This window comes from Aplidium turbinatum, chromosome 7 (assembly GCF_918807975.1).
Source record: "Aplidium turbinatum chromosome 7, kaAplTurb1.1, whole genome shotgun sequence".
NCBI classification, from domain to species: domain Eukaryota; kingdom Metazoa; phylum Chordata; class Ascidiacea; order Aplousobranchia; family Polyclinidae; genus Aplidium; species Aplidium turbinatum.
This window is the reverse complement of record NC_137478.1, coordinates 22,238,795-22,310,883: the sequence shown is the minus strand read 5'-3', so window position 1 is coordinate 22,310,883 and position 72,089 is coordinate 22,238,795. Positions and strand designations below refer to the sequence as shown.

The window sequence follows — 72,089 nt, the reverse complement described above, 5'->3', positions numbered from 1 at the left end:
TCCTTCAATTTTCGGTAAAAATTTGAACATGTTACGAAAATGAAAGAATAAAAAAACCACTATCATTAATGTTGATTTTCCTATTTGTTTTCTTGTTTTCGTAAACCACACTCTTTTTCAACCATAAACAGGTAGGCTATAGCTCAGAAATACTCGGTTGGTTGGTTTTGAATCTTTATCCTCGGACTGACAAAGCCTTGATATGTTAGGCTGTTCCTGGTAGTTTCGCATAGCCTACTTGTAGAAGCTTTTGACGCAGGGCCTGATAACGAGATTGACTGAGTGAAGTTTCCGATTAATGAAATGTTGTTGCCAGGGAATTATTCCATTCAGACTCCAAAGGTACCGCTGAATGGAGGGCAGTCTTTATAGTGGGTTGCTCAAGCGCACACCCCGAGCGTTGAACCAGCGCCGCTTGATCTTGAAGCTTCTTCGTCATTATGCGCTAACCAACTGAGCTATCGGAGCAGACGCTAGTTTTTTTCAAGCCTATAAAAGAAAAAAATAATTATACATTGCATAAGAAAATACCAAAGAAACACAGTATGACCCCTGGTATGACATCCAAAATATTGTAAATCTAAACTTTCTAAACAATGAAAGACTGCTTATCCCTACATTATCCCTACCTTATCCCTACTACATTATCCCTACCTTATCCCTACTATCCCTACACCCTACATTACAGTCGGCAGCAGTGGCCGAGTGGTTAGCGCGTTGGGCTCGCAGTCGAGAGCCTGCATGTTCGACTCCAGCCACCCGCACTTGCTGTCGTTTCTCTAGGCAAGAAACTTTACGATAATTGCCTCTACCCAGTGATCGATTTCGAGTAATGGGTAGTACCAAATTTAAGTCATAAGTATAGTAGACAACCGGAAACAGACATTGCCGTCGGCTGCAGCGTGGGTCAGGTGTATGTCGGAAGGCGTACACCAATGCATAGCGCTCAAGTCCGCTTTCCCCCAATGCAGGATAAAGATAAACAGACAAACAATTTTCCCCACAGCTTATGTTTTTTTGTTAAATCGATAACCATTGATTATTATGTTAAAGTTTTTATCCCAATTTTCAATAGTTTTTCAGGATCTGGAGGATCCTGATCATGTGAACAGTTCACTGAACATTTCTGCTAGGTACTCCAGCATGGAGAGGAGAGCTTTCCTTGAAATGAGTTGCTCAAGCACACACCCCAAGAGCCGAACCAGCACTGCTTGATTTTGTGCTTTCTTTGTGTGTAAAATCGGGCAGTCAATCAACTGAGCTAAGTTTGACTTATTGAGGTAACTTGCAGGAAAATTTTAGCAGATGCGGGTAAGCGGGTTGTTGTCTTTTGATCTCTTTGGCTTTGCTGTAGATTCTACAAGACCACAATACAGAGTAGAAAGAATATGAATATCATTTTTGACTATAAACATCTGGCAACTCTGGCTACTGTGGCCTGTGGAGGTGGTTTAAAATCGTCATTTCAATATTGATTCAACGTCTGCAGACGTTAAATTAATTTAAAAATATTTTGTTGTTTGAGTTCTTTTCTCAGAGGTAGCAAAATTCCGTTCATCCTTGGTAGCTAATATTGTGAGCTAATAAACAAGTGCATAAATCAAGGGATTTTTCCTCACTGCCTGAAAGTTGCTCAAGTAGTACCATAGCCTACCTATTTATAAAAAAGGTTCAAAGACTGATTGTAGCAATTACCGTCCCAGCTCACTTCTCCCTCCTATATCAAAAGTTGTTGAAAAAATTATTTCATTACGTATCAATGAATATGTAGAAAAATTGATTGATTGATTGATTGAATTTTTATCCTCGGACTGGGAAAGCTTCTTTCAGAGCTTAATCCTGGTAGTTTCGCATACTCGTAGAGGCTTTGAATCACTGACGCAGGCCCGGTCACCGAGATTGACAGAGTGAAGTTTGCGATTGTTGAACTCTTGTTGCCGAGGAACTATTCCATCCATTAGATGCCGCCGAATGGAGAGCAGTCCTAAACGTGCGTTGCTCAAGCGCACACCCCGAGAGTCGAACCAGCGCCGCTTGATCTTGAAGCTTCTTCGTTCCAGAAGTGACGCGCTAACCAATTGCAAATTTTAAATATGCGATTACTCAAAAACCAAGTAAGATAGAGAAAAAATTTAAAATACATTCTCGATCATTTCTTTGTGTCATCAAAATATCAAAAAACAAGAAATATCTGAGAGGTGAGGGTGTTCACCATTGGTTGAATTATAATGGAATGACTCTACAGTAGTTTCTGATTAACGAGTCCCTTGTTTTGAGTTTACCTGTAATGTTTTAGAGATGTTTTTGAAAGTCCTTCACAAGCTGGGTCAGCACGATCGTTGTCGTCATGTGGAGGCTTGTCAGCACTGGGTATCTGTCAGGGGGTGCAACCTATTTCATCCCCTGAATGCTTTGTCACCCCGATTTCGTCCCCTGAAAAGATCAAGGAAAAAAAATACAGAAGCGCTGAAGTCGCTGATTGGAGTTGCTGTTGCCGAAAAAGTTGACCACACTAAGTACCGGTATCATGTAATAATAGTAGTCGATAAACCGACGAGATCGTGAGACGATGTGTTCAGGAGATGAAATAGGTTGCATCCTCTGTTAGGCTAGCAGGATCATAGAACTATATTTTGATTTGACTACAGATAAGCCGCCAGACCAAGATTGACCCAACCTGGACATCACGCCAACGCTAGGCCCTATACGAAAAATATATACCGGTACAGTAGGCTACATGAAAAAAGAGTAAGATCAAGAAAAAATAGTTTTACACTCGTGGTTTGCACCTCAGAAACACACTTCAAGGACAGTTTTATATTTCACTGCACTTAGTGAATAGAATAATTTAGTTCAGCTGTTTTTATTTCTGACCATCGCAGAAAAAACAATACTGTACATATTATGATACTTATTGTCTTAGACTATTTTCACAATATATATATGGTAAATGTCACCTCTGCTATTAAATCATCTAATTATACTGTGTGGTTTCTCATGTTAGTGAAAAAAACTTTACAATGATTAAGGCAATTCTTGTATTCAATAATCATGGAAAAGGAAGATTATTAAAGTTTTATCAACATTATGTAAGTATATGCAATATGCATCCTATATATACTGCTATTTAGTTTAGCACTATAAAGGCTGTTCAATCATTCATGTTATGCTAAATTGGTATATAAAGGAGTTGTACTCTATACGGTATATTTGTTATTTAGGATTTTGTAATATTTAAGTCACCCTAACAGAGTTGGAAGCTTGAAGCTTACAAGAGAATAAGTTAGCACGCCCATTGTTTGTTCTGACTTATATATATTTTGCATGTATTAAGCAGCCTGCCATTTTGTTTTACTTTTTCAGAGAGTTCTAGTAAACAAGTAGTTAAAGCATTCAGCCTCAGGGACTGTTGCAATATCTTATATATAGAACCGTAATATTGCATCGTATAGATGGCAAAATACATCATATTTGGTATGATACTATTATGGGGTAAAGGAAAATGTCATTATATAGTGGTATTAGAACAGTCCTTCAAGTTGAAAGTGACTTAACCAATTAACCATGCAGTATGCAGATATTAACAAAACACACACTTTGTGTGACCATCATCTTAAATTCTTGGTTTGTTGCTCTCTAGTGAGGGTACTAGTCAATATTCCCTATGTAGCAGTGACCTTGTCTTTGATTTTTCACCTGTCATCACAATGTTTTCAAATATATTTTTAGACAGAGGAGCAACAACAACAGATTGTTCGAGAAACATTTCATTTAGTATCTCGTCGCGATGACAATGTTTGTAGCTTTTTGGAAGGTGGAACGTATGTTGATCTGTTCATATTTTAATGTTTACTGGTATATAATATGATTTATTGTTTTGAGTAATTTGCAAAACATGCATCTACTTTAATCTGTTTACTTTCAATCACCATCTTATCGTATGATCACATTTTCAGCCTGCAATTCATGTTTTAAAATGTTTTATTTAGCCTGTTCAGTGTTCAATTGAAAAAAGTCAATTTTTTTAGTATGTATAACTTTACATATGTATAAAACACATGTTATATCATATAATACATTTTTATTTGAGACTAATTGCAAACTTTAAATCTTAAAGAAATATGAAAAATATTTTTTTGTTTTTTAACAGTTTTAAAATTGATAGTACTGTATGTAATATACATTATACACCATGTTTTTTTGCAGTTTCAGTTTAGTTTGATCATAAGTATCCTGTCTTGTTAAATTGATTCAATGTTTGAAGAACCTAGGCTTCTCTAGTGCTGTAAGTTTCAAAATTTTTACCATGTTGGGAAAGATTGAGTCATGTAGAAATTTACGGTGACTTTTCACTTACATGACCCGACTGTTGAAATATGTCTTATATATATATATTTGTTATTAGATTGCTTTGTTGCTGAATGTATTCTAACAATAATGTGTGCAGGTTAATTGGTGGATCTGACTACAAGCTGATCTATCGTCATTATGCTACGTTGTATTTTGTTTTTTGTGTTGATTCATCTGAAAGCGAATTAGGAATCCTAGATCTGATACAGGTGAGTAAATACATAAAATTATAGAATAAGCTATGTGGTTTGTTAAAAGTATATATGCATTGCAATTGTATGCAACTAACACGAACAACCTATTGTATTGGGCTTAGCATTACGGTATCACATCTTGATGCCTTCATTGATTCCCAATTTGGGTGCCATTTACAATACTTTGGGGTGCCACAAGTTATTTCTCATTTTCAGTAGTTGCCTGTCTTCAACTCAAGTGGTTAGTTAGAATCGTTGTGGCTGATAAAATGTTCATGCACGATTGTTTTTGGAATATCATATAAGGACAAGTTTTCGTGATGCCGTGTATGTGATGTATCATGGTTCTTAATATGGCACCTTTCTATAGTTGCGGCTCTGTGATGTTACAGTGAATATTAGTACAACTTGTGCTGATTGTCGATTGTAAGTGAATGCTGTGCATGAATAGGTTTTTTTTCATTTGCCTGCTAATGAAAGAGCAGTAGGCTATAATATATTAAGTTTCATAATGACTTCGAAATAAGTATAACATATATATACACTTTATTTTATTTTTTCAAAATATTGTTTCAAAGTGGCATTCAATCTTCAAGTAAAACTGAAGTGTTACTATTATTAATTTGATTTCTGAAAATGTTACTATTAATTGCCTCTCCCAAGGGCACGCACAACAAATAAACTTGCATACTTCTCTCCACACTGCATGAAAGCTAAATGTCATGCAGAGAAGCCATGAATGCCATTTTTTAAATCTTTGGTAGGAATAAAGCGGTTAAGATTTGTTGCAACAAACTGCAACACTCGAGGTGAAAGATCAAAGGTTGGGAACCACTGCCTTATATTATAATATATTAATTATGGCTATTTATTCTTCAGGTCTTCGTTGAAACTCTGGATCGATGTTTCGAAAATGTTTGTGAATTGGATTTAATATTCCATGTTGACAAGGTAAGATTTAATTATTCTATTATTGTGTGATAAAAAGCCTGGCGTATGTTTTTTTGTATATCATACGTGTTCGATTATATGTGTGTTAAAGTCATAGGAAATGTTTTTGTTTTAAGTTTTTGTCTAGAGATTAAAGTGGAGTTAAACTAAACTACTGTATTAATATTTTAGATTTTTAGCAAACTGTTTGAAAACTAAACAATTTCATGCGTCCACTTTAGCAGTGAAGGTGAAAAAAGTTTTCAAAATTTGTTAAGTTCAAGTTTTTGTCGATGCTTATTCATCTGGTTTAACATTGGTTTTAATTTACTTTTTATAGATTTTTTACCATGCAAGAGATTCCAAATTCTGAGTAATTTAAAAAAAAATTGTTCGCAATTTTTATACTTGTACTATGCACAATTGTACATGCTGCATACAGCAGATTATGGTTGGGTTATACTCGGCAATAAATCAGTGATTTTTCCTTGTTTGTGTTTGATTTTTGATCAAAAATCTTCTAACTTATGGTATCGGTACCAAAACGATGGGTTAAAACTTGATTTACAACTCTCCATTAACTCCATTTAACTTATTCCAACTTTATTATACATCTTTGTATTTAAATGTCGGTAGGTCCATCACATTCTCTCAGAAATAGTAATGGGAGGCATGGTTCTGGAAACCAATATGAATGAGGTTGTGACCAAGTTTTTGGAGCAAGACAAACTGGAAAAATCTGAGGTAGCATCACTAGGCTAGCGTTTGAAAATTTTCTAATACAATATGACAAGTCAACAATGATCCCATGGACAATGTTTATCAATTTTATTCAGCTGAGATTTAGGTAGTGGCCTACTTCTACCTATGTAGTTTTTCCTTAAATACTTCATTCGCTAAGCAAGATTTGTTGTATTAAATTTTCATGTTATTTCATCACATTCAGACCAAGTTTATCCCACAAGAAGTTGAAAAAGTCATATCAACTGTACTTTCAATTTAAGAGATCATTTATGAACTTCATGGTATTCAGTGACAACAGTAGTACTTTGCCTTAATAATTGCTGTGCAGTTTTTTTTTTTTAACTTTGGCTTACTGTATAGTTGCAGTTGATTGTGTGAATTTGATATAACTCCCATGATACATTTTAGCACTTTCAAAATGCCTGTTATTTGCAAGGTTTTGAAATTCAATGATACTTCTCATACTTTTATACAACAAACTTTGATTCAATTTTAAAGAAATAATAATGTTACGAAATAGGTGATCTGTGATTGAAGATTTTTTTTTTTTGAGTAGGCTATTAAGTATGTCTTATGACTGCATGCCAAATCAAATGCCGGTTTGTGATCTGAAAGCATGTGTGGTCCGTTTTCTTACGGGTACTGAAGCTCTTGCCAAAATTCTTGAAAGGTTTTTTCACAACCAATGTTTGTTCATCGAATCCTGTGACGTTCAAATTAGTCGTTTTTTTCTAAACTAATGTCACGTTGACAGTTTCTTTACTTCTGTATAATGATTCTTATGCATGTACTAATTGTCCGTGTTTTGTGGTGGAAATGCTAACCTTACTTACACAGATAGGTTTGCTTCAGGTGTCTATGACATGTTGTTAAATTGTAGTTAGTTAGGCTATCCATTGCAGTGTAAGTCTGACTGAAAAGCTTGTTCGGAGAAATTTGACTGCATCAACATAAAACTGACATGTTTTCATTTATGATGAAAATAGTTTGCGAGTCATACATTACAGGAATGCACAACTATTCGTATCAAAATTATTTCTTTTAAACTGTAATTATCTCTCCAGGCTGGACTATCAGCTGCTCCCGCTAAAGCAGCAGCTGCCATAAAGAATATGGATCTCCCCAGTTTACCCAAAGACTTAAAGCTTCCAGATCTTCCCAAACTTCCATCCTTCAGATGAAGACCCAAATGCGGGATATCCACATGTCATGCATAAACAGTAAACACCCTTTTTAGAGCATAGCTTTGGTGTACGGAACAACGTTGTCGACCGTTCGTAATGTTATTAATAAAGCACTGTCTATTACGTGATTTCACATAACTTTCTCAAAGAACGTTGAGCGAGTTCATGTTGAAAAGAACATGTATCAAATGTTCACTATACACCGACCAACCGTTTGTAAAAACGTTTGTAAACCGTGGATTTTTCTTGCCGTAAGATCAAGCCGACCTCGATCCGGATTATGGGTTTCAGCAGCTGTTGCTCACTGTTTTAGCGCATTAACATGAAATACGTTTACAACATCAGCACTGGCTCAGCAGAAATTAATTCTTACAATTATGAATACCCATATCATAGGTATAATCAACAATTTCTTGAAACTTCTCAGCTGGAGTGGTAAATCTGTGATTGAAGTGTGTTGAATAGAGTCAGAATAGAGTTGTCGAGAAGACAACATCGAGTTCAAGAAAGTAAAATAACACGTGTATGCTGATGTTTGTTTGTTTGGCAATTTGTGCTTCTTCCCAAACTCTAACGTTGAATTATCAGTCTTCAAGAAGCCCTATTGATCCGAACGTAATTTGCTCAGCCCGTAGGGCAACGGGCTTAGGCTATCCCCTGACACCGAGATCAGAGTGCTAAGCAGATCGGAAAAGTACCTAAACCCACTTCTCTGCAGAGTGCCAAGCAGGAATGAAGTTTTAGTACGGTACCACTTTTAGAAGGTTTTTGGTATGACCCGATTGGGAATCGAACCCACATCTACCGACGCAGAGGTAGGCACTCAAACTACTAGGCCACTGCGCCGGCCGTATGTTGCTGTTGTAACGGTGTTGTTTTACCCTCTGAAATACTTTTACGGTTTGTTGATGCTTGGTGGTTGTTGTGCAAACTATCGAAACGTTTTCGTGTTTTGACCAAAAATTATTTATTGTAAGTTTTACTTAAATCAGAGCATATTAATATTCTATTGACGGCGTGAACCCTAAACAGCACGTATCGTATGCTTTTCTGTTGTCTGAAATACACTGCTTGTTATTCCATGTATTGTACAAGCAAAGATGTGAAGATTGCCTCTTCTCGTGGTAGGCTAGAAATACGGTTTATGCTGTCGATTGAATCGTTCAACGGGTTTAAGAATTAGTGCATGAAGAAATCCTTTGCTTCTTTGAAAATTCGGCACTTTACAAGTCACTGCAAAGTTTAGTTGTGTTTTGATTTGAGATAATGAATCGTAGGCTGTATGATTAGGACTATATGAGCAAATCGCCCGAGTCAGTTATGTTCAGTTTGTGTTTATTTCTGACCATCACAACGAAAAGTAATATAAGTGAGACGTAGCAGAGGTCTAGAAAAAGGTAGAAGCGAAAAAACGTAGACGTTATAACGTGAATAATACTGTAGCGGTCGCTGCTAATCGGCATGCGCGGTCATATACAGCCGTCGCCCGTCAGCAAGACGACGACATTCCTGGGCACAATTAGCGAGAAATGACCGGGACACGCAGTCGTCTTCTCTGCTGCTTTGTTTATTGGCTTGATTGCAAATAGAGTCCTTCACAGCTGCATTGTTTATTGAATTAATATTTAACTGCATAACGCTTGACAGCATAGAATCCTTTAACACTAAAAATGAAAGCACCCGAACGACTAACCATTCCAGAACTCAGTACAGCGTAGCCTACTGGCGTTCTACATTATTACAATACCTTAATTTTCAAAGAATAGAATTACTATAGTATAAGAGTGTGCACTCGATCTTAACTTCGGAAATTCAGAACTACCTATTGAAAGTGTGTCAGAAATTATGGTTTAAGTTTCTTAAGAAGAGTTCTGGTTTGATTGGGAAGGCGCCACCACAACCATTGCAAACACATCGGCAGATTTACGTGTCGATGACGTAGGAATGCAGTTTAGGCATCTTTCAAAAATTGATTTCTAGATTGAATTCCAAGATGAGGCCAGCAGCACGCGGTATTTGTTCAATGCAAGAATATTCCAGAATCCGACTCGACGCCGGCGAAGCGCGTGACGTCAGAGAGAAAGCTCTCTGGCGCTACAATACCAAATGCGAAAATTGGTTTAGGCTACTTTATAGTCAAACTTCCACTTGGTTTGCTTGGTTGATTGAATTTTTATCCCCGGACTGGGAAAGCTTCTTGCAGAGCTTAATCCTGACAGTTTCGCATAGTGAGCTGAACTGAGTATAGACCAGTGCTTTCCAACCGGTGGGTCACGACTCATTGGTGGATCGCGAAGCTATTTCAGGTGGGTCGTGAGGCATTTCTAAATGTTACTGAATGTTAAAATTTTCTAAAAAATACCGAAATTACTATATGGATCTCACAAGCCGCAGTTTGGTCTCGAACAGTAGGCTACTGCGGCTTTGCCAATGCTACTCTTATCTTCATTCCATTTTCATGTATTGTGCACCCTGTTTTCTATTAGATCGGGAAATTATTGCATTACCATTTCGTAACAACTATGCAGCAATGTAACAATGAGATGTGTTGCGTCACACTATTTCAGTACGTACGCCAGTAGTAAAGATTCCACAATAAAGATGTCATATCTCATTGTGGGTCCCACAATAAAACGTGCATTAAAACAATTTAAAAGTGGGTCGCGAACTGAAAAAGGTTGGGAAGCACTGGTATAAACTATAGAGCAGTGGTTCTCAACCTGGGGTCCGTGAGAAAGCATTTGGGGGTCCGTGATTACCTTGATGAATTAAAAAAAAAAAAAAAAAAACGAAAACTGATCTTTTCACTTTCATTTCTCTCATTAAATTTGCTTACGTTGAAAAATTTTCGGCATGGGACTTTGGGTCACCTTAATATTCAAATAGGCTATTGCTGACATTTCTTGAACAATTCATTTATTTTCTTATTTGAGCAACTGTTTAACCTGATATTTTCCGCAGGAGTCATAGCGGCAATGCAATATGACACAGTAGGCTACAGAAGTTGAGTAGCACAATTATTACAATAGTCAATGCCGTAGTAGCCTATGTTAATTGAGTTTCAGGCAAAACTTAGGCAGGGGTCCGCAGAAATAATAATTTGTCTAAAGGGGTCCGTGACAACAAAAAGGTTGGGAACCACTGCTATAGAGGCTTTGAATCACTGACGCAGGCTCGGTCGCGAATTTTTTTCCCACGAACTTTCTGTCTCATTTGCATATTTCTGTAGGCTAAGTGTAGCCATTACTGGTTACCGCGCGCGGTAACTGCTTTTATCGATTCATTTTTTCAAGTCAGCTGCCAATTTTCGCCTTCCAAGTCCAAATCTAAACATTGAACTTGAAAAAAAAACAAAGCCTGCAGACACACCAAGTCAAGTTTAAAAATGTTGAAAAAAGAAATAGATTCAAGTCACTCTAAAAGTAAGATTTTCCGAATTGATTAAGAATTAGCCCTAACCTTACTTTTTTGAAAAGCTTTTGTGCACTTCAAAAATTAATTTAAAGGAAAAAATGACTTTGATGGACGTCGAACCGTTGTTCTCATGGTCATTAGACACAAGATAAAACCACTGAACTAAACATGCAAACGAAAAAATGTTTGCATTCACACGGTGTTATAAACTCTGTGCGAACAGATAAATTTACCGTGTAAATTTACCTGTAACCAACAGATAAATTTACCGCACGCGGTAACCAATGATGGCTTCACTTACCGAAATATGCAAATGAGACAGAAAGTTTGTGGAAAAAAATTTCGCGCCCGGTCACCAAGATTGACAGTGTGAAGTTTCCGATTGTTGAAGTGTTGTTGAAAATTGTTCCATCCATTAGATGCCGCTGAATGAAGAGCAGTCCTTTATACGCAGGCTACATTGCTCAAGCGCATACCATTCGGAACCTGCCATTTTAAATTACCGTATAGAATTATACAGCTTTGGTTGAGAGTTTGCTTTTTGTACCATAGACCAGGGGTCACCAAACTACGGCCCGCGAACTGATTTCATCCGGCCCGCTACGTGCTGCTGAAATAACAGCTGTACCGGTACTACAACCGTTAAGGAAAAAAGTTACCAAACTTTTTGTAGATGACTGACGTTGCTGCTGAGCTATTCTTATGGTTGGGTGCTACACCTCTAAGCCAAATGTTGATGATGTTATGAAAGAAAAACGACAATTTCATAAAGTTTACTAATTCTGGCAAATAACAATATTAGTTGCCTATGCCTATAGGCTATCACAAATTATTTAAAGTTCTACAAATTATTATAGATTCTAAAACTAAAATGAGAATTGTTTTTATAATAATACCTTTTCTATAATACCTGGAATAGAAAAACTGCCAGACACTGTTATAAATTCTGTATAATTGTGTGCTTCCCTTGGCATTAGTAGCCGTAACCGTCTTTGGCTTTGTCTCTTTGTGTAATAGAGACTTCTTTGTTAAAATTGTTCGTTCTTATAGTTCGTTGTTGTTTGTTGAATTTGTACATTTTTCCACCAGGCAGCCTACATGTCGGTGTTCTGTTTTTATCATTAGGCCACCACAAATGGGGACAGCCTAGGCTAAATTTGGAAAGCTGTAATGTTTTTTCAAGAGTACGATGCCCTGTAGTGTATCACAGCAGGGAATAACTTTTCCAGCAACCTTTTGATTTTCGTCACAACTTTGCTATTCCGCTGCTGACTTTGTTATTTATAGCGCTCAATTCAAGTCAGTGGAGACTGGAGATTCTAAATAGTTGTATATCTTTTCGCAATTTGCATCCTGCCCGCAGCTGTTAATCTCGCAGCAATCCGCCCCTCAGAGAAAAAAGTTTGGTAACCCCTGCCATAGACAAACAAAACGAAGTAACCTTAGCCGGTTTAACATAATGTAGGCTAGCCTATTAGGCCTATTAGGCAAAAATTATATCATAATAACTCAAACGTTTTCGACACGTAGCCCTAGGCTACGTGTGTCTTCATCAGGAATTACTGATAAAGACATAAATGCATAAAATGATGTACATAAAATGATAAAGGCATACACATAAAATGAAAAACAAAATGTCTGGTAGCCTATATACATAAAATAAAAAATTGTAAGATAAATGTGACTTTGCACTATAACTGTAACGACACTCCGGACTGAAACTGAACACGTGATGCAAAAATGATTACGATTTACAAGTATACAGTATACGGCGGGAAACAGTTCACATGAGGTGTAAACTACAGACATGGGCAGGGCCTCCAAGAGCCCTGCCTGGCCCCGGTGCAGATGTTGCTGCCGGGCCCCCCAGCGCGACATGTCGCGTGATATCTCACCAATCACAAGCAAAATTTTCTTGCAAAGGATAAATTAGATTAAAGTATTAACACTCCATTATTTCACAAACAACAATGCACTATTGTAAATATAACTTTAAATCCACAAATACACAGCACTTATACACAAAGATAAAATGCTGTAAAATGCTAAAACACTACATAGTGTAAATATAGCCTCAATAGCGTTGTCAGATATGGAATTCTGCCCTAAATTGATAAGATCAAAACCTTAACCTTTCCTAACTCTAACCCTTCCTAACTCTCGCAATACCTGATTATAACCATGGCAACAAGTGGGTAAAATCAGCCATTTCGAAGATAAAAATTGCAATACTATCCGACATGGCTGACATAGCATTGCATATATGTGCAATGTGCATACAGCTTTACATTAACATACAATACCATTTCTGACCTTGAAATCTGCAGAGACTAGAGCAGCAAACTTAGGATGAATGCATTGTTAATTGTTCATGACATTAAGAAATACCAACTTCATAATAAGAAATACCAACTTCAAAATATAAAAAACATGTTATGCAAAATTGACCTTAACACGCAAATTTAAACATTTTATTGGCCCCCTGAACGCAAAAAAATGAAAATTTTGTTGTTCTAAAAAAGGGCTTACCCATGAGGGGGCCCGATCAAAATACAAAACTAATATTCATATAAAAAATAATATTTTATGCAAAATCGGCCTGAGCACGCAAATTTAAACATTTTGTTGGGCCCCCCTAAACTCAAAAAACTAAAAATTCTGTAATTTTAAAAAAGGGCATAGCCTAGGCTACCCATAAGGGGGCCCCATTCGACATACGGAACTAATATAAAAACAATATTTTATGCAAAATAGTTGAAATCAATCTTTTTATCGCGTAAATTTAGACATTTTGTTGGGCCCCCTTGAACTCACCGGGCACCGGCACAATGCACCGGTTGTCCCCCCCCTCTTGTGGGCCCTGGACATGAGAGTAGGACAAACAATTAAAACACACATAAAAGGAACGATGAGCCACAGGTGAATAACTGACGGTTGAGACATGGATTGTTTCATTTGATTCTTAAAGGCAAACTAAATAAAATTTTCAAACGGGAATTAAGCATTAAAATGCGTAAACTGAAGATTCAAGAATACATTTCAAAAAAAAATTACCTAAAAAAAACTTGTTTTTAATGGCACTGGCAAGGTCCAAAGTCCAATGTTTCATTTATTTTTAATTTTTTCAAAATGACCAAAAAGTGGAAATACTGCACGAGAATACGTCACTATCGACAGCAATAATCGCTGAGTTCCTCCTACACTCGACTGCCGAGAAACAAAAGCCACGTTACCACATCTGATGTTTTGAGCAAACTGTCTGATGTTTTCATGTTGAAATCTGATGTTTCAATCAGTGTTGTACGCGTCAATGACATAAATTGACGCGTCAGCGCAAAATGCCTAAAAACTTTACGGCGTAAAGTACTGCGTCAGCTTTTAAAGAAATTGACGGCGTCAGCGCTAATTTCTAGCGCTATTTTAACCAGGGTCTCACAAAACGAAAGTATTTCAACCAAGTTTAGGCTAACAATAGCTTTAAATAAAGAGCAGGTTTTATGTTTTGAACCTGTATTGTAATTAGCTGCTCTAGCTTATTAGTTATTTCTTTGTAAAAACAACAGTATTTCAAAATGTTCGCCTGTCTCTGTTTTTTTTTTTTCGCTGAGACTTTTCGGTCATTAGTCCGAAATGACTTGAAAAAATTCAGTCATTTTTTATTTATTTCGGTCATTTTTTCTGATGAAAATATTTCTTTTCAAGTAGCTGAAACAAACGAAAATTTGCACTTCCTGACTAGCTACAACATTAAGTTTCGCTGAGAAACGTTGTTTTTTTTCGGACATTTTGACCGAATTGACTATATTTTTTTCAGACATTTTGCTAAAAAATTGGTCAATGACCAATAAATGACCGAAAAAAAAACAGTTGTCTGACAATCTGCTGCGTTTGAGACACATAATGTTCTTTGTAAGTGAAAACATGCGTTTCACAGCAGCGCTGAATGATATTGGTGTGTTGTATTTCAAAAACAAGTCTTGAAAACGTTTACTCGGAAAGGTATCACTGTTCCAAGCGTGCTGTGATGGCTTAGCATATAGAGCTCTTGAAATAAAGTATCTTCAACCTCCGCGATGACATTCATTGATTTTTCTCTTTCTCTCTCTGATCCCTCGTTCTCGATACTGCTCACGATATGAGTGATCACCATTTGACGAACTTCTTCCCCTTGTATTCCAGGCAGCCATTCCAACCAACGCGAAAGCGGATAATTCGGATGAGTTGCGCTGGCCAGAATAAATTATGAAACTCTTATTGTGAAACGAGATTTTTTCATAAAAATAAAAAAATGACGCATTTTGGAGACCGGGGATAGTGCGGACGCGGGGATACCTCGGATAAGGCATTTGACGTCACAGTAGAGTATTGTTAAATCACGTTTACCAAAGCTTTGTGGCTCCATTACAAATCAGGATAAAGTTTGCAAGTATGTCTGGTTTTCTTAGAAAGTTGAGGCCGAAAAAGTAATTTTATCAGTGATATCAAGATTTTAAAATTGTACGTGTAAGGTCATAATTCCGTTGCAGTTAACCAAAACAAACTTTTTATTGATAGTTAGAAAGCTATACTCATATAAGCAAGTGATGATTTTGACCAGCAGTTAGTCAAGTAGCCATATTTTCTTCATTTACCTGTAGTCACGTGGTCGGGGATACTTCGGACACAATGGCCGAAGTATCCCCGTGGAAAAAATCAAACTTAAACAAAATCTTATTTTCAGATCTTTTAAATAATTTATTGGATTTTAAAGACATAATGGTTCGGACATATAAAAGAAAAACAAATATTCTGTATTAACTGTCAAATCAACTCAAAACGTCTGCATAAAATTGCTGTCCGAGATGACCCCAGGCATGTCCGAAATTACCCCGGTACCGGGGTGACTTCGGACATTTGAGGACGGTAGAAATTATGCTTTTTATAAGCATTTCCGGTTTTCTGAAACAAGCGATACTCCTACCCTTTTTTGGCAAAGCTTTACGGTTTGCAACAAAATAACATTTACGAACTTGCTGTGTAATTTAAAAAAAGTATGGGCTGTTTTCAAAAAATCGTCCGAGCTATCCCCGGTCTCCCCTAGCGCTTGACGCTTAAAATCGGCAAAATAATTGACGGCGCTATCACTTTCGTCAACTAGAAAATAAACTGACGGCGCTAGCCTCAGCGTCAACAAAAAGTTGACGTCGTCAACGTACAACACTGGTTTTAATGTAGGCTACATACCGTACATACATAGCCTACAGTTAAATCGCTCTCAGTAACAACTATTGCTCGATCAGCTGATTGCTAGTCTATAGTGACGTAGACTGTACAGTCGCACGCTTCGCTGCTCATGCCCATTCCCGTTTTAAAAGCTCTGACAAAAGCACGCGCGGAATGCTGATCAAACCGCAATGGGGCAAAATTTTATAAAATCGTTTTATGGTAGCATGTTAAACAGAAAGTACGTGTACAATCGCCAAGTCAGGTTTTTCTTTTAGTCCCCTTTTAGGCTTCCATGATTTTAGTCTGAAAATCAAATCTGCCTCGACAAATGATTTTAATTTGGTCGATCGAGACATTGTCAGTGCACGTTTCACATGAGGCGATGTGGTCTATAATTGCACTTTTGGTTGTTAAGTTTGGTTTTAAGTGCTCCCCGACCCTTGTCAACAAATGTCTGGTTGACATACCCATGTAGCCTATGTCTGGTTTGTGTCACGCAAACAACTAAATTTATACACAACATGCGAAAAAAGAGAAAAGGGAGTAGGCGACTTCAGTTGAAAATATTAGTGCACTTTAAATGTTTTATATAGCCTATAGCAGGGGTCACCAAACTACGGTCACCGAACTGATTTCATCCGGCCCGCCACGTGCTGCGGAAATAACAGCTGCTTTGCTTTTTTGTGTAATAGAGACTTCTTTGTTAAAATTGTTCGTTCTTATAGTTCGTTGTTGTATGTTGAATTTGTACATTTTTCCACCAGGCAGCCTACATGCTGGTGTTCTGTTTTTATCATTAGGCCACCACAAATGGGGACAGCCTAGGCCAAATTTGGAAAGATGTAATGTTATTTCAAGAGCACTATGTCCTGTAGTGTATCCAGTGATGGGCATTATCGGCAATAATTTACCGGCGATAATTATCGGCGATAAATTTTTAGCGCTTATCGTTATCGCTCAATTATTTTTTCAGTTATCGTTTATCGTTATCGCCAAAGGCAATATTTGATTATCGCCGATAATTAATCGCCGATAAAATTTTATTTCGGATCAACACACAAGTGGAAAAACCATGAAAAGTAATGTTTTTACTAGCCACCTAGCTAATGAAACTAAAATTGAAACCAGTTCTTCTTCAGTGCCTGAAGTGTGTGTGCACAGGTCGTTGTCAGGGGAGGGACACGCCCCTCTGAAGCGACGGCCTTGACAACACAATAATTTTTAGAGTTGCAAATTGCAATGCAATGAAATGCATGCAACAATTCTCTTGTTGTTTTGCTGCAATCGGCAATCGTGAGTGAATTTTACAATTAAAATGTAAGCACAACTCTGATTGCAGCATCGTGCATTTTACCGCACTTTTCAAGATCAAGACTCTGGAGAGTGGGATTTCATTGCATAGGCTTAAATTAGGGGCGTAGCAAGTTAAAAGTTGTTCCTGTTTAAAGTTAAAGAAAATTAGCCATGAAGTAAGCATAAAGTAGATAGGCTATGTATGACCGTCGAGAAAAGATGCAAGAACAATACAGTAGGCCTTGTTCAGTGCTCTCGCCAGAGCAAAAAAAGTAGGGAGGGGGGCACCTGCCCAAAGTGAGAGAGCACCAAAATGTTAACCTAATGAACAAGTCATAAAAAAGCCGGTCACATGGCCTAATAAACGCCATAAGTTTTCGTGGGGCAACAATATTATGAATGCGGAATGGTAATTTTGCAAATCAAAGTTAACAAATAACTAATCAACATAAAAAGAAATCGATTTATAAGGAGAGGCCACAGAGACAAAAAACGTAACAAATAAAAGCCTAGTGAATTTGAATGAAAAATCATTTTAAATTCAGCCAGAGAACTGGGGAAGCGCTGCAAACTCACTTAGTGGAATCCGAGGATCGGAAGCTCAGGAAGTTTATCAGAGAGTTTTTGGCATTAAATGGCTAATTTTAACATTAAAAAATCCGATAGGCCTATTGTTGTTCCGATATAAATTTCGTTTGATTTTGCGTTTTTTGGAATTTTTTCAATTATTGCTGACTTTGCTGTGAACAGCCCTTGAAGTAGAAAGCAAAATACAAAGTTTGGAATTTTTTATGGTATTTTCATTTGATTTATATTGCCTACTGCACGTAAGCGGCAGTGTAACTCAATTGATAAAAGCATCCAACTGGTATCAGTGGTATCTGAAGGTATAATTATAAGCACGGCGGTTACCTCAGTGGTTTGATTCTGGATCAAGAGGTTGAAGATTCGATACCCACTGCCGCTGTTGCGATTCTATTCATGCATAACTTAAAAAAAGTTTTGTCCCTTTACAGTAGCCTATATTATGTTCGATTTTTCGTCATATTGATGAAAACAGTTCGTGCTGCATGGGATGGGGCAGCGCTAATCAAAAAAAAAAAAAAAATTATCGTTATCGGACATTATCGGCGATAATTTTATCGTTTATCGTTATCGCTTAACTTTTTTTTGATTTATCGTTTATCGTTATCGCTTTAGGCATTTTTCGTTTATCGATTATCGTTATCGCTTAACTGAAAAATCAGTTATCGCGCCCAACACTGAGTGTATCACAGCAGGGGATAACTTTTCCAGCAACCTTTCGATTTTCATCACAACTTTGCTATTCCACCCCTGACTTTGTTATTTATTGTACTCAATTCAAATCAATGGAGATTCTAAATAGTTGTAGGCTATATCTTTTCACAATTTGCATCCGGCCCGCAGCTGTTAATCTGGTAGCAATCCGGCCCTCCGAGAAAAAAGTTTGGTGACCCCTGGCCTATAGCAATGATCTCAACCTTTTTGGGCCATGGACCATATTTAAAAAAAATTCGATGGACCAGTTTGCTATGTTGACGCCGCATGATTATAGGGCCATTTTTATTTTGACCTAAAAAAAAATTTTTTGAGTTTATTTTTATCAAATTTTGACTTTATTTTGACCTAACGAAATTGCTTATTTGAAGAGGCCACAGCTTTTCCTTGAATTGATACCAGTTACCCTAACATAACAATTTGTCGATTTCAGACCCAAACGTGTTCAATAAAAGGGGTTTGTTCAATAAATGTTTGCCTTGATTGCGAATCTTGTTGTCGCTCCAATCCAGCTTGATGGCGTTTACTTTTCCTGTGTCTTTCAACAAAATACTTTTTATTGCACTTCAATATAAACTCGCAAAAATGCACCTTAAATCACCCCCCTTGCATTGCATTAAATCCATCAGGAAAATGTCGACAAATCTGTCTAACTTTTGCCGAAGATGATTTAGCTTGCTTAATGCTTAGGCATTTTTGTAATACAGAATGTCAGTAGGCTATTCTTAAAATCCAAACTGTTGATGTTCGAAAAGACCAGGTTTGTAAAAAGGAGGTGTTTTATAAGTGTAACAAACACATCGTCGTTTCGGTCCGGTTGTAATGCTTTGTCTCTGATTTTGATTTTACGTAGATATTGCGTCAATATTCGTCTTGACAACGTCATGTTTAGGTCTTCTACTTTTTGTCGCCAGAGTGGCGGCGTTTGAAACTCTCGATACGAATCATGTGGAGTCATAGGACAACGACTTTCTTTCTTGCTATGATGTCTGTGTTTTGTTGTTCAACGTAACTTCTATGCATTTAGTAAAGATATGGGCCACTGCTTTCTAAGCGCACAATTGTCCAGTCGTACGCACTTTCCATCCATCGTCCAATTTATTTGACCAGTTTAGTAACTTGATGTGAGCCGAGCGTGTATTCGTACTTTTAGTGCAGTTTTATTTATGGCATGAGTACAAACAGTAATAGTTTCGTTCTATCTTTCAGATTTAAGCTCGTTGTAGGTGTTTGCCACAACTATTCGAAATCTCTCTTTCTTTGTCTTTAAATACCAATCTCAATTTGATACGTAGTTTATTTCGAATTTGTCTATTGGAAGCGTACTGTCTTTTTGAGTGGAAACGTTGGAAGTTAATAGAAATTATTTGAGAGTAGGCCTACTTCGTTTGGCATCTGCAGACGAGAAGATTAGCGACCCAATTGCCTAAGAAAGCAGCACCGTCTTATCTTAGCTATTTGGGTTTGGCGAGAGATTTCAATAGGTGAAATCGAGTGCTACCGTAGAACAGAAGGTTCTACAATAAGAATAATTAAATATACGTAACAAAGAATAAACAATGGACAATTTGCGATAAAAGTTACTGCTGATCCAAGTGGGCATTGGGGCATATTTCCTGCTTTTATCGGATAATATGGTTTAATTGTGTGGCACTCAGGGGCGGCTCGCTAGTGTGTGCTGCGGTGCTGCAGCACTCCCATAAAAGTTTTCACAAAAAGTTTCTCAAACATCTTAGCGTTTCTTCTGCCCAAAATGTATTTTATGTTTTCTGTTCACAGAATTGCTGACTGTTATAAGTGTAAATTATATTCGGAAACTCTGCGTGCTAGGAAATATGTGGTAGCCACTTTGACAAGTCGAAATTCTGCCTCTGAAATTGACTAGAATGAAACCGCCAACCAATCATAAGCTACGGTTTAAGTGACGTAAAAAATGGCGAAAAGAAGATGATAGAAATCAAATTAAGTGATAGATTTTTTGTCAGCTGGTTGGCTATTATTAGAAAGACTGATACAAAGTCACTTTTTATTCACAAACTAAAACAACATTTAAGCAAAACGGACACGCAATAGAAAGACATCGTAGAAAGGCTTTCTTGCATTCTTGTGAAGATTTTAGTAGAAATTCGAAATTATTTACAAAAGATTAGGCTTACCTAACAATAATATCGATTGCTTGTGCTGTACTTTTATGTTTGTAGATATTAACAGCAAACGTAATACTCCATAATCAACACGACACGTCGCAAAAGGGGATGAGAGCTTCATCAACACCATCAGGACATCATCACCCACCAGGACAAGAAACAATAACTTAAACTGGATATCAAACCTCAATCGTCTTAGGCTACTGTGTGATGTGCAGTCTAACCATAGAAAGAGCTCAACACCTGCTCTCCTGGGCCACATTGAAACGGGCTTTTGCCTGAGGATGGGTTTCTTTTATGTCCGGTTTTCTTTCTCCATCCCATTATTATTATTATTATTATGACTGCTCATCCACATCAATATTGGAACTGGCAAATTCAATCCACAACACTTTTCATTAGGCTGTCATTCATTACTACATGTGTGCTTCTCTCTGTTTTTGTTAAAGTGGCTACCGAAATATGTGCTGTTTTGAAACAGCACACGAGCAGAACGGCAGAACGCCGCAGAGGCGTCGACTGTGACGTCGTAAAGCCGCGTGTTTTCTTGAATTGCCTGTACAAACGAATTGCAAAGCGATGTGCTGTCTTCGGAACAGCACACAGGCAGAACGAGAAAAAAGGCAGAGTGAAAAGTCGATGCACTGTGTCTGGCTTCGTTGTGACGTCAAAAGTAGTTTAGGACGCAATAGCGCTACCAGTGGCGTAGCCAGAAAAAATATTTGGGGGGGCCAAATATTTGATAGATCGAAGAGAACGACAAAGTATTTGATGAAAGACATCGCCACCTGATGTGCAGTGGCGTATCCTGGTGGGTTAAGCAAGGGAACTGGTGGGCTAGAGCGTGCCGAAGGCACGCGTTTTCTAGGGGGGTCCGGGGGCATGCACCCCCGGAAAAATTTTGCAAAATTACACTCAAATAATGGATTATAGCGCTTTCTGGAAACACTTTTAGGGTAATATTTGTATGAAATTTATTAGCAGATAAACAGCTATTAACTTATTAAAGGTAGGTCTTGCACACGAACGGGCAAAAACTGCGGCTAAAATTAAAGAACACCAAAAACTCAGCTACACAAAAACTCAAAAACTACACAAAAACCCAACAGAGTAAGCGATTCTGAAATTGCTTCCACAGATTAGTTAAAAGAAGCGTAAATCGCGTAAACTTCGTGCGATTTACGATTTGCAAAATTTATTGGTGTCTTTCTGTGTGTCTAAAACAAGTCTTGGGGGGCGTAAATAGCCAGATGTTTTGGAAAACGATATAAATTTCTACAAGTTTTATTATATTTTCAACAAAGGGCTCAACTTCGGAATCCAAACTTTGAAAATTTGGGGGGGGCCATGGCACCTTTCGCCCCCCCCCCCTGGCTACGCCTATGAGCGCTACCAGTTTAAATCTACCTTTACGCTGTGAAATTACGCATTGTTAAATATTACACAATAAACCAATTAGTTTACATTTTCGCAAATTAGTATTAGTGTAGTTTTAGTTAAAGAGGAACGCAACTACAGAGGCACTAGAAAAACTGATACTTTTTAGGATAAGTCTACTGCCCTTCCTTGGAAAAACTGCTTAAATTTAATAACTTATGTCTTGCAACAAGCAACGTAGCCTATCTACATCCAAAATGTAAAGTGACATAGGCCATGGGAGAGTTTTTTGTCGAGTAGGTAATGAAAAAAAAACAAGCGTTTTCTCTTTTAATCATTGAGAACGTGTTATTCTCATATGCGTGTTGATCGTCCCCTTAAAATATTACACATTTGCAAAACTTATAAGCCAAGTTTTACACTAAACTTCTATCACAATTTAGAGCTAAAATATGCTCAGAATGCACCAAATCAAATGCAATTTTCTGAAGGAGACCCCCCCCCCCCGGCTGTTGTATTTGCCTTCGGCGGACACGCGGACGGGCAAAGCCCGGCCGCAGCACCCCCATTTCTAGGATTCACCAGCCGCAACTGTGTGGCAGTTCCTGATTTACAATGCTTCTACGAGAATTTTAACAAAAATTACTTTAAAAAAAAACACAAAATGTTCGTCAAAAGCCATAATTTGACAAATTTTAACTTTATTGTCATTTTTGACTTTATTTTGACCGATAAACTTCTTAGAAACAGTTCCCTATGTGCTGAAAACAACTTTACTCTTTTCTTCTTCGTCGTATGAGCTGTTCTTCCGGACTATATGTTTGAGCATGATGTCATCAGCCACTCGACAGTCTCGTCATCCAGGGCCTTCAGTCCAAGCGTTCCATGTGGTGGTTGATGGATTGGACAGTCATGGACGACATGATCTACTGTCTGGTCTGTGGCGCCACACTCGCATCCCGGTAAGGGAGCCAGGCCCCATCTGCACATGTCTGAACGAAAGCGACCGACGCCGGTTCGTAGGCGGTTAAGCCGGACCCACGCAAGTCTTGCGAGGGACATTCCCGGAGGGTGGGGATCGACGTCGTGTAGGAAATCACGGAGTCGGGAGGTGTTGTTTTGCCACTCCATGTTCCATGTGTAGTTCGTCCAGTGTGCCGCACTTATTCCAAGATCTTTAACGTTGTTCAGAAGCTGTCGTGCGGCGGGCACAAATGGGCGTCTTGATTTCAATCGCTGCTGTCCTCCAGGTAGGCGCTGAAGTGTACTCTGGAGGAGGTGGTCGGGGTCCAGTGTGCGACGAGCAAGGGAAATCATGGCTCCTTTACGGCGAAGCTCAGCAGGTTGGATGCCTGCAAGAATGGGAAGGCAGTCCGTTGGAGTGGGACGCAGGCATCCAGTCACAGTGCGTAGTGCGTCATTAATAGCGGTGTCAATGTGGCGGGTGTGAGAGCTGCGGCACCACACTGGTGCGCAGTACTCAGCGGTAGAATGGACGAGGGCCAAAGTAGCTGTGCGAAGGGTTTTCGCATCAGCTCCCCAGCCGGAACCCGCCAGCCGCCTCAAAAGTGCAACGCGCGCAGATAGTTTATTGCGCAGTGACTCCAGGTGTCGTCGGTACGTGAGTGACCTGTCCAGGGTTACGCCGAGGTAGGTGGGTTCGGCGCAGTAGGGGAGGTGTTCGTCATCGGTGGTAATGTTGATCTCACGTTTTGCTTCCTTGTTGTTCAGATGGAAGGCCGCCGACACTGTCTTTGCCTTGCTGAGCTGTAGCTTCCATTTCTGGAGATATGTTGATATAGTTGATATAGTTGACATGTCCTGGCTTAGGTTCCTCTCCATTGACTGCCGATCTCCGGCTGGATGCAGAACAGGGATTCATAGCCTATAGGGATCGCCAACTCGGCTGAAAATCCGACAATCGGAGTGTAAAAGTGTTGCCAGATAATTTATATATTTTTAGAACAAAATATTATTTTGGCATTTTTAAAGAGTAGTGGTCGCCCAAAGCTTGTCCGTTTAAAACTAACCTGAAGTTTAAAGTTGCACAAGATTGAGTTAAAGTAATTTGTAGTTGTGTAACTTTGCAATAAGAATGTTCTAAATTATGTACCAAACTTAAATAAAACTTGCAGGTGTAAAAAAATTATTAGAAACCAATTAAGAACAAAATAAATTAAGAAAATTAAAATACACCTCAGGAATAAAGAGCTTTATGTTTTAAGTGTTGAGGCCGGTAATTATTTTTCAAGTAGGCTTAATATGTTTTATGTACAAGAGAGGGTAAATTTGCCAAAAATATGATAGTTTAATAAGTGAACAAAAAAAATTGCTTTAGATTAGTTTTAAAATATTTATTTACGGGCAAGTTTTGGGCAACTACTACTTTAAAAATGCCAAAATAATATTTTTTTTAAAAATATAAAAACTGTCTGGCAACACTTTTACACTCCGGTTGTCGGATATTCAACCGAGTTGGCGATCCCTATAGTATGAATCCCTGATGTAGAAGAGCCAAATCGTCTGCGTAAACATACTTCCTGGAGATGGTGTCAGGCAGGTCATAGATGTAAGTGTTAAACAGAAAGGGAGCCAGGACAGAGCCCTGTGGGACGCCGTTCCTGAGTCGACATAGTCTACTTCGTCGGCCGCTGTCGGTGGAAAGGGTGAAGCTGCGGTTTTGCACAAGTTCCATAATCCTATGGACCATGTGCCTGTCAGGAAGGAGACGGAGTAGTTTGCAGGTAAGGCCGCTGTGCCATACAGTGTCGTAGGCAGCCGTGAGATCGACAAACACGGCACCAGCCTTCTTTTTTGCCGAGAAGCTGTCCTCGATGTCTTGGGTCATCAGAGTAACCTGGTCTACGTTGATCTTCCGTGGCGAAAACCGGCTTGTTTCCGAGGGAACTGAGGGTCTATTATCGGTTCGACACGGGCGTAGATAAGTCTCTCGAGTATCTTGAAGGGGATACAGAGCAGAGAGATGGGGCGGTAGCTCTTCGGATCCCCTGGGGGCTTCTTAGGCTTTGGGACTGCAACCACTAGGATTCTTTTCCAGATTCTTGGGATGCGCAAGTGACGCAAGCAGCAGGAAAGGAAGTCTTTTAACCTAGGACCTCATAGAGGGGGCAGCTTGGAGTATTAGTTCCGGGCATATGTGGTCAAGGCCCGGGGATTTGCCTGGCTTTAGGTGCTGGAGGGCGGAGGCAAATTCTTCTGGGGTAAACTCACCAGAGATGTTGCCCTCGACAGGTGTTGGGACCTTCCAGAGGTCCGTCATTTCCTTGAGGACGGACTTGTCTGATTCACGGTCTCTCGTTCTGTGCACTCAATTTTTCACAAGTTGTGAGGCGATGGCATTTGCTGAAATGGGGCATTGGCGACGAGAGGCACGTGATCTTCCAGTGAGGTTGTTGAGTGTAGTCCATGCTGTGCGGCTGGAGTGCGTGAAGTCGATTGAGTCTATGGCTTCTGTCCAGCTCTTCTTCCTCTTTGAATCCAATCTTGCCAGCAGGGCTGTTGCTGAGTTGGTGGTGGCGATGCCCTAGGGGGAACGGAGGAAGTCGCGATAGAGCCTGTCGCACTCCACATCCCAGCAAGGTATGCAGAGATGTACGTATACGCCGCAAATTCTACGCCGCAGACTTGCGGCGTAGACTTTTTGTTTACGCTAACGCTTGCGGCCACATTTTTATGCATAATTTGCGCTTGAGGCTACGCCGTAAAGGTTTCGCGGTCTTTTAGCGCATAGCGTCAACGCATACTTTTTAATGCATTTTTTTTGCTACAACAAGCCAATACCTTCCAGCGCTGCAGTTGAAAGAATGTTAGCAATGGGCAAAGACATATTGGAACCAAAACACAGCAAAATGTTACATGAACATTTTCAGATGCTTGTGTTTGTTAGTGGAAATTCAAAATGAAACTTGTTTGTTTCGAGTGGTTTATACCGTGTGAATGTTTGGCACCTAGCAAACAAAATTAGTTCACGCTAGTGTATGCGCTGACACTGACGCCGCCAACTTTTTTTACAAGTTACTTTGACGCATACGGCGTATGGTTTTTCGAACGTTTGCGTTTGCGCTGACGGCATCAATATTTTTTATATGCGCGTACATCACTGAAGGTATGTAGTTTTTCCGTCGACCTCGCGGGATGGAGTCTTTTGCCGCAGATATGATTGCGTATGGTGTGTGGGGATGGGAGGTAGGATACTGCGTAGCTTCGTTTGTGAGGAAGCTGTAGTATTCCCAATCGGCCTTTCTGAAGTTCCATCGCTTGACAGGCTTGCTCGGAATAGGTGTGGCAAGCAAGGGGGCCGTATTAGAGAGGGTCGGTGTTGAGACCTTGGGAACTTCTCTAGCACACGTCTGTCCGGCTGGCGATCATCGGGGTCATCACTTGCGAAAGCCAGGTCTGGGTTCGTATAAGAGGGCGAGGTTGTTGTTGGTTGCCCAAGCGCATGGGCGCCGATCCCTATAGGACAGTGGGGACATGTCCCCACCATCTTTTTACGTGTCCCCACCATCTTTTTAAATTCTTTTTTATAACGTAATGGTTTCTTTGAAATTCAAGCATCTGTAGCCTACCTGAATCTTTATTCTGAAGAGTCTTTGCCTCACGCGGCATCAAAACTGAAACCAATTAGTCCCAACAAGATGGCTCACACGTGCAGCTTCTGTAAAAGCAGTGCTTGATAATTATAAGTCAGGATTGGAAGTCTTGGAAGTAGCCGTGAGTCAATTTTATTTAAATGTAGCAACAGCTACTAGTTGGCTTTTGAAATCTTTTTCTCGTGGGTCGAGTGTGATTAGGTTATTAGCGGCGGTGTCTGGAACGTTTTAACAAAGACTTGCAAGGTTGCACGGTGATTGTGGCTGGCATGCTTAAAGGTGCTGCACTTTGTAATGCTAAACTCCGATATCTACGCAGTGAAGAAGAATTTCATCGTGTCTTTGTAAATGCTGAAAGGCTTGAGTTATTGAACCTGTCACGTCCCAAAAAGATCCCAAATCCTCTCCAGCATGGACATGGTCAACCTCCTCAACTTCAAACACCTGAGACGAAATATCTTGAGCACTACAATATTTCTAAATTCTACAAAAATCTCCCTTTAGTGAAAAGCTAAGATCACATATGGTAGACGATTATCCTAAGTTCTTTCATCCGCCGTTCGACAAATGTTTCCGCAAATGGAACTTTTTGTGCGACTTTTGCTCATTTCACCAGCCAGCTCGTGTTCAACTGAACGGTCATTTTCAATTTTGCGACGTGTCAAAACTTGGTTACGATCTACCATCACACAGAAACGGCTAAATCATGCAATGGTCTGCCATGTGCACAACACAGTTTTCAATTCCATCAACATCCATGGTGTCTCTGAGGACTTCATTTTTAATTCGCCGGAGACTCGTTGAGGAGTGTTTGGACGTCTGCTGCCCAATGCTGACACTGACAATTAAAATATATTTGTCCGGCCGACGAACTCAGTTGTTACGCGCCCTGCTCAAGTTGGTGTGCTCTTGAGCAACGCATTTTCATGACTGCTCTCCATTCCGCGGCACCTAGTGAATGGAATAATTCCTCGGCAACAACACTTCAACAATCGGAAAACTTCACTCTGCCAATCTCGGTAACTGGCCCTGTGTCAAGAGCCTCTACAAGTATGCGAAACTACCAGAAATAACCAATCAAGGCTTTGTCAGTTCGAGGATAAAGATTCAAAACCAACCAACCAAATACAGCAGGTGTGGCCAACGTCGATCGCGATCGACCGGTCGATCGCCAAGTCTCAATTGGTCGATCGCGTCGGGTTTTGTGTTGAAGTTACAAGATTCTAACAAAGCACATTTTTAAGCAAAGTGAGAAATAATGTCGATCAACTCAGACAAAATTCGATCAGTTTTTTTTTTAAGTATGAAAACAGAATACCTGTCAGTCATACTCATACACACTTATACAACACACTTTCTTCCCACACATCTTATGGTGTCACAAAAATTGCTCAGTGACTTCATCACTGACAGGTCGATCGCTAGTAAATAAGAAATTTTTTAGTCGATCCCATTCGACGAGAAGTTGGCCACCCCTGAATACAGTATAGGCTACATCGCATTAGACTTGTACTTACTGTATTTGTTTGTTTGTCAGAACAGACCCCCAATCTTTCTAGCACGCTTCGCTCGTCGCCCCTTCCTACCTTTCCTAGTAAATGTCCCCACCAATTTTACAGAGCGATCGGCGCCCATGCCCAAGCGGCCAGACTTTCTCCGTCGTTGTTGATAGAGTTGTAGCCCCAGTCAGTGTGGTGGCAGTTAAAATCGCCAGCGTAGAGGCTGGGGTGGGGGAACACTGGGATGGCTGTTGATGTTATCCGCGAAGGTGGGGGCTTGTAGACATTGACGATGTTGTAGCCTGCTACATCTACACAAAGCCACTCGATCTCCGATTGAGCTTGGGATTGGTCAACTAGCAAGGACCAGCTCAGCCGGTCATGGACAAACGTGGCGAGGCCGTGTTTCCTGCTGCAGGTTGCGCCTGCGAGTGTGAAGTTGGTTATTACCAACTTATCCACAGATGTACAGTGAGTCTCCTGGAGGAGGATGATGAGGGCTTGATGCTTGGTGGCCAGGTGTTCGATGATGTTGAGCTTGCTGGCCGTGATGCTCTCGGTGTTCAGCTGCAGTACGGTGGGTCGTCGGTACTTTTCGACAGTGCGAGCACTGCCGTGCTCTGAAAAGGGCATTTCCCTACCCACCCTGCGCTGAACAGTCTCATTAGCTCTTGTTTGACAAGCTTCGTTTCGCATACGTATTTTGTATAATTTCGTATGTTACTGACGGGGGGGACCACGTGGAGGTGCTCAGTGCCGGATTAAGAGTCTGCTGGCCTGTAGGCACATTTTATAAGTGGCCCGAAAATCAGGGTTGCCAACTAAAAAATTAGAATGATCAGTGTTGCCAAATCATTGTCACAAAGATCGTTGTTGCAACTATAACACAGGGTACCGTGCAAAAACTTGGTCATATGCCTAATTAAATAGCACCTTTGCGCGTTTTTGCGATTGAAAACTCGTTAACTAGTTTTTGGAGGTCAATCTTACGGAGTAGGTAGATCGCTTTCAATACACAAAAGTGTCAGTGTACTAAGACGTTGTTGACACATTGTTGATCGTTTAACGTTTTTAATTCGTTTCAGTTGTGAAAACGAGCGTTCCCCCGAGCAATTCGTAGCCATTAGAGACAAGTACATTCTAAGTGCTATTTCAGTGTTCGGAAATGCATTATAACCACCAGTAGTGTGCAGCATTTTAAACATCTTCTGGGCACTTCCTGTTGCTGTTGTTTCATCGCGTCTTTGCTCTTTATACCAGCACATACTGTAAACTGACGAAATTCTGATGGGAAGTCGGAAGACAGGTCCTTTGAATACACACCAACCAGGCCTGCAACAGCAACATCGATGTCTTCAACAGACATGGAGTCGTACTCAGTCAAAACTCCAAACCTCTGCAGCACCATGGAATATGCATCGATACGTTTCTGTGGTGCACTCTTCAGTTGGTCCATGATCACATAAAACGTGTTGATTGTAAATTTTTGCTGGCCCGACATTTCTTCCACATCACCTGTAGCAGCTCCATCACTGACATGCTTCTGCCGCTTTGGTGCTTGCCGACTTTCAGATTTATATATGCTGCTGCCACAGCAATCACGTGCCTGCTGCTCATAACAGTCAAAATTCTCTCTGCACTCATCCAAGAATTTATCCAAGCTTCAGCAGACCAATGGCTAGTGTCAGTTCTATAGTGGAACTTTGAAGCAACTTGCTACTAGTATTGAAGTGCTGCAAAATATAAATATTGTTCCAAAGTATGCACAATAGGGCAACTTCAAGGGTGTTCATGTGTTTGGCCAATGCACCTGCTTCATTTTGTGTGCTGCCATTTTGAGTAGCATCCCCAGAGATTTCTTGGAGAGCACTTTGAAACTTGTGGTACCCAATGGTTTCTTGTGCATCAAAAGTGCTCTGTGGGCAGCACAAAATATGTCCGCGGGCCGCATGTGACCCGCGTTTGGGTTAGACCACCCTGCTCTAAATCACAACATTAGGCTAGAAAGTTCATATCAATAATCAACTAACAACTTACATTTTTTCTTCTTAAAAGCATAAAACGTCCGATAAGAAACGGTTCACAAGTCACAGCTTCAATTGCACCATAAAACTAGTCTATGGAAAAATTTTGCGATTTTTGCGAAATTACGATTTTTGCATTGCGTTTGGGTTAGACCACCCTGCGCTAAATCACAACATTAGGCTAGAAAGTTCATATCAATAATCAACTAACAACTTAATTTTTTCCTTCTTAGAAGCATAAAACGTCCGATAAGAAACAGTTCACAAGTCACAGCTTCAATTGCACTATAAAACTAGTCTATGGAAAATTTTTGCCATTTTTACGAAATTACGGTTTTTGCAACCTTTCATTCATCTGGAAAAACAGAGCTATTAAGATGAATAGGCCTACTTATTAATTTAAAAAATAATTATTTTGAAAACATGACTAAATTTTTTTAAAGTGGCCTGGATTTTTGACTGGCCTTGTAGGCACGTGCCTACTTTGCCTAATGGTTAATCCGGCACTGGAGGTGCTTGTCTTCCTCCCCAAAAGTACTAATTTACTCTTTGATTTGCGGACAGACGAAGTCCTAAAAAATTTGACTTTATTGACTTTTGCGGGCCCTAGTTATAATTTAAAATCAAATCAGTGTTGGTATGAATTCTTTGTTGGTAACGACTAGAACATCACACAACTAAAGCGAAAGAGCCACGCAGCTTGAGTCCTGTGTTTGTCATGAGTTACCAAGGGAGGTGGGGGAGGGGGAGACTTGTATACCTGGGACTGGTATATAAGTCCCCGCCCTTGGTAACTCATGACAAAGACAGCACTCAATGGACATGGCTCTTTCGCGTTAGTTATGTGATGTTCTAGTTGTTACCTTGTTTGTCACATGATGTAACTTTTATCTCATGCAATCTGTTTCCCGCCGTATAATTTACTCGTATTTCTAGAATTCAAGACGGATGTATTTGAAATTGAGAATGAGTTATTGAATTGAAAGATCTATTCATGAGTCACGACTCACGTCAGTACTCAGTCACGTGGCTGGTGGTGGCCCAAAATGCAGTTGATTTCATCTGGTTGGGGAAAAAGATGAACTTGAAACCACATTTGCAATCTTGTAATCTTGTTTTGAAATGATGGTTCATTGGGTGATTTCCCGCAATGGCGCGAATGACAGGAAAATATAAATGTCAGTAGGCCTACTCATTTCAGTCATTTGTCAATGTGCTTGGAGACAGACAGTGTCTGATTCGCCGAGCCCGTTTTGACTAATTCGCTGTTCAGTTATCCTTGCACTGTGACTCAAGCTACCATGAATGTATAACTTATAATAATTGATTTTACTATTTGAAGTGTTAATTCAGTAGCCTATATATTTACTTTACAGTTTTCCGCTAGCCTGTTTTTAGTTGAATCAATGATCTTTTGAAATGGATGACATCACCACAACATCTGTTTCAAAGGCAAGTGACTGTTGGAAGTATCCACTATTATTCATTTGATAGGTTATACAGCAAATGGGATTAATTCTGCCAGAATGCTTGGTGCATATTAAAATCACTGAAAACCTGACAACTAAAAAGTACCGTAATTGTTATAAATTCAAAGTCAATTTAACTCAGTCCGCTTAATGAGCTCTATAAGTAGGCTATGATGTGATACTAAGTTTAAGGCTGCTTGACCAGCAATAGCCGTCAAAACTTTGTTTATCCGATTAGGACTGTATTTGAATAGGCCTACTAACCTATATGTCAGTGAAATAGTCAAATGATAAGGGCCCTCATACCATGCTCAGAAGTGCCTGTTAATAGGAAAAGTGTTTTTGTCAGAGCACTTTATGGCATACCGCTACATAGAAGTTGATGTGACAAAAATATCCCATTTAAGCAAAGTATTGTACTCATGGCTAATTTCTGATTTGTTGGTGTGATTTCCAAGTGTGTTGTATTGTGACATGTTAGTACAAAAGTCTAAATATATATGCATGCTGTTGACACTGTAGGCTATTAGCATGTCTTGTTTTCTTATTTCTTTTACAGTACAGTAGTTTCAATTAACACTAAAACTGTTTTTGTGTGTTGTTTTTTTTCAATTTATTTTTTTATTGGGTGCGAGTTCTGGCTTGAAAACCCTTTGTAGTCTTTTTGCTGTCTTTTTCATTCAGTAGGAATCGTTGGTTATTACCATAATTCCTTCATCTTAATTTTTATGTAAAGACTTTCGTAATTCCTTTATGGTCATTGGACATTCGCTATATCTACTGGATGGAAAAGTAAATTGGTTGGATTTTTGTTACAGTTGAAAATGCATGATTGAACGGAGTTTAATCTTAATTATTGAGCTGCAAGTGCATGGAAATAGCTATGTACTTTCATTAAGCTGCTAACAATGAAGTGTGATCAACTAGTTAGGTATATATTTTTGCAATATTTTCAGCCAAATTCCTGTATTAAAACTGTTAACAATTTAATTTAGTTGTGAAAAGGAAGTGGGGCCATTCCGTGTCAATTCACACAGTCAAGAAAATCAACCTCTTCGATTTTTCTTAAATTTTACACACCGTTTCGCTATCCTATATAATGAACAACTGCAAACTTTGAGTGAAATTTATTGAGAAACACGAGAGTTATGAAGCATTTAGTTTGGGGGGGTCTGCCGAGGGGACACATTTTTTTATTTTTGACCATGTTTGAGGCCCTATTACTGCTAAACTAAATTAGGTAAGAACCCACATTTTTTACATGTGATAATACTTCTGCCAAATATTGAAAAAACAACATCGTTCACATTGTCACTCTAAGAGGTCAAAGGTTATAGACATCCAAAGTTGGTCGTTTCCAGATCTCTAAAATTTTCCAAAATTTTAAAATCTTGCCAAGACCCTATTTTTGATTGGTTTTGGCTGAAATTTAGTAGAAATGTTGTTTATAGGATTCTCTATGAACAGAGAAAAGTTTAGCATAAAATATTAAAGGGGTTGGGAGGTACCGTATTTAATGTGAAACATGGGTCAAAAAAGCAAAAAGTGGGGTCCGTTTAATACCCCGGTTATCCATGACCCCAGTGAAAATTTGCACTGAAATTTTTTTCACATATTCACTAAGATTGCTAAGATTTTATCAATCTTTGCCATCATTTAGTACATTTTGAAATTGAAGCTGAGTGGCATTTCTTTGCTACATCTCATGGCAAAAGTCCATGTGATGGAGTTGGTGACACCACCAAAAGATTAGCTGCACGTGCAGTCGTGCAAGTCTTCACGCAGCAACCTACAATCAAATTCTCACACCACAAAATCTTTTTCAATGGGAGCAAGATCACATTTATGGGTTTGAATATATTTGGATTTCTTCAATTGAAATTCAAGACCTCAACACAAAGTTTGAATTGGAAAAGCGATATGCATTGTGTAAAACAATAACAGACACGAGATCACATCATAGTTTTACTCCACAATCATTTCAGTCTTTGAAAATGCGTCGACTGTCAAATGATATTTCACATACCCTTGTGGATGTGGCACGAGATCAATCGCAACTCCAAGAAGATGATGCAAGTATAGGTCAATGTGTAGCTTGCAGATATGGTTCTGATTGGTACATTGGCATTATTAGTGAATAAAGCTATGAAAAGCAAGACTTCAATGTTCAGTTTATGATACTTAACAAAAGCAACAAATGTTTAAACAGGCTCAGACATCAACAAACATGCTGGATTCCATTTCATGACATTATTTGTTCAATTGCTGTGCCGAGTATCCATGGTTCTTCTGGACAACTGTACAAACTGAGCAATGAAGATTATGACGAAATTTGCCATTTTGTCCACTGACAATGAGAACAACGTCCACATGGTACATTACAGTTGTCAAATGTATAATAATTGCTTTGTGAACAATTGCCAGAAACACAATCAAAAATACACTTCAAATGTTTTATAGATATAATTCAATAATGTTACATTTTTTTAAAAGTTTTTCTTCTGTAACTTTTAATGTTTTTCCTCAAACTTTGACGCATACTTTCTGTAAGAAAACACTGAGAACCATGGATCAATTTTGCATGGTAGACTTGTCACATCTTAGTGAATTTGTGAACAAAACTTCGGTTGCTGTGTATGTCAGCTTATCAGATACTACGGCTTGCATTAACTTGGCATCCTGATGTTATGTACTTCTTCTTCATGCAATTAAAGAAAATTTAATACCAAAAGATCAAACAAAACGATATCGGACAGTGTAGCTATAACACATAAAGATAATAATGTCTTAAACTTTATGCAATATACATCAAACGTCTTGCAAAAATTATTTATAGATCTACAATTGTCATTTGTCAAATATATACATAATATTGCTACTGTCATCAGGAACACTTTATATAGCCAATAACAAGATAAAATAATGATCACCCCTACTCCCCTTAAATTTTTCATTTCTGATTTTTAGCGTTTTTGTCCAAACTTTGACGAATACTTTCTATAAGAAAACATTGAAAACCATGAATCAATTTTGCATGGTAGACTTGTCATATCTTAGTAAATATGTGAAAAAAATTTCAGTGCAAATTTTCACTGGGGTCATGGGTAACCGGTAGGGTGGTCCCGAAAATCGAATTTTAGAAAATGCAATGTGACACTATCTGAAACATCTCCAAATGACCAAAAATGGACCCTGTAAAAATTTCAGAGAGATTGAACTTTGTTTAGAGGTGCCAGATTTATCTTGAAAATTCAGATTTTTTCCCTATGTAAACATATGGGAAGCTACAGTCTGTAAAACCATACTTGACACACTGAAGTTGTAATTATCCAACTGTTGATATAGTTGTAGGCAATGTCCTCTTTTAAACTGGGTTAATCTCTTTTTAACAGCATGATGTTGTTCCATTTCACTGACCACTATTACTTAGCCTACTTGGCTGCCATGTTGATAGCCTTAATTGATAGCAATGTTGATAGTCACAGTCCATTGGGATGGAAAACTCCTTCCAGATATCAGTGGGAATGCGGTAATTGAGCGATTGCCATCACTACTAATAACTTGCTTGGCGTTCCAAAGTTGCTGTCATCTTCAGGAAGTGCAGTTGTGACATGTGTCAGGGACTGGGGTGTTGCTAGTAATGTAAAAGCGATGTGTTTCGACACAACAGCAAGCAATACTGGTCACAAGGTGGTGCTTGTGTCCTAATTTCAAAAGAAATGAACAAGGACAATGGACATGCTTCATTTGGCTTGTCGTCACCATATTCTGGAAATAATATTACAAAAAGCCTTCTTGACATGCCTTGGGCCATCATCTGGACCAGACATTCTCCTTTTTAAGCCATTTAAATCAAAATGAAGTACATTGAATAAAGATGGGTATGTGACATTGGAACAAGATGACAGCAGCTTTTCTGATGAAATCATACAGTTCTGTATCCACCATCTGCATAACAATAATTAGCCAAGAGACGACTACTAAGAATTTCTAGAATTATCGGTCATAATCCTCAACGGGACACCACCACGTGGAATTCGATTCTGTCATCTTGGTACTCTTCATCGCTTCAGATGGATGGCAACTGCTGTATATGCACTCCAAATCTGGTTATTTCGAATGCAGTTTGATTTGTCAAGTCAGGAGCAACGTGGTTTAAAGCGATTTGTTCTGTTTGTTTTGAAGGTGTATGTAAAATCATGGTTCACAGCACCTTTAGCTAAATGTGCACCACAACATGACCTGGAGCTCTTAAAAAGGGTAAATGAGTATGAGCAACATGATACAGGTTTATCACAAGAAGCCAAGAAAACATTTTTGAGGCACTTGTGGTATATAAGTGAAGAACTTGTGGGCCTGGCATTTTTTGATGATGCTGTTTCTGTTACTCAAAAAAAAGCCATGGTTTCTGCGTTAACTCATCAAAGCAGTACACCTTCAAAGCGCCTTTCTCGAGTACCAGATGATATTTCATCGAAAGATCTGTCGCACTTTGTCACATCAAACACCATGAGATTTTTCCAGATTCTCAACTTACCGTGTGACTTTCTGAAGGTGGAAATCACATCATGGAATGTTGATGACAATTATAAGAAAGCCATTATTGCCATTGTTAGTGGGGCGGTGGGCTCCATGTAATCAATGACTTTGCCGTAAGAGGTGTTGCTTTGATGCAAAATTTTAACAATGTATTAACGAAAGATGAAGAGCAAATTCAATACATTCTACAAGTTGTGGAACAGCACTGGCATGCTCTGCCGACTTGCAGCAAATCTTAAGAAAGTGTATCAGTCCACAGACTGAATTGTATTATGTATTTATATTTAGAATGCACCAGTTAATCTTGTTGCGAGTTAAACTTCTAGTTTTTAAGTAATATACTTTGGAGTTATAATGACACGAAGTTATTATTATGCACAAAGCATAGTACAGTCAACCCCGCTTAATCGGACCACATCGGGACCAAGCCAAATTGGTCCGATTAAGCGGGTGGTCCCATTAAACGGGGAGAACGAATTTCGTTATTTTTTTCATCGTTTTTGAAAATAGTTTAAGCATTTTACAATTGCGGCTATAAACACAACCAAAACACCATCAACAATCAAAACAAAATACAGTACTGTACAGTAGTCACTGGAAAAATGCATCAAGGGTCGTCTGTCTTTTGGCTTTATCAGCAATTTTTCGGACTGTCTGTACACAAACATCCAAATGCTTGTGGAGGTTTTGCTCGGCTCCTTGTTCAACAAAATATTTTTGGAGTATTGCAACGCAATGCTTGGCTTCACGATGGGTAACCTTAGGCAAAGGTTCGGCCTCATCATCTTCGTCTTCTTGGTCGTTGCCTTCTTCTTCATCATCAATTTCGCGATGCCTTGCCACGATATTCTCCATTAAATCTTCGTCACACACTTCTTCCCAGCACTGTATATCGTCGTCAATACAATTGTATTCATCTCCACCAAGCGTTTGTTTATCTGTAGCCGGCATCCAGGCCGGATAGCGACTGTCAAAACAGCGACTGTCATAATGGCGACTTCATAATAGCGACTTCATAATAGCGACTTCATAATTTTTGGATTTATATCATGCCAGTCAGCAGGTTTTGACTTGGAGGCCAAATTTCGAGGTCGCTGTTTTTAATTAATCGAGTTCTTGATGAATCGCTGCCGTGTAGTCGCTCTATTGACAGTCGCTGTTTTTAATTAATCGCTGTCGTGTGGTCGCTCTATTGACAGTCGCTGTTCTGACAGTCGCTATTTGGAACCCGAGCCCTGTAGCCTACTTCACTTTAAAATGGCTTAGCGAGAACGTAGCACGTTGCCCATCAACAACTCTTGACGCGTCACCTCGCAGAAAAATGTACAAAAAGTAAAAAACGTTAACCATAAAGGCCTATTTTAGGGCGGAGAGTGGTCCGTTTAAGCGGGGTGGTGGTCCGTTTAAGCGGGGAAAATTGTACAGAAAAATGGATTTGGATTCGGGACCAGTGCAAAATGGTCCGAATAAGCGGGTGGTCCTATTAAACGTGGGCCGATTAAGCGGGGTTGACTGTACTGGAAAATTATATCATGTTACCTACTGCAGAGTTGGATGAGAGTACAGTATTCTTACATATCATTTTTCTCATGTTCGTTCTGCCATGATGTTCGTTCTGCCATGATGTGTTATGTCTTTTTAAAGTACAATTGCAAATGTTACTTTATCTTGGGTGGGTTTCGTAAATCGCTCTATTTATTAAATTTTCACCTGTAATCTGGCACCTCTAAACCTTCATCAAATTCTTTCAAACTTTCAGGGGAATGTTTTTATATGAAAAGGAACCAAATAGAAGTGTGTGCACTTCAATTTTTTAAGTTTGAAATTTTTGCATACATTTGAGGACCACCCTAGTAACCGGGGTATTAAATGGACCCCACTTTTTGCTTTTTTTCATTTCGACCCATGTTTCACATTAAATACCTCCCAACCCCTTTAATATTTTATACTGAAATTTTTTCAGTTCATAGAGAATCCTGTAAACAACATTTCTACTAAATTTCAGCCAAAACCAATCAAAAATAGGGTCTTGGCAAGATTTTAAAATTTTGGAAAATTTTAGCCGAGATCTGGAAACGGCCAACTTTGGATGTCTATAACCTTTGACCTTTTAGAGTGACAATGTGAACGATGTTGTTTTTTCAATATTTGGCAGAAGTATTATCACATGTAAAAAATTTGAGTCCTTACCTAGTTTATTTTAGCAGTAATAGGGCCTCAAACATGGTCAAAAATAAAAAAAATGTGTCCCCTCGGCAGACCCCCCCAAACTAAATGCTTCATAACTCTCGTGTTTCTTAATAAATTTCACTCAAATTTTGCAGTTGTTTATCATATAGGATAGTGAAAGGGTGTGTAAAATTTTAAAAAAATCGAAGAGGTTGATTTTCTTGACTGTGTAAATTGACATGGAATGGCCCAGTGGCTATACTAAAGGTGCTGTATGCAAACCACTTTCCAAAGAAAAAATCCTTTTGGAATTTGTCCCACGAAAGCATTCACCATCGGGGCGATATTTCATGACAATTGCAGACACTTTTAGCTAGACTTTAAAGTAAGGTTGTCCTCCCTGTAAAGTCGTCAACCAGATAATGCATAGGACCATTGACCATGCACAATAAGAGTGCTATAGATATAAAAAGTTTAGAGGTTGTGTACAAGTCTTTGCCCTGGTCATAAATTTAAATGCTATAACGTGAATATACGTCAAAAATTGGAATCAACCAAGACATAGCCTACAGTGTAAACTGTGTGAACAGCATTCAACTGAGCTAAAGTAAACTTACTCTTTACTTCACTATTTTCTAACCCTAACCTTCAGGGTTAGGTGAGGGTTTTGGCTGGGATTAGAACATTTACTAAAGCAAAGATAAAGTAGTCAAAACACAAAACAGCTTCACTTTATCTTTTTGGTCAATTCCAATTTATGATGTCATTGCATTTTTGATCTGGACAGAAACTTGTACAGCAGCTCCTAAAGTTGTGTATTGAACAGCTAAACTTACGTCATCCAGTATCTCCACTTGTCAAAAATGAACCCTATGTTCTATTCATGACATGTCTGTACATTTCAGGGCTGTTTTGTTGTCGCTGGCCAAGGAAAGACAAAAGCTTCCATCAAAGCTAGTAACTATTTGAATACTGAAGAAATAAAGGACACTTTAAGATGGGAAACATCTCAGAAAGTGTGGAATGATATTTTGTTATCCGTCAAGGTTGTAATTTTGATGAAATATACTGATTTTTCACAGGAAAGGAAGGACAATGATGTTTTTTCCTGTGAACTGTCGTATCCACAATGTGTAGAAAATATTTCTCATGTTACTGCTTGTAAATGTTTTATATTAATAAATTATAGAAGTTAAAAGTCAAATTATTATTTTTCAAGTTCTAGCAACAAGCCTTGGGTCAGTTGGAAAACAATGTATACATAGGAGCAAAATGGTTGGAACGCCTGGTTAATCTAATCAAAAAATAAAGAGCCCAAAATGTAGATACCAAACTCATGTTCAGCAAACAAACGTTTCGAAAACTATACTGTCTTCATCTTCAGTGTTATAAATGTCAATATACATACACTCAATACATTTATAACACTGAAGATGAAGACAGTATAGTTTTCGAAACGTTTGTTTGCTGAAAATGTATACATGTTTGTTATTAATTACATGAAAAATAAAAGTACCGGTTGGACAAATGGACAATCTTTATTTTTTGTTGCCCAATAAGCGGCATTTTGAGCCCCTTTAAGCTATCATTTAAAGTCTCTTTTGGCCTGAGCTCTTGCTAGCCCAAGCCTTAAAGCAGCCGGCGGCCATCGCGGCCATGGCCGCTGAGTAGTCCTTGAATGACCGCCGGTGCTACCTCCTCAGTCTGCCAATTTGACCGCCGGTTTCTTCTAGCTAATTATTTAATTTCGCAATAGAATGATCGTAGATTAACTGTCAAAAATATGTAGTATCAAAGAGTGACGCAAAATTAGGTCAGCGCGTCATAATCACCCCTGTTGTATTGTGCGGGAACATTAGCTATTACATGGAAAATATCCCGCTGCGATCACCAGCTGTAAGTCTTGTTTGTAATTCCCGACATTTATTTTAACAAAGTGTTAATCCGAAGTGCTAATTTACATCGGCTGGCAATATTGTCGTTTTTATGTCGATCCAATGTTGTCGGACATTGAATCGTTGTTAAAAAGGAGAACTACCCAGACAACAAATTTGTCATTTTTACCTTGATTTAACGACTGCAAACGTACAATCAATGTAAAAATGATGAATTTTGTTGTCTGGGTAGGTTAGTTGACATCCGACGGGAAAACACGTGTCGTCAGAGTTAAGAAATGTTTCCGCTGTGGGTTAGTGACTTCACACCCTCAGTGGTGACATCATAACGGTATAAATGGTCAGGTTTGAGGAAAGGCATACGGTATGCAGTTGAAACAATTTAGCGTCGTTAGATGGTCCCGCAATACCGGATTACAATCCCGATATAGCAGTTATTGCGTGGTACAACGATTCTATTGCAGGACGTCGCCCAGTCTTCAACAACATTTTGGCATTGTTGCAAGGTTAATTCTATTTACTTGTGCTATCGTTATTTGTGTTTTGGCCTCCAAACACCCAGATTTGGCCGCCGAGAAGGAGCTATCGGTAGACCACGATGGCTGCCGGAAAAAAACACGAGTTTTTGCGGCTAAGCCGCAACATGAGTTTGATGGATAAACTCTCATGTTAATAACTTCATTGCATATTATGATGGGTTCTATTCTGCCCACCTTGTCATGATGCAACCAACTGCACATTGCATCTTAATTGCTAGGCAAAGAGTGTTTTTTTATTAGTTTTTTATTGTAATCTTGTTGAAAGAGTGCTGTTTATTTATGCAGAATCTGCCGAAAGTCCCATTTTCTCTATCCAACTCCAGCGGGTGTCAGATAATTTTTCTGTGTTCTAATTTTAGTCACTTGTATTTGCAGGCACTGAACTTAAAGTTGAAGGAAAACATCTTCTGTGATTTAGTAAATTTTATCAATGAATCCTCAATCAATGCCTCTGATCAGACTAGAAAAAGAACTGAAATCCCCACTGCAGCCCTCATAACTGGTACACATTTGAAATTGTTACATTCCAGTCTGGTTACATTCATCAATCAATCCAAACTCAAAACAACAGTAAATGTTATGAAATTAAAAAAAAATAGTCAATCTGTTTACTATATCACCATGACCAATGACCATGCTATCCTTTTGAAAGTAGTTTCATCATTAGCATGGCTGACTTGTAAATTGTAAATGGTGATTCTGAAGTCAAGTTATTGCAAGAGTGATTATAAATAGTTTGTTGATTTTGACAACAATCACACAAGCTACATGTACAAATGAAAAATGTATGCTAATTGTACAAGGTATTAATGAAGCACAGGGGCTGAATCATCTGCTTACTTCACTTTTATTCCAAGCCATGAACAAACCTTGATAGGCGTTGAAGTATTTTACTTGTATTTTTGGCTGCGGAATTCAATGTTTTCTGATATACTATACTATCTTATATTTTAGGTGTAAACATGCCAGATCATGCTGAACTGTTTCAGGAGTTGAAACATAAAGTTGAACAGTCAGCATCACCATATGTTGCTGTTTTACAAGCCAAACACTGTCTAAGTAAGTCGAGATCATAAAAGTGTTTGCATATGTTTTCGATTCATGCTTAAGACTAACAAAAAGTGAAGATTCACTGTGGGCGACTGGGCGTCTTAATTTCTTCTAGTAAAAAAGTGCCAGAGCCTTGCTAATAATGCAAGAGGATAATAACAATGATGTGTATGTTAGTAAGGAGAGGGGGTTAATTTTAATTTCAACTTTAGCCCTTGTTTTAGGATACAACAGGACAGTCTATGAACTCTGGAAAAAAATTGAAATTTCCATCCAAAACCCCCCCTACCCTGAAAAAGTGAAAATTACTTCAAATTGCCTCATATTGCATTGACATCAATTTTGTTTATGGCATTTAAACTTCAACTATTTTTTGCTACTGTACTAAAACACGTTAAGACAGTCGCAAACAGTTTTTCTTGTTTTGGTTTCATCGTAAAACACAGGAAAATAGTCTTTTCGAGACCTTGTGCAAAAATGTATCGAAAGTAGAGTTATATATTCTATATATATTAAATAAATAGAGAATAGGCCACCACATTAAGTTGATCCAAGGGTGTTGTATAGCTTTTCCACACAAGCAATCAAGCATGGCTTTCTTACAAAACATTGCAAAACTTTACAAAACATTTTCTTATAAATTACTTTACAAAACAAAGCATTACCTATCATTCTTACAAAAGCAAAACTTTAAACCTTCTTTGATAAGATAGGCTAGATTTGTAGGCTAGTTACTAACGAAGCCACACTTGTGTGGCGAAAGCTTTACAATACACTTGAATTTATCAATTTAGTGTGGTCGCTTTGATTAGTATTTGACTAGTATAGATCGCACTACGCAAACATTTTAATCATTGGTAAATTCAAAAGAATGAAAAGTTGATTTACGAATTTTAATTTCAAATTTTGTATTGAGCTGGCTACATTACCAAATAAAATAAATATTGGCCTAACCATATTTTAAAATCCATTTCAAAACTTTCACAGGCTTTTTGCTATTAAAAGGCGTACGAATCTAATTTTTCGGTTGTCCTTATTTTTGGGTCTATGCCGATGGCAACCCTGTCCATAGCAAATAAAAAAAAAAGAATTCAAATGTGTTTGAATGTCTTGCTATGTTCTCAAACCAGGGCTAAAGTTGGATTTGTAAAAAAGCCGATTAATCCCCCCCCTAATATTAGTGACATGCGATAGATTATTTCACATCAGTTTTGAGTGCATTTACAAATTAGTGTACGGTACTATGGTTTCTATTGCCTGCAATAAAATTGGATAGACTTTCAACCAGAACCTGTGAGGAATAACTTTAAATGCCTATGCTTGTATAAGTGTATACTGTAGTGTGTATGTTGTACAACAAATAAACGATATTGATATCCTTAACTTGCAGACATGAAATCCTTGATGAGAACATTAGGAGATCAGCTTATGGCTGTGGCGGGCGATTTGAATGAAGAAGAAAATGATGACGTTTGTGGAGAGTTTTCTTTTATGAGAAAGAGGTCTACCTCGCTGACAATCACAATGATTGAAGAATGGTACAATAAGGTAATTGAATTTGCTGTAGTGCGGTCCGGAAAACGCTTGCAGATTCACAATGGTTTTCTCAATGAGTCCAAAGTCTGAGCTAGATCATGTAATGACGAGGGCGATTTTTTTGTAACCTAAAAAATTCAAAAAAGTGACTTTATTTTTGCGAAAAAGTAACCAAAAAGTAACATAACTTTAAACACAAGAACAATTTGGACACAGGATTAAGAAAAAGCTTAAAAAAACTAACCAATCTGACACAAAACAATACCATAGTCATTTGCAGAGCGGACAAAGACGGGAAAATTTTGATAATAAATTACAAAGACTACCAACAAATCTTGGAACGAGAGTTAAACTCTTTTAAAAAAATGGATATTACACAGAAAGGAATTGATGCACAACTGAACTTGATCCTGCAAACATGTGAAAAGGAAATAATATCACTTCACGAACTAAATGTTATTGACGACGATTTACTCTTCCATACCATTGGAAGAAAAAAATCTGCACAAGGGATATACACCAAAATTACAGGTAGTAAAGCAAAATATTTTTCGACCAAAGACCCAGCATTTGCCTACCCCCTGTTCAAAACACACAAACTCACACAGGACAATTTAAAAACCATCAATGTCACTGAAATTCCTGTACGATTGCTGCAGGCATCTGGCCACATCACAACATCCAGAATCACCGCTTTAATTGAACATTTGCTTAAACCCGTCAGCATAACTTTTTGTCAAAGTGAAATAAATGAATTCTGTAGAGATAGTAAACACTACGTAGAAACACTCATGCAATGGCAATCTGACAAAGAGACCCAAATCACAGAAAAGCTTGAAAGCAATCAATTACATTTAGTTGCCGCTGACGTCAAAGCTCTTTATCCTAACGTCAAAAGATCATTAATTAAAGAGGCACTGAAATATGCTTTAGATCAACACACCACATATCCTCGGATTGCAATAGAAACACTCACAGATTTGACGTTGTATTGTCTTGACAATGTTATCACGCAAAACGGTGAGAGTTTCTATAAGCAACCAGAGGGTATAATAACAGGTGACAACCATTCTGTATCAATCGCCAACATTGCCATGCACTACGTCATCAAAACAGCTTCCAACACATTGAAACAAGCAGAAATATTCAAACGCTTTATAGATGACATAATGTGGATATCATTTGGCCAAAAGACCACAGAATTGATAAAACGCAGCTTAATTACAGCATTTCAAAATCACGACTTGGAACTTACTTTCAGAGAAATCAACACCTCCCAAACTGATAAAAATGTTGAGTTCCTAGATGTTAACCACCGCACTTGCAAAACTTCAAACTTTAAATTTGTGACCACCAACTACACCAAAGAAACAGCTATTGATCGCTTGTACCTCAATGGTAAATCACATCACCCCACATCTACATTCAAGGCAATCATACATGGAGAAGCATTACGACTCAGGAGATTGAATGAAACACAACACGACTACACTGCAGCACTTAAACATTTTAAAAACAAGGCTTTGAAATCAAATTTTCCCCAAAAACTTATCAAAGAAAAAATTCAACTTGCTGAAAAATGGACAGAACGGATACCTAAACCCACAGAAAAAAATGCAACCAAAGCCCACAGAGTAATCTGGCCTACATCTTTTCCTAATTTACTCAAGACCACCAACGCAGAGAAAAAACTACAGCCCAATCAAATGATGACATATAAAAAGCCAAGCACGCTGGGAAATTTACTCACAAAATACAAAAAAATTGCCCTGAATACAGTAACACCAACCAATGGCTACTCCAAACCATGCGGCAAATGTGCACTGTGTGGTAACCATGGAGCGCATTAGCCTATGGTAAAAGAATGCACCTCTATTAAATGTAAACTCAACAAAACATACAGTCTCAAACAAAAATTAACTTGCCAAAATTACGGGATAATTGCAACGTGCACCATATGTCACGAACACTATGTAGGACAAACCATGACAAAATTTTCCACACGTTGGGCCACACATAGATCTATTTGGAACAGTTTTAATTACTTTGATAAATCCGGTGACAATGCAGGATTATTGAATCATTATGCGAAACTCCACAATATTGAACTCAAAAAGAAACCAGCTCTGGCAGACTGCTTTGCCGTTACTTTCGCCGAACAACCCAGCAAACATTATTTAGACATCGCTGAAGATAAATGGTTACATACAATCAAAGCCACCATAAACATAAAGAAATTGATTCGACCAACCACTTAAATCCCATGTCATCAGCAACCTCCGACCCCTGTGGTGTAGATTCTTCAACTATGCCCATTTAAACGTATTCTTTTTTGACGCTTTGTCTATGTAAGCTTATGGCAATGGACTGAAATTAAATTGCGTTTTTGTTTGTATTCGTCTTGTTGAACTGTTATAATTTACTAGATGGATGCCCATTTACACTTATTCTTTATTGACGCTTTATCGATATAAACTTACGGCAATGGACTGAAACTAAATTGCGTTTTTTCTTTGTATTCGCCTTCTTAAACTGTTGTAATTTACTAGACGGATGATCAGGTTAATGTATTTCTTGAATTTTGTACCAGAATATTGTTGGAAATCGTGGGAGAACACCAGTTAAGATTTAGGCTTGCAGGTTTTGATTTTAATATTATGTAACCATCTATTTAAAATATAATTTTTATGCGTGTTGATAACATCGGAGTTTGCTTTATTTGTTCGTTTTACGTATTTTTCAAGTTTTCTTCTTTTTTTACATGTGCTAGCTGAAGATGCTATTACTATAGCGAAATCGATTCTTAACTTAATAAATTACACTAAGAGGTTAGATTGTTGTGCAAATGCCAGCATTTGATGAATGCAAATTAGCAGTACCATCTCTACAGTAGCGATGAAAGATAAATAAACAAGGGAATTAGGCAAAAAAGTATGCAAAATAAAGTGACCTAACAAATGAAAAGTACAGGTATTCTAAAAACACAAAAAGTGACTTTTGGTAACTTTATAACTGCTTAATTATTGACCCCACAATCATGAAATTTTGGTTCTACATTTGTTTTGTTAATTGGTACAACAAAACAGTAACTTTGGTAACAAAAAATCGCCCTAATAATGACTAATTGTCTGCTATGGCAGAATGATGTTGCTGTAAAAACATATCATCATCTGAACATGCAAGATGAAATTCAATATCGAAAAAACAAATATTGCGTGGAAGTTTTTATACTAGAAAAAGGAATTTCGGTCCACGGTGCCCCAGTCATCATTGCACACATGAGACACAGATGTTCGAATGCAATAAACAACGTTATGGCGCGATTCGAATGCCGCGAGTTCGAATGACGTTATCCAAGTACTAATGAAGTTAATACTTAATAGCGGTTTTGCATGCAGACGGTTGCTTCTACGCAAATGCAAAGATCACCTCCAAAGAAGCAAAAATTAAACGAGCGAAGTTCTAACATAAAGCCTTCAATTGTCATTATGTGTCAAGACCTGGAAGGATTTCCTCAAAAAATTCTGCGTGATTTTATCCTGATGGCAAGGTATGAATGGTGATTTTGCTGAAATTTTATCAAATATCCTGGCGGCTAATTCTAAACATAATTGTTTTAAAAGCGTTGCTGTAAAATGGTCCACGTCTTTTAGGTGCAGACTGTGAGACAGTTAGGTGCCTGCCAAATAGATGCGCAGATAGATAGATAGATGTTTATTAGCTGCTGCGAAAAAGATGCACAACAAGTCAAAACACAATGTACGGTACATACGGTAGCAAAACTGTTGAAATGATAACAATTAAAAATAAGAAAATGATGAAAGCATCACAACAGCGGGAGGCTGCGAAGTGACCATTCAAGGTCTTCAAGTCAAGCAGCCACCCCTTAACTCATTAATGATAACTTGATTATAATCGGTTAATTGAGAAAAAGACATAATAATAAATAAATAACAGTGAAGCTGTCCAAGATGATAAGAAATTAAAAAAAGATTCAGGTAGGCCAACGTAGTAGCCTGTGTTACAATTGCAAGTCAGATTAGTAATTTAGCTTTTGCCTAATAATAATATGAGTCAATAATTTTCTTTTTGTACATTCTTTTAAAGGTTGTGAAGGAGGATTTGCGAATTTCATCTGTAGATGAATCGTTCTCATTTTGTAGCAGACCGTAGAATCGTTCTCATTTTGTAGCAGACCGTAGAATCGTTCTCATTTTGTAGCAGACCGTAGAATCGTTCTCATTTTGTAGCAGACCGTAGAATCGTTCTCATTTTGTAGCAGACCGTAGAATCGTTCTCATTTTGTAGCAGACCGTAGAATCGTTCTCATTTTGTAGCAGACCGTAGAATCGTTCTCATTTTGTAGCAGACCGTAGAATCGTTCTCATTTTGTAGCAGACCGTAGAATCGTTCTCATTTTGTAGCAGACCGTAGAATCGTTCTCATTTTGTAGCAGACCGTAGAATCGTTCTCATTTTGTAGCAGACCGTAGAATCGTTCTCATTTTGTAGCAGACCGTAGAATCGTTCTCATTTTGTAGCAGACCGTAGAATCGTTCTCATTTTGTAGCAGACCGTAGAATCGTTCTCATTTTGTAGCAGACCGTAGAATCGTTCTCATTTTGTAGCAGACCGTAGAATCGTTCTCATTTTGTAGCAGACCGTAGAATCGTTCTCATTTTGTAGCAGACCGTAGAATCGTTCTCATTTTGTAGCAGACCGTAGAATCGTTCTCATTTTGTAGCAGACCGTAGAATCGTTCTCATTTTGTAGCAGACCGTAGAATCGTTCTCATTTTGTAGCAGACCGTAGAATCGTTCTCATTTTGTAGCAGACCGTAGAATCGTTCTCATTTTGTAGCAGACCGTAGAATCGTTCTCATTTTGTAGCAGACCGTAGAATCGTTCTCATTTTGTAGCATTTCATGATCGTTGCGGTTGATTTCAAATCTAAGCGGCCATATCAAACAATGATGTAAGATTGGCTAGGTAATAATAGCGGTAATAGATAAATCCATATAAGTGAATGATGACAAAGGAATTTTTTTAAGAGTTAAGTGAGGCTTCGCTTCCCGTGACGCACCGAGTATTGAACGCGGGCCGGTAGAGTGAGGCACCACTCCACTGACCGCTACGCCACTCAAAATGCCAAATTCAAAGGCTGGACTGAAATTAATGTAAATTTTTGAAAACGCCATCGCTTTTCCTTCTCTTCAACTTGTTTTTTTTTGTCATGCAACATACATTAATTACTTGAAGATTAAATATTCAATGATTGAATAATGGCTTAATATTTACTGTTAAACGCAATATATTGCAACACCTTAACAAAATTCTGTTTAAAATCCCAGTTTTCATGTCGAAACTCTTCCCTTGGTGTTTGTGCTTGGAGTGGCCACATCGTGGGGCGACATTTCTCAACGGCTTCTTCCTCACTCGGCCATCGTTCATCTGGGTGTTCAGCAATTTAATGCCCCTACTGCTTCCGCTCATTTGGCTCTCATAATCGACGAGGTATGCAACGTTACAATCTATGAAATTGGATAAAGTTATCTAAGTTGTTAGTAAAACCAGAAATTTAACAACTGCATAGCCTTTATGGGGATTACCTAGTTGCTGAAGAAACTATAAGCGTCAAAGCATGTTTTAACACCTTTTTAAGCAAAAATGTTGAAAGTCTAACTTTAATTGGGACTCCGTTTTTTTCAGATCCTTCTTACCGCAGAGCACCCATTCAAGTTAAGTGGACGCTGTTTACAACTTCTTCTTGATGTATTTTTATGCCACGACTTTTCAATTAAAAACTTCTTGCACATTTTGAAGTTTTGTGTAATGGAACATTTCTATGAAAAGGTATGCATAGAAAGTAAACTTAAGGTTTTGTGTTTTAATTTGCACAAGTGAGTGTAAGTTTCTTTTTACCAGCTGTCCAGCTCTACTATTGGGTTGTCGCCTGTCGGTAGGGCAAGATTTTTATGACTCAAAAATATGACTTTGTTTTGGAAATATATATAATGTATGTCTTTTCTGTCTTAATTTTTTAAGTGTCAAATTTATGTTAATCTTCCGAATGAACAACTTGCATGCAAGTTGTTACATGTGTTTTGAACAATAAGATATTCGAACAACAAACGAAACACTCACTTCACTTCGAACTACAAAAATGCAAATGTCTAATGCATCTAATCAATGAGCATTTAAGTACAATTTAATGTAGTACAACATACAATGTTAGCTCTAAGTTCTCATTTCCAGCTGACCGTAGGAGGTATAACTTGGTATGGCTGACTAGTGACTGTACGGTCTGACCTACTTCTAGTGTTTATAATATTCGAGACCAGATGGTGTGTTAGAAAATAATTTCAAGGTGATGTCGCATTGCAAATTTACATCAAACAGCAATCATACTACAGAAAACAATGAAAACGTTGATTCCAATCCTTTGTGAAATTCAGCATGATAACTTGTCACTGTCTCCCCAATCCACAAATTATAAAATTTCAATGTCTAGTGTCTACAGGAGCTGCTTGAACTACATATACGAAGCTTCTTAGGGTTCAACTTCATCAGTGACAAATTGATGATACTTTCCTTTTCCTTTGCAAAGCTTCTCATCTCGTACAGTTGACAGTCTATAAAATAACCAGGATTTCTTTTTTGTGTTTGTAGGCTTCAAGTATACTTTGCACTGCGCGTGTTGAAGATGCAATTCATCTTTTGTCAAAACTCGACAAAAACGAGTTACTCGTCTTTCGTCAGTTGCCTTCTTTGAAAAGGTGATTAAACTTATGAAAGATTTCACATTGGTTTGACCACTGATACTGTGGGGCTTCCTTCGAAACAAAAAGATAGAAAATTGTTTTTAAAACTATTTACGTTGATTTTGTTTAACTTTTTGTAGAGCGATGTTGGTATTTTCGCACGTTACGTGATCTACATTAGTTACAAATATTAAGCATTGTTTAATACTCATAGACATTGTTCGACTGTCCGTACGACTTCCTTTTTAGTCTTCAGTTTCAGATGATTTAGTTGACTAATCTTGAAAAAAAAACTTGAAAGTGTGTTTAATTTAATTTCTCTGTTTTTTAAGACTAAAACATTTCATGGACCATTTTATTATTTTTTTAGATACGCCGCTACATTGAACGAAGAAGGGCAGACGAAGTTGTACCATCATTCTAATTTTAAGGCATGTATGCTTGTTCTACAATTACATAAACCCAGCACGAGGCTTCTCCACTGAGTGTTTAAAAATCAATGTCAATGCGTTGTTTTTGACACCGCTATGTTTTGAATTGTTTGTTTGATCAGAGGTTTGATGTCGAAAGAATACATGGATCCATATTTTCAAAAGTTTAAATCCGCAAATAAATAAATGAAAAGATTTGAAAGATCTTTACCTCTGAATGGTGGTTGTCCTATTTAGTGTTTGCATCTTTGATTTACTTCAAGGGGTTTTGATCGATATTGCATCCAATCAAAGTTTCATTGCTTTGAAATAAAATTTATGCCTTCTTTTTTTTAGGAAGCTCTTATCAACTTTTTTCGAGATCTTCACTCCTACCATCTCCTTTACTTTCCTGTGTTGCGAAGTTTGCACGCTTTCACGTGTTCGCTACCCCGTTCTCCATTGGGAAAGCAGGTGAAAATGATATTACCATTAAACATTGTAAAGCTGCTCTAGTTGCTTTTAAAACCGTCTGGACGTAAAATTTTGTGCAGGAAAAATAGTCTATTTACAAAATAGAATCAAAGGTTGCATACTTGCATAGTTTTTCAATCAAATCCTGTTAGGGAACGTCCAAATATTACGTAACGCCTTTTTTCCGAATTTTTTACCCCCCTCCCCCATGTAACGCCAACGTAACGCTTTTTTCAATCCCCCCCTCCCCCATGTAACGCTTTTTCACTACGAATTCAGCACAAAAAACTACCATTCCGTACTCGAAAGCGTTACGTAACGTTTTGCTTGAACCCCCTCCCCCCCGATGTGATGCTAACGTAACGCTTTGCATAAACCCCCCCTCCCCCTCGAAGGCGTTACGTAATATTTGAACGTTCCCTTACGTATCACCCAACGTTCAGCGGATATTTTGTGGTGTCCAACTGCGAGTCATACAAAAAAGTGAAAAAATGATCATGTCATCAATAAACTACCAATACATTGTTGAGAAGGAGCGATCTTCCTGGCGTCAGCACTACCTGACTACTCACTATAGAACAGCGAGCATTGTGTTTCGCTAACCATACAGGTGTAGGGTGTAGCCTCCACACTAGCCATCAAGACTTTTCCCAAAAACATGTGTTTCTCGGCAGTGCCGAGAGATACCCATACATTTCAGTTTAAGATGACGCATGTTAAGGCAAGAAGCGGTTTAGATGTGAATAAGTTTCGATGAACCACGTTGTTTCAACGTTAGATGGAGCATTGTCGATGTTGGCGGAATTGTTGTAACGAGTGTAGAAAAACGAATGATTGTTTGACATCAAAAATTTCAAAGAGACTCTGTGGCACCAAGGCAGTGTAACAGAAGAATGGAGTTACGAAGTCTTTAAATAAATTTCAATAAACACACGTTGATTCAACGTTAAATAAACTCACATTGTTGCTGGTGGCACTTGTTATCACTAGTAGAAAAAACAAATGCTGTTTCAGCAAACCGGAGAGATAAACAACTGGAGAGACGAAACCTCTGAATAAATTGTGATGAACACACGTGGATTCAATATCAAATGAACCGAAGAAAGAGGTTGCAGAAAAATGGAATTGAACGATTGATTGAATAAATTTCTATGTGTTAGTGGTGGATTTAGCGGCATACAGCCATTTGTCTTAACTCTTCAGCGTTCAGGCTAAGCAGTTAGAAATCTCTTGTGTTTGAAGATGAAATCGTCTGCCCTGCACGCCTGTGGGCATCAGTTCAACCGCGTTGGTTCAACACCCATTAAACCTATCAATTGTGTCTTGGAAATGAGACATTTTGATGAAAATTTGATGGCAACACAAATCTGCGATACATACACAATAAACGCACATTCACAGGTCAACAATTTAGTTAACTACTTTTTTTTTATCAGAAAAACAAGTTAACTTTTTTTAGATGATTTTATTTTCGTTAATTCCAAATATGCTTTTTAGCTTTTTCTCTAGCACGTATCAGATTTTCAAAATATTTACACTTTCAAATATTAGGCCTACCTATTTTGCATTAGCCTACTTCTAAATGAAGTCAAACTTTGTTTCAAATTATTTTCAAACACCTCGTAAATTTTGTGTGACGTAGAAATGTTTTGAAACAAAAGACTTCATTTCTAACCGAAAAAAGTAAAAAAAATACTGTATTACAAAATCTACAACATCCAACTGTGCATATGCATAGTTGCATACGCAATTATTTACTTTAAGAGTGGAATGTACACATTATAGACTAGAGATGCAGCGAACCCAAAATTTTTATCCGCACACCGCACCGCAACTGACTCATCTATCCGCGCACCGCAATTTATCTGGAACGTTGACACTGCACCGCACCGCACACCGCAAATTACAAAATTTTCAAAAAATATTTTAACGCGTTATTTTTTAGAAAGTCAATTGTGGCAAAAAGCACCCATGTCATATAACTAGTAACCTACCAGTACAGTTGTGCACTAGTTGACTAGGCTAACCAGATCATGTTCTCTTATCAGCAATGCATCTAAGTTCTAAGACATAATACAAACTAAGACAAATAGAATGTTCCTGGATCCAGTATCAGGACTTTTGAACACTTTTTGTAAGCAATAATGCAATTTTAATGTTAGTGGCTATATGAATACAGACACAAGAGTAAAACTTATAGCCTGAACTCACTGGGCTAACTGTTATAGTAACTAATGCGGTAGTTGCGCTAGGCCTATAGCCTGGTAACTGGGAGCTGAGCTTATCAGCTAGGCTATTAACCAAAAACATTCGTACAGCTTCCCTCACAAGACAGCCCCAAAAACCCTGTCATGGCTGTCAACTGCAAACCATTTGCAATTTGCATAGCTTTCCACCTTAGGGTTTCCGAAGAAAAAAAAAAAAAACTGATCGTGTTTCCAATTTAAATTTGAAGTTTCATAACTGATTTTCTTGAAAAGTTGAAAGTTTACGTTTACGAAAGTTTAATTTCTTGAAAGTTTACGCGGCAAGCGGCGCGGCTTTGTCACTTCAACCTTCCACGCGGCGAAAAAGTCAAAAGCGGCCGCGTACGCGGCACGGCTTGCATCACTATTATAGACCCTTGCACAACAGATAGTTTTTACTAGTTTGTTCTGGATAAACACACCCTTTAAGCGCTTGGAGTCTCTACCTCGCACAAAACCGCATGCATGTTTTTTCATCCACAAGAAAATTGGTATAGACGACTAAACGTCCAGCTATACTTTAGATATTTTCGTTTTGAAGAGTGATTTGGCAGACCATCGTGATACAACAAGTTGCGAAACAAATCAATATTGTTGTTGTTTTTGTTACTGTAGATTCGTGAGCTGTACATTGCTTGCTCGAGGTACGAGCTTGGCAAATACGAAGGTTACAAAGAGGCTTTCACTTATCTCAAGGTATGTCGTCCAAATGAACTAAACCTCATTGTGTGCATGCTGCCTGATGTCAGAGTACTGTATTGTCGTCGAAGTCAAATTTCCAATATTTCAAATACAATGTATCGTTCTATTCAATTTAATTAAAATATTGGAAATGTGATCAAAATCTACGAAATACAAAATTGAATTAAACATCTTTCATAACTTTTTTTTACGGTTCGAGCAATCTGGCATGAGTGACCCTTCTGGGAGCAGTTAGCTCCCGCCAGTACAACTCCGGACGTCACTGGGACGCGCTTGTAAAGCCTGGATTGGACTCATCGTCTGCTACTATTCGGAGAAAGCCTTTTTCGGGGTTCTAAAATCCCACAGCAGCATTTGTTTATTCAAAGGAATTTGCTTGTGATTGAAGTTAACCAAGCAAAGTGTCAGTGAAAAAATCTCAACTAAAGTCTTATCAAGAATAAAAGAAGGTTATCAAACGGCGTTTGATGATTAACAATACAGTAGAGGTTAATTAAATGAACTGTCTGCCAAAAAAAGCAGTGGTCAAACAGTAAGTAAGGTTTGGTCATGTTCATAATCAACCAAGTTGAAATCTAATGACAGTTTAGAATAAACCTGAGTTTCGGCGTTACATGACCTGAAATTCTTTTCATCAGTTCCTTGATTAGACTCTCAAAATAAACAATGAAATGCAAATAAACGTTCTCTCTCGTCTGATGTTATGTGTTTATTGTCATTGAAGTTGAACCTTTTGCATGGTTAATGGGTATGTTGCAGGTATCATCCCGTGACCAGATGATTGACAGGTTACAAGCTTGTGTTGATCATTTGCAAAATGTGGACGATGAAAGTGAAAACGATTTCAATGTCAAAAAAGCTTGTGATGCAATTAATTTCTACATCAAAAACTTTAAAGATATTGGCGAAGCTACCGGTAAAGAATCGTTCCACATGCTTTTTTAAATTTAAGTTAATCGATTTCTGTTTTTACCGAAAGACGTCATTCCGTTTGAGTGTTGCTGGGGCTAAGTTTGTGCCACCAGGTGCCACGTGTAAAGATATGTATACAATCAGATTCCGGTTTGAAACAACTTGTTAATTTTGTGTTTGTTTGAGAAACTTTGTGCATGTGAAAAGTGTTTTGTAATCATTTAAAAAAATGTAGTGATTAAATTATAATCTTGGTTTTGTTGGCTAGCTTTACAGCGCAATTGTGTTTGCCATTCTCAGAACTTTCAGATAAGTTTGTTGATGTTTTGATAATATATAGCTTCTTCTTGCTTATGAGGCAACAAATCAGGCAACACCTCTCAACTGCTTCAACCAGTGCACTGTTTCAGTGTTGGGGTCTATTAGGTCCACATGTCCTGTACCAGTATGTCGGAAAATACCACAATGATGTGCTGTTTGAGGTTCGCCACAAGTCCAAGCTGGTGGTATGTATAATTGCATTATTTGACTTATGCATTTTATCTTTAAAAAGGCACTCCTGAAGAGGATACAGAAGAGAGTAGTGATGAGGATATTTCTGATTCTCTTCAAACAGTCAAATACGCCTATCAACTGCAAGAAGTAAGGTTCCATAGCATATTAGGGCGTGTTGATTTTTTCAATTGCCAAATCCCAACAATGACTGGTGCTAAAAAGTTGTGGCTTGGTGTAAAACTTCTAAAAATACCCTTTTAAACGAAAAATAAAGCAGTTTAGCTCGGTAAATAGCTTATCGAAATCTTGCTTCTTCAAGTTTTCCTCCTGCTGATAGGAATTAGTAAGTTTTCTTTTCCAATTGTGACGTAACACAGAATTTTGCTGCAACAACTGTATCTACATCAATGCTAACCTTACTGCGTAATAATGATGCATTATTTGCATCTGTTGGGGGCTGGTTGTAGCAAAAATAAAAGTAGTTAGCAAGCGTTATGACGTTTTGTGAGAGTTTTACTATTATAAGCGTGTGAAAAGTTTTACTATTGTTGGCAAGGTAAGTTTATCTTTGCAATTAAGACTTACAGGTTTGCGGTAGTGTTACTGTTACAATAAACTTTGAAGTGGTGAGGATGAAACACCATTTTCTTAGCTTTAATTAAACAATGCATAATCCAAAAAGTGTCCTTTTATGAATTTTTTGTAGGACTTGAATTACTTCGAGTTAAGTTAAAACTACTTTCAGGAGTAGATTTATGTTGGATTGAGTGTTATATACAGCTGAGTTTACCGAAGAGAACGAAGACATTTTGCTGCTGTGCTTCTTAAAGTTTTCGAGTTCAAAGATTGCTGTTACTGTTTGAATGGCTTCCAAGAGGACGAGGCTTAGTGCATTCACACATATGAGTAACTTCATTGGTACAAGCAGGGAGTTGTTGCCGTCAGAGCTTCCAACTCTTCGAGATGTTTTGCGATTTGGTTTACTGGTAAGAGAACAAAGTTGCGAAGATGTCAGAAATTATCCGACAGCTGCTCTTGCTAAAGATATTTACCCACAAGTTATAGAAAAATGGCAACGAGCAAACAGGTTATTTGAAAGTCCTGTGCTAAATTCGCAAGCTACTGTCCTCAGAAAGATTCGAGAGAGCTGGGAGCAGGCAAAAAACATTTCTCTTGGGAGAGGAAAACTGATGATCAAAGAAGAGTTTACTGCAAAACTTGACAAACTCTTCGACATTCTTAACTGCAAATGTAAAATTGTTAGCTGTTTTGAATTTGGTTGCCCAAAAGATGGTGGATGTAAACAAGAAACTCATGTTATTTGTATTTGCCCTAACCAAATGAAGATTCCTCTGATAGAACTAACATTCATCAAAGGTCAGAGGGAAAAGACTGGTTCAATTGGACCACATCAGATTGCATTACCAGATCTGCCAGAGCATAAGAGGCAAGTTAAAAGGCAGAAAAGGGAAGAAGATGAAAAAAGAAGGATAGATAAATACAGGCAAAACTGTCAGTCAGATGTTTCGTTTACTTTCTCAGATGATGAAAGTGACAGTGCTCAAACTCAAGATGAGGAAGTCACAGTTCAAATGCCAAGTACATCGGCATCTTCCGCTTATAGCAACAAGCAGTTCTACAACACGTTAGAGATACGTAATGTTGCCATGCAAAGTATCAGATATGGTGTTGGCCTACGTGCCGCAGCTGCCATCTCCACCGCTGCCTTAATAGATGTTGGTTTGATCAGTGAAGAAGACAAGAGTCTTGTAATTGATCATAGTAAAGTCAAGAGGGCCCAAGAAAAATTTATGAAGTTTCTAGATCAAGAGTTTGATGATCGTTGTAGCAGGGGTGAAATTGACTGTATTTTCTTTGATGGTCGTCAAGATATGACTAAAGTTATGCTGAAAGCAGATAATTCCGATCGTCAGTTCCCCAGCGTCATTAAAGAAGAGCATTATTGTGTATGTAGTGAGCCAGGTGGAAGATATTTGTACCATTTCACTCCTGAGAAAAGCTTACAGAAAAAAACAGCAGAAGTTATTGCAGACAATCTCGTTGATTTCATTAAGAAGAAGGGTATTGATAACAATCTGCAAGCCATTGGAGGTGATTCAACGAACGCTAATACTGGTTGGGGGGGTGGTTGCATGCACTGGGTAGAGGTGAAACTTGGTCGTAAGCTGGTCTGGTTGGTTTGTTTTCTACACACTAATGAGCTACCCTTACGTCACTTGATCACAAAACTGGATGGGAAGACATTGTCTCATAATAAGTGGACAGGCAAGATTGGAAAAATGCTAGACACTGCTACTGAACTTGAAGTGGATCCTTCATTCACCAAAATCTCCATTGGTGAGCCTCTTATTTCACTGCATGACGATGTCATAAGGGATCTCTCTACTGATCAAATGTATGGATATAGGATCGCAAAGGCCATAAGGACAGGGCAACTTCCCACAAATCTTGCACTTCTTGAAATAGGTCCCGTGAACCATTCCAGGTGGCTGACAACAGCAAACAGACTGTGTCGCATATGGGTTTCAAAACATGGTTTAAAAGGTGAAACCCTCAACAACTTAAGACCAATAGTGGAATACGTTGTTGGAGTTTACTTTCCGTGGGGGTTCAATATCAAGATAAAGCACACTTGCACAGAAGGTCCTCGTCATATCATGTTTCAGCTGCAACTGCTAAGGCTGCAGAAGGAAGTTGTGGTGGACGCTGTCATGCCATCAATCAAGCGTTCAGCATGGTACGCGTTTAGTGAAATGGTAATTCAAACACTCTTGTGCTCAAAAGATATTGAAGAGAGGAAAGTTGGAGTACAAAAGATTGCTGACATTAGGGGTAGAGATGGCTGTACATTGGGTGATCTTTCCGTTCGTCCCAGAAAGACACCTTCAATCAACCCCGATGCTTCTTCTCTGTTGGAGTTAATAGACTGGTCTGTGGGGGTGTATGAACCACCTTTGACCTGCAAATTAACAACAGCTGAAGTAAGGCAGTTTATTGATGAGCCCATGCAAGTTCCAAATTGGCCCTGCCATACCCAGTCAATAGAAAGGTGTGTGAAGCAAGTCACAGAGGCAGCAGCCAAAGTGTATACTCACGAGAAACGTGAAGGCTATATCAGAGGGCAAGAGGCAAGTCGGCGGCTGATGTCAAAGAACGAGTCAAAGCAACTAATTTCCGATGTGTTATCCACAGGTATATACACTATACAATAAATAATGTTTCCGAAGTGCCAACATATTTATCTGTTATTGCAAATTCTACAACAAATTAAATTGAAGTTAGACAAATGTTAATCCTTGACCAGCTTAACAGAATAACTACCGTATAATCTCTGTAATGCTGCACGAATTACATATAAAATTCAGAATGCCTACAACCTATGGTGGCCTCACATTATACAATAAGAACAACAATGGACAAAATCTTGTAGGTCCTAAGCAAGAACAATGTTGATAAAACTCTGGAAATTGCCTGAATAAGATTGTTTCATGTTAAGAAATGAAAGTGTTGTTTTAATGCCTATTATCGTGAAAAACCAATGCTTTTTCCCATAGCAATTGTTGCTATTTTTTGAAACGCCGATTTACCAAGCTAAACGTTTTGCAAATGCGAAAATATTAGCAGATTCGTGTTTTTCAGATCCAAACACATATTTTTAGACCCCGTCATTGGAGAAATTTGCAAAAAAAAAAAAAATTTCCCAAATCAACACGCCCTAATAGCATATACAGAATTTCGCTACCCGTTTTTATTTTTGGATGTTTGTTTCGTTCAAGAGGCGGATTGGCAGCGTTGTTTGAGCGCAATCCCACTGCTTTCGGATTTGTGTAAAAGGGTTGAAAGCTGATTATTGGCCGGTCTCTCAGTCGCTTGCATCTTAAAGCCATCCTGAACTGTAATGATTTTGGCAAGCATGTTAATGATTTTGGCAAGAATGGAATCGTGTGACCCGCATAAACTTGCGCTTCACGGCACTGATCTTTCAGGGAATTTTGTTGACTCCATTTACGTTAACAATCTTCATTGAGAATGAGATGATTTTGGGTGAGGTTTTCTTTGAAGCTTTATCACAAAACGTTGTGAAAGTATCTGTTCAGGCATTCTGTTATTCATTACTTTCATGTCTAAATGTTTTTCATGTTACTTCCCAGCGTCTTCGAAACAGGGCTACTCAGAAACGGATTCGCAAAATGACAAAATATGAAAAACTCCGCGAAAAGTCGTTAACTTTTCTGAAGTCATTTTATGAGTAAGTACGTTTCTCGTAACGTAAACTGGCAGGTCCCGTTGGTCCTTAATCGTGCTTAGATTTTCTGGTTGATTTCTTAATGCTTCTAACATCTGAGTTGAACGAATTTTATTTTTATCTCTGGAGCTCAAGCATGTGATAGCAGGTTGTGCATTGATGTTAACTTTTCAGATATCACTTGCGTCAAGTGCAAAGCTTGCCTTTGTGTGAAGCTTTCTATTTTGACTCACCCAGTCAAGTGAAACAGCACTTGGTGCCGTCGCCACGATTATCCATTCAAACTGCTTTGTCAGATCCATATCATTACTTGAAGGTAAGGTATGTTTCCACTCTCCAGGTAAAAAAATCAGTCGTTTTTCACAGTGATTTTACACTCACAACGTCTGCGGACGTTGAATCAATATAAATTACAACTAATTTGCTTGAGTTTGTGTAAATTTCTGCTTCTTGATTTGATGTTACTTAATACTTAGGCATTTTATGGACAGATATTTTTCGAAACTTTTGTTGTTTACACGAAACCTGGACTTAACTACTTTCTACGGTTTTTACATTGGTGGTAGACAGAGAAGGACACGATTGTTGTTGCTGCTGCTGAAATTGAAATGAACAACGAAACTTAAAAATAAATTATTTCACAAAACGTCTTGACTAGCCTAATTTGTTGAAGGAATTATCTGTTTGCCATTGTCATGTGTGGTAGTGTATTAAAATCCTAGGCCTTCTGAAAAAGCAAAATCTTGTTAGTTGTTACCTCCAATGTAATATTTTATTCATGCAGGCTTGCTACGATTACGATTTTTATTGATTTTTTTTACAGCATTTAAAGCAATACTTTTCTTCAAAACATTAATTGAAAAATTTAAGTCATAAAAAAAAAATCACAATCATAACTAAGGGTCTAAGCGTCAGCTGAAATCCAAACAGATCAACTACATGTATACAACGCAATTTTGCCGCTTTTACCACAGATACCGTCTTTCAAAACTGTTGTTTCCGGTGTCATACCAAATAATGCCCCAGATCTTTGCGTTGCCTACAAGCTCCACAACGAATCCGGCAACCTGATTAATCTGTATGATTGGATGACAGCGTTTCACACTATTGTGTCTACGTCAGCACGTAATGACGACAACGAAAATGGTGGCGAAAAGATGGAAGATGAAGTTGAAATTGACGACGTTACCCAGTAAGTGATTAGAGTAGGTTAGTCTTAGAGTAGGTTAGTTTGGTCTGGTGTGTTGCATTTTTGTTTATATTTGTGGTAAGATCCTTCATGTCGTTAGTTGAGTTCCTTAGACTACTCTTATTAAAATAAGCTGAATATATTATTATATAACGAAATTAATTTTTTAATAAATGATGGTTCTGCAAATTGGGTTGTTTATAATACGAGTCGAGAAAAAAATGTATGTTTTTATGAAATAATGTATGTTTTTGTTCACCAATGTCGACTTGTGCTTGAAAATTTACTGTGTGTAGAACTTTTATTATGCTTATTGTTATAAAATCGACAACACTTGTTTGCCACATTACTTTTATGATAAAAAGGTAGGCTAAGGAATGTTGCAGAGTAAATATCACTTTATATGAAGTGGAATTTATCCTTTTCGAAATCACATTACAGTATGCCACATGTTATTTGTCTCATCAACTTGCTTATTGTTGGAAATAACTTCAAGGCAATGATGAATTTACATAAAGAACACTTATTCCAAATCAACTGCTATACCTACTAAATCACGTTCAAATATGTAGGGCTCGATTCATCAGAGCAGTTTCAGAACTTCAATTTCTTGGATTTATTAAACCAACTAAAAAGAAGACTGACCATGTTCAACGCCTCACATGGTCTCATATTTGATGACAATTTCATTTTCAAGAGATGAGTGATGGTGATTGGAAAATGGCAACTATCAAGGCTAGTGATCGACTTTTTGCAGGAAAAGATGTTTGTTAACCTTTTCTCAGGGCTACTGCTCTTAGTTTTGTTAAACCTGATGTATGTGTATTGTGTAATGAATGAACGGAACTGGTCAATCAGAACGTAAAATTGCAGCAGTTTTTCTGCCACTGTTCCCTATGGCCAGGGCCTCCTAAAGAAATTTTCACTACAAGTACGAAGAGTCATTCCAGGACTCCCTCTCACTCCGGGCCCCCTTTGTCTTGGGCAAAACGCGTGATGTTTGCTTAGGCGTATTGCACACCATACAACATTTTACTGCAGAATTGGACATCTGTGCACAATAATAGTATTAGGCTGCAATAAAACTATTATTTAGTTTTTATAGGCTTTGCACAATAATACTGAATATATTTTCTTTCTTTTTCATGTTGGGCATTTCTGTAGTGTAAGAACAATTTCAAGTTAACTTAAACCTGACATTATGTCATTATTCAGATGCATACTTAGGAATAGAATTTAATTTAGGATAGGCCAATGCCATTCTCTGTTATAAACTTGTATTTTATGATGCTTAGTCTTATTTTATATGGCAGCAGGGCAAGGTAGGCATATGTCATATAAGGAAAGTGACATATCTATCCTTTTTCATAATTATTGGTTGTGAATACACAGTAAGTAACACAGTGCTGATAAAATGAGTAGAAAAACCAAAGCTTTGAATCAACTAGGACAACATTGCTGTGCTACACCAACTGAGAAAATTGACCTGATGTGAATTATGTCTTTTCTTACTTTTCAAAAAAAGAAAATGCACGTGTTGAAGACACAAGCAGAAAAATGCACTTGTATGTTACATAAAATAGCAAAAGATGAAGATCAAAACAATTCTGCAAGTCCAGCTAAACAGTGTAGAATACAGCACTAAGCTCGTAAGCATACAATAAAAGTTCACAGCAGCATACAAACCCTAGTAGTTAACAGGGTTGATCGGTTTAAACCGCCCGGTTAAAACCTGGTTTAAACCGGGCAGTTTTGACGATCTATTGCTGGTCAAAACTGGTCAAAACCCCTTTAGTGTATGAATCAAGTTGCTTTTCAATTGAATTAAAAGTATTACCTTCCATGTTATTAGTAATGATGTTCAACTATATTTTGTTTTGATCAACATAACCTAAATCCTGGATTTAGAACAAAAAATATTCAACTTCTCTGTTTGTTTTTGATATTTCAATCAGTTGGTTATTTTAATTATTGAAAAAATTCAAATTCTAAAAATAAGTTTCTGATGAACCAAAAAATGCTTGGTAGAACGATGAACAATTTGCACAGGCAACTGAAGTACAAGAATTTATTCCAACAATTTTTTTTTAAGAAAAACATTTGCCATCAAATTTTATCCAGTTAAAATAAAACAATGCGAATGCATATTCTAAGATGCTTTAAAAATTAAAGACAGGATAGTTTATGATTCGTTCTTTGAAGCAAAGTACACGTCAAGCCAAGAAAGGATTATCGGAAAAGGAACAAGTTGTGATGCCTTATGCCTATCTACTTTATGCAAGTTAGAACACCTCAATTGAACAATTGGAATTAACAAGTCACTCCAGTATATTCAAATGCTTCATTTACCAGTCAATTTCATCTTTTCCTTCTCCCTCCTCCCTCACCTTCTACCATCTCCCTCACGTTTTCAGTGATTTTCTGGCGAACACGATCAAGCAACTCACTACGGGGTTTTGACCAGTCAGGTCAGGGTTTTGACCGGTTTAAACCTAGTTTTGACCGGTTAAAACCAGGTTTAAACCGCTTAGTGGTCAAAACCCAGTTTTAACCACTTTGAGATCAACCCTGGTAGTTGAGAGTGTAAACACTTAGAAATATAATACAACAGTTAGGAATGTAATAAACAAAAACAAAAAAGTCAGGGTAGTTACAAGAAAAACATTTACACTTCACACAATGTACGTAAGACTTAGGAATGAGTATTGAACAATAAAGTATGTAATTACTGTAGCACATAATGTAACTTAAAACAGAGGTGCTTGAACACAATGAAGCTATAATGAAAATTAGGATGTTACAACTAACTTTAATACTGGATGGTGGTTAGTCAATCTTGGGTGGTACGAGTGGTAAGCAAATAGAAAGGTTTCTTTGGCCTCTAATCTCTACATACAGCCAGTAGGCTACTATTGTACATAGAGGATAATTTGTACAGTTTAACAACTACATAACAGTATAATGTGCTATTACTGTAGATTGGTGTAGAACTCTGATGTAATGGACCAACAGTCCAACACTCTGGTCAGGTTTTTTCTAAGGTATTTAGATATAACAGATGTCAGATTTCTGATGTAGGAACGCACAAAAAAGGTTTGAATAGTCCATTAAATCCAAATTCAGATTTACAGGAAAAATTCACTGTTTGTAGTTATTAAACAATCAGTCTGTCATTTAACTAGAGCATGTACAAAATTTTGCTGGGAATGACCACCCAAAAGCGGAAAAGCTCATGCACTTTCTAATAAAGCTAATAAAGCTCATGGTATTTAGTTATTAGTTAACATAACAGCTTGTCTGGACTTTTCCTTAAAAAACTTTTATAACTTGGCCAAAATAAACTTTGTCAAGGTCTTAGCCAATGTTTGCATGTTAACTAAATACCAAAACCGTATTTTGTACATCACTGACTTCATTTATTCAACAAAACAGATTTTTCTTGCCTTTTTCCTGCAAAAACTTTAATAACTTTGCCAAAGTAGACTTGTCTAGCTAACTTTGATTCTATGCTGAGCCTCGCCACATTGACTAAAACTAAACGCTCTTCACCTGTTGTTGATCTCAAATAATTTTTGATCAGCTTCAGTTTGCTGAATGATCTTTCTGCTAACGCAGCTGTTACAGGAATCGTAAGGAAAATCGGTAAGCCAATACAGAAGTTTGGGAATAGTTCACTGAGCTTGCATTGATGTATTACATTCAGTAGCTGCAAATGTGACAACTGCTCTGCACCACAATTAGCCCCATGCACTAGGGCAGGGCTTCTCAAACTTTTTTGTTCTGCGACCCCATTTTGAAAAATATATTTCTGTGCGACCCCATTATGAGGACATCCACGTTAATGACATTAAAACGAGGTTAGTTCTTTTGTCTCAATTTGTTTCGGTTCTTTTTAGCTTACTTTATAATTCTCTTGTTGAAAAAACACCGCTGGTTGTTGAAAAAACACCGCTCATCTCTACCCAGGGTGTAATAAATTGGGTGGGCGTAGTTGCCGAAGTAAAGGCGGCCGAGAGAAAGGAACTGGCCACCCTACTCTTCTTAGTGCCGAAGGCTTAGTACAATGGGAACCTTATCTTCTTATACCCAACACTTGAATCAAGCATGGGAACACCTTTACATTTTTATAATTCTCTTACTATTGTTTTCTTTGTGCTCCCATTGTTACCTCATGAATCTACGGAACTTAACCAGTAACCACTGATCCATAGTCAATTAATCTTGTAGCCTAACTACTTTAAACTTTAATCTAGGTTCCTTCAGAAACTAGTTGCTAGGCTACTCTGAAATCATTATGCGACCATAAGGTTGCTTTTGGTAAGCACGTTACAGCAATGATAGCGTAACAATTTGCATCAATTGTTACGATTGGTTATATTTTATGTTCGACATTTCACACCGACGGTTGCGGTCAATCGACATCATGGTAATGTGGTTATATATTATTTAGGTTATTTAAGTATGAGAATGGTTTGTTTATAAGTTGAATTAAGATGTAGGCTGTCTAACCGCCTGATGAAATTTCTATCTATCTAATTTATCTAGTTTGACTATCTGACTCCATGAAATAATTTCCACACAATTGTTATTCGAATTATAATTTTAAGTTATCAGAAGGTGTTCATATAATATTGTAGGTCTCTAACACAATTTGAATTTATACATTACAGAATAGTGAAATTACAGAACAGGGAAACATTATTGAAATTACGGAACAGGGAAACATTATTACAAATCATTACATTTTTAGCTAAACAATCAATTTAATGTTTTCTGAGAGCTGAACTGGTCTAACTGGGCTGGTTTGATGTGAGCTAGTCCGATTTGATAGAGCTGGTTTCGTGTGAGCTCGTCCGATTTGATAGAGCTGGTTTCGTGTGAGCTCGTCCGATTTGATAGAGCTCTCGTCAAAGGACGAACAAACCATTTTATAATCATCAGTTCCCTTTTTCTTATTGACTTCGGGAGCAGATTAAATGGAAATTTACAATTCTTTAGGAAATTACGCATGGTTTGAAATGGTTCATTTTAGTTAAAGAAAGGGAATTTATATGATGAAATAATGGATCGCTACAGTAAGACTACAACCTACCGGCACTAGACTAAATTAAACTATTTCATTACGACCCCAAAATTTCATTACGCGACCCCATTTGGGGTCGCGACCCATAGTTTGAGAAGCCCTGCACTAGGGTGTACCAAATTTTGGTAACTTTGTCGGATTACTTAGCAAGTTTCCCAAAAGTTGCGGCTTAGGTACCTAATTAAAATGGCATACAGTATTTATTTTTTGAAAAAAAAATTGGTCTTACGCCTCCTCAATGCTTGTTTCCATGACGATGGGTCCAAAATTGACAAAACAGATATAACTCCAGAACCACTAGAGCTAGAACCAAAATTTTTATTCGAAAGATGCAGAACGCCTAAGTTTCTATCTGTTTTCAATACATTTTGTAGGCCTATGTGCAGCACACTGCAAACGGAATAAATCTTTCTTCAATTTCAAATGTTCCATCTCCTGATGCAAGATATCTTATGAGAAACGTTGTTTGTTCCATGTGTGAAATATCTGGAGTAGCATCAACCATTATTGCATAATATTTTGCAGATGTACTTTCCCGCTAAATGTGTTGCAAAACCAAATCTGAACATGTAGCAATAAATTTAATTTTGTGAGTCTGGTGAAAGGTAATGCACTTGCAAGCGATTGTTTTTATTTTGTGACACTTGCACACGAGTGACATGCTCACAAAGAATAGCATCATATTTTGCGAGTAGCTCTATTATACCGGTACCCAAAAATTTCCATTATTTTCATCATGAATGCGGTGGGTTGAACCGGTAAAAGCAAGACCGCGTTCCCTAAGAAACAGCGTTACATCTACAATGCGTTTCAAAATCTCTTGCCATTTCTGTGCTTCACTCCGACATGATCTTTCCAACAGGTTGTCAATGAACTTGCCAGCAAGCAGACGCGTTTGGAGTTCTCTCCAGGCAAGATAGCATTCCCTATGCCTTGGACTTTTTTCATGTGCTGGAATTCTCCTACTAAGTTTTCTCCATTTTATCTCCCTACTCCAACCTGTACGGGAAGCTAAAACACTCTTTGCTCTCTGGGATGTTGTTTGCTGCCCAATTCGACTCAAAATAGCCTGCACGGAAAGCAAAGTAAACCTTGAGCATGTTTACTCCTCACCAAACAGTCTCTGCTCTGCTACTCTCCATTCACATTATGTAGTAGTAAATATATACAAAGGGGAAAACATTTTGATCTCTGATGAATATTGCTGCAGCTGCAAGGTGACTACTGTTCAGACCAACAAACTTCAATTTCTCACTGTGTTGGATTCTCTGGGGAAAGATATCCTATGTCAAAGCCTACTGTGGAAATAAATTGGTGTAATTATCCAACCCTTCCTGGCATTGTTTAGACACTATCCTGGTCTATCACATCATCCAGAAAGTCAACATCTAAAGTTGAGCCCTGATGCCTCAAGATGGAATATATTTCAGCAATTCCTGTAGATCTGTAACAGAGGAGGGTAGTCGCGGATGAGGTTGATGATAGTTCCATCGATGACAGAGGGTGGTTGGAGTGGACTACAATCATCTGTTAACACAAGTCAGCGGAAGGAAATTGACAGAGTACTATCTTCTGCTGGCTAACAATGGGAGATGACAAAGTTGGAAGTCATCCTAACTATCTGAATACATTGATCAGACACTATGGTTGCTTGTCAAAGATTTCTATATTGATTACCCTGTACAGTGTACACGTGGCGATGTACCCAGATTACCAAACCAAGGGGCATGCCTATCGAGTTGTTTCAATTTGAAAAGACTTGAAAGTAAACAGTTGAATATATGAGAGCACTGGACTGCACTGTAGAATATGACGCTGGTGTATGAATATGAGACAGCAGTCGGTACAGATCCTTGTATATGTTGACACTTATTGGTACATCTGTAGGATACAGCTTTAGAAGTGAATGTTATTTCCAACGTAGAGGCGATCGCACGTTTTTTTTGTGTTTTTACCTTTCGTGATAGCTCATCATTGAACGAATGCTTGAAGTACACTAGTAACCAATGAAGCTTTCTTGATATACCATCTCGTGTATTTGAATGAATTTAATCGAATCAGCATCGCACGTTTTCTTTGCGAAATTTCCTGAAATATTAAAAAAATCATTGTTCTTCATTTGTTGAACTTTGAATTGCTTGGTGTTTCTTGCAGCTTGGATTAGCTGCACATGCGATACTAATGGAACTTTTTTTCTTCTCGGTTTGGCTAAAGTCAGCATCATTTGGCAAATAGGAGTGTTCACTCCTCATAAACCTGTGAGTTATTTTATTTAAGAAGCTGGTCATCATTTACCAGAGGGATGAGCAATGACACGATATTGATGTTGCAGCTCTGGCCACTGCAACTTTCTGACCAGAGTATTATTTCTTCCCAATGTGAGCAGTTGTTGAAGATGAAGTGTTTTAGGCAATTTCCTACTTCGTTCCTTTCACGTTTCGCTGTTCCTTCTGTCCAAAGGTACATGTTGCCTTGTTTTGATCGAGTATGATGTATTCCCAAGTTATACAGCCACAACTGTTGCAGGTTAAAAAAACAGTGTGAAACTGTTCAGTGTTCACCAGGCATTTGATAAATAAAGTGACTTGCGTTCTTCTGGTGATTATAGGCTACTAGATTACTTCCTGATTATATCCAGTTGGATTTGTTATTTTTTTTTAGTGATGAACCAAGTTTACTAACGATAGAATTTCCCAATTTTCCCAAAAGAATTTTGCATCTTTTGTTGTTGCTATGGAAGCAAAATCTAATTTTTGATCCAAGTTGACTTGGGCCACTCTGCCTTTAGGTCACTCAATTTATCTAAGATGATGTAAAGAAAAAATTATTATTTTTTGGAGAGGCATTCAAATTTTTTGAAATCATTGTTTAACCAGGTTAATAATATACTCAAGCATAAAATTACAATACTATCTATGTGTTATCTTACACCAGAGAGGTGCGGCCTGGGAAGCTAAACTATGTGGGTCGAAGCAGGTTTTATTTTTCTTCTAAGACACAAACACTCGGAAATGAAACATACCAGTACTGTGTTACTCTAACCCGATACATTGATTGGACCAGGTAGTGTAACAGGTCCCACATCCCTATGTTATGCCATATAAAAAGGTAAATCAGGTTGAGCAAGACATACAATACCTAAATAGCTGATCTGTGTTACAATATCCTACCAAGTAAGTTAATTGGCTTGGCGGTCACTGTGGAGCAATTTACATCTTTGAGAAAATATCAAGAAGATGAATAATTGACTAAAAAAATTTAAAATATCATCTGGTATATACAATGTTTTTTAATCTTTAAAACACAAACATCGAAAGGTTGTTTAAATACCAAATACTTAGTTGAAATTTTTGTTAAATGCAAAAGCTTGGCACTTAATTTCCTCCAACCCTCGACAAGAGGAAGAAACCTGATGATGTAATTGTAAAATAGCATTTTGGATACACATCGAAAAAACCCTACAAAATTAGCCTACTAACCAATAGTAGAAAAAATATCAACGCTGTTGTACCATTTGTCTTTAACAATGTTGTAACTTTCACATGAAGTCAAAGCAGTGTCATCATCTTCCCTGGTATAAAGGTTATATCAATTTTGAAAAAACTGTCATTGTATTGTGGTTCATGCTTAGTGATCATTTTGACGTTCAGTAGCAAGGGACGCAGCTTGTTGTACTAATCGCAAATCAGCAGCTATTACTGTAGAAAATGATTTTATTTTAACTGCCCACGTTAAAATTATGACTTATGCCTTTTAAGAAGTCCCACATAGTTTGTGGTGGATCCTGTCCATTGCCAACAAATCATGCAATAAATCGGTCAACGAGGCGCATAATGCGGTTATCGGCTTGTTTGTATTTTCTTCGTTTTTCTGGCGGTTCGTATCCAGCGATCATTGAATGTCGATGAACTTCCACTGGGATAAATAATCCATCTCCAGTTCTGTCTGTAGTCTCCAATGAGCCGCTTCAGCATGATTGTTTTTTTTGTTAATCGAGTAAAAGTTTTTTTGGTACTTTCACCAACAACATAGTAAACGCAAGTCTCTGTGAGACATTGGATTTTAAATGTTACCTTCATTTACTTAATCCGTAAGAAACCTACTGTAGGATGATTTAAATGACGACATTACAAGCTACATTTTCAAACAGTATTACCTTCCCTTTGAAATTTTATTCACCTGGTCATGCGTGACGCGTTCATGAACACTCCACATGTGCCGTGGAAAAACTGGAACACGACGTACTCCATTGGAACGTTGTCGACCTATAGAGAGTTAGTAAATCCTTCTTCGTCGTATGAGCTTTCTTCCGGACTAAATGTTTGGGCATGAGGTCATCAGCCACTCGACAGTCTCGTCATCCAGGGCCTTCAGTCCAAGCGTTCCATGTGGTGGTTGATGGATTGGACAGTCATGGACGACATGGTCTACTGTCTGGTCTGTTGCACCACACTCGCATCCCGGTGAGGGAGCCAGGCCCCATCTGCACATGTCTGAACGAAAGCGACCGACGCCGGTTCGTAGGCGGTTAAGCCGGACCCACGCAAGTCTTGCGAGAGACATTCCCGGAGGGTGGGGATCGACGTCGGGTAGGAAATCACGGAGTCGGGAGGTGTTGTTTTGCCACTCCGTGTTCCATGTGTAGTTCGTCCAGTGTGCCGCACTTATTCCAAGATCTTCAACATTGTTCAGAAGCTGTCGTGCAGCGGGCACAAATGGGCGTCTTGATTTCCTGAGTCTTTCATATATGACGTCTTTTTGACAATTGAAAAGTATATTATATAAAGTCACTGTAAACTGTATAATGTATATACGACATGAGAAAGTTTCGGATTGCCACTGCCACATAAACACATTTTATTCACCTATGTATTTATCTTCAAACCAATCTAGCAGGAAAGCCAGCTCAGATTGAAGGTTCTGTTCCAGGGTTGCAAGAGCATCAACAATTTGAGGTCTTGGAACAAATGCATTTGCTATGATGCTTTTCAATTCCAATGCAAATTCAGCATCTGAGCGGTACCTTTGCTTTAGTTCTTTGTTAAGTGATAAATACACCCAAATATCTGTGCCCTTGGAAATACAGCTTGAACCGCCTGCGAAGCAGCTATCTCGAAGTCTATGGATATGGCAGGCTAAATCAGGGGTCGGCAACCATTTGCTAGTCACGAGCCAAATGTTGAGTGTACAATTCCTTGGCCTGCCAGAATTTTCATTAATACTATAATTCACACTCACTTTGCAGCATTTTATACTACATTGCTGCAATCTCAATCATACCAATCACAAAAAGAGCAAAATATATGTATTCACACTTCAATAACACAGCATTAATGTGACACTTGATGCTGCTTGCTTTGTGAAAGTTTTTCAACATCTGGTGACAAGTCAGATGAAGCAAGAACTAGAACATTTTCTAAATGGCCGTCGGAAATGTGTGATCTTAGCTTGCTCTTCGTGAATTTCATTGTTGAAAACATTTGTTCACATGTGTACGTGCTACCAAACATCGATGCCATTTCTTTTGCGTTGTTGGTCAAGCTGGGATAAAGACTACTTTCAAGAAGGTACTTTTTGTAAAATTCAAGCAGCGATATATGCCCTTTGTATGAAATTTTGCCTTCAATTCGTCACTGCATTGCATTTCAATAAGGTCCATTTGAAATTTTTCCGGAATGGTATTGGCGTCCACATCAAACACAGTACTGAATAGCCTGAATTAATTTGTAGAGAACGAATGTCGGAAAAGCGTGAGGAAAATTCAGTAATAAAATTTCGTATCACAGTGACAGTGTTTAGTGTTGTATCACAGTGTTGGCTTATCTTTGTTGTACACTCTGAATGAGAGCCGACCTCTCTGCTTCAACACACCCTCATCAATGGAGATGTGCTCCCCCAGGGTGTACGATGAACGCCATTTAGATAACATCGCATTATAAACGGGTCTGATCTTATATAACTTATCGTCATTATTTTCAGGGACACTGGAGTTGTCATTAAAATGTAAAACGCTTGTTAGAAGTTGAAACCTATTTCTACTCATGCATTTCCTTAAAAACGGTGTCTCATTTACTTTGTCGGT

At 38.1% G+C, this 72,089-nt stretch overlaps 2 protein-coding genes across 3 annotated transcripts; both read left to right on the top strand.

Annotated features, from left to right (window-relative positions):
• The first annotated feature begins 2,959 nt into the window (after positions 1-2,959).
• On the top strand, positions 2,960-8,569 carry LOC145774020 (AP-3 complex subunit sigma-1-like). Of its 2 annotated transcripts, none has more exons than XM_082585153.1 (6): positions 2,960-3,089; positions 3,730-3,821; positions 4,448-4,559; positions 5,424-5,495; positions 6,111-6,218; positions 7,283-8,569. In XM_082585153.1, exons 1-6 carry the CDS (start codon positions 3,021-3,023, stop codon positions 7,397-7,399), a joined length of 570 nt encoding a protein of 189 aa, XP_082441279.1. In that variant the 5' UTR covers positions 2,960-3,020; the 3' UTR covers positions 7,400-8,569. The 2 variants fall into 2 exon arrangements, with proteins under 2 accessions (XP_082441279.1, XP_082441280.1); XM_082585154.1 differs by lacking the exon at positions 7,283-8,569 and adding an exon at positions 6,421-6,498.
• A 23,123-nt stretch (positions 8,570-31,692) lies between these two features.
• On the top strand, positions 31,693-61,706 carry LOC145774108 (origin recognition complex subunit 3-like). Its single transcript, XM_082585258.1, has 18 exons — positions 31,693-31,725; positions 39,356-39,496; positions 41,260-41,386; positions 41,839-41,943; positions 43,325-43,482; positions 46,869-47,020; positions 48,820-48,982; positions 49,178-49,321; positions 50,138-50,244; positions 50,600-50,660; positions 50,997-51,113; positions 53,975-54,055; positions 54,821-54,977; positions 55,527-55,615; positions 59,641-59,738; positions 59,910-60,051; positions 60,710-60,927; positions 61,497-61,706. Exons 1-18 carry the CDS (start codon positions 31,693-31,695, stop codon positions 61,600-61,602), a joined length of 2,199 nt encoding a protein of 732 aa, XP_082441384.1. The 3' UTR covers positions 61,603-61,706.
• The last annotated feature ends 10,383 nt before the right edge of the window (positions 61,707-72,089 follow it).

Excerpts from the sequence above, each read along its gene's own strand:
- LOC145774020 (XM_082585153.1), top strand. The coding sequence starts at position 3,021 with ATGATTAAGGCAATTCTTGTATTCAATAATCATGGAAAAGGAAGATTA. Across the intron at positions 3,090-3,729 it reads TAAAGTTTTATCAACATTAT|ACAGAGGAGCAACAACAACA; the intron begins GTAAGTATATGC and ends ATATATTTTTAG. Across the intron at positions 3,822-4,447 it reads AGCTTTTTGGAAGGTGGAAC|GTTAATTGGTGGATCTGACT; the intron begins GTATGTTGATCT and ends TAATGTGTGCAG.
- LOC145774108 (XM_082585258.1), top strand. The coding sequence starts at position 31,693 with ATGGATGACATCACCACAACATCTGTTTCAAAG. Across the intron at positions 54,056-54,820 it reads AGGCTTTCACTTATCTCAAG|GTATCATCCCGTGACCAGAT; the intron begins GTATGTCGTCCA and ends GGTATGTTGCAG. Across the intron at positions 55,616-59,640 it reads ACGCCTATCAACTGCAAGAA|CGTCTTCGAAACAGGGCTAC; the intron begins GTAAGGTTCCAT and ends GTTACTTCCCAG.